Below are 72089 nucleotides of genomic sequence, written 5' to 3'. Positions count from 1 at the left end.
GGAGGGACAAATACTAGAAGAAACCTAGCATACTCCTTGAGATATAGAGGCTAGAATCTTAACCCAATAGAGGAAATAGACTCCTACTAAAGATCTTTGACATGAGAAGACTCTAGAGAGAAGTGATAATGGAAAGGAGCCTTCTAGAGAATCAACCTCTTCAGCCAAGTATATGTCACCTATGGGCACCACACCAACATGGCTAAAGAGGGAGGTTATGTTTCATCAAAAAAGGTAGCTAGACTAGATAGCAAAGGATGGAATGAAGGAACTTATTAAAGTGGTAAAAAGGCTTGAGCCACCTAAGGGTAATGCAAGCACATTGGCCTTCAGAATGAAGAACCAAGATTAGGACCTACTTGCACATATTGTCATTCCTCCTCATGCCGACATTGAAGAACTAACTCTAAAATATTACCAATCAAGGAGGTCATGTTGGGAAGGCTTATGGTGGAAATAGATAAAGTGATGATCACCACATGTATGAAGGAGATGTTTTGACACATGGATCAAGATGAGTTCGAACTACAAACACTATACATGTAGAACGAGCTACTTAGAGGATACTTGAATGAAGTGGTGGGACCTATTGACTTAGAGAATCTAGAGGTCACTCTTGGAGTGGCACTAGGAAGAAAAGGAGCATGAATATGGTTGGATCCATTTTTTGAGGTAGGTAAGCAACAGTATGATATTTTTGAAGAGAAACAAGTGTAAATAATATATGGTAATTTGAACCTATTGCACCACATCTAGTCAACTGCTAACAAGTTGGTTTCTATAGTGAACCAAGTTTTTGGGTTGATGGATGAAGTGCATACCTAGGCCAAGGACCTATAGGCATTAAAACAAGAAAATATCAAAGGTATCAAATTCTTATGGAGCTATATACTAAAAAGGAGCTAGATAAGCTTGATGATTGGATATAGAAAATATCAACAGGTAATAAATCAATGAAGGGATTTCACAAGGAGATACAGTGGATTAAAGAAAAGGCTCAAGAGCAATTTTTGGAAGTGAAGAGGTACTACAATACCACCTACCTTGAGATTTTTGAGGATAAATCCAAAACCAAGCTTATTGTAGTGCACTTAGTAGTCCAACAGTTCAGAGGGACATTTAAAGAAGCTTTATTAGAAGATGACATCAAAAAAAAATTCAAAACTAAATAAGCATTGTTGGAACTAGACACCAACCTTGAAGATTTTGTAGATACAAGGATAGAAGTTAGTAATTACCAAAAATTAGTGAAGAATAAGTATGAGTCTTTAGATTTATTGGAAGCTAGCCAAGTGGTTGAGATGATAGAGAAGTTCAAGAATAAACATCCAGACATCATTTTGGTATAAAGACAGAAAAAACCCAGATGTTGGAAATACAGTTTTGGATAGTTAAAAGATTTTTTTGATTTTTGGAACCTATCACCAATGTGCACAAGTGCACACATGTGTAGGTACACTTTTCACATAGGTGTGACAATAGTTTCGAATAAGAAGCAGTGCACTAATAGTTAATTTCTAGTTGCTATTTTAGAGCATTCCTTGCACTAGAAACACATTTTGATGGTTGTTCAACTCCAAGAAACACCTAGAGAAGGTCAAGATCCCATTTTTAGAGCTTCCAAAGACTTCCAGATCATCTCATATCTTCCTTCTTCTTATCTTCTTTCTTGCATTCTTTTAAGTCATGTAAAGGCTCATGTACCCATTAAAGGATATATATAAGGGTGGAGACCTACTTAATACCATTTAGAGAGTTTTTTTGTATATAATTAGATTTTTCTTATTATTTTTTAGCATGAGTTGTATTTTAAGAGCTCTCACTCCAAACACAAATGGAGAAGATGATTTCTTATAAATACATAGATGTAATATGTACTTTTGGCCTTCATTTTGATGCAATAATATATGTTATTGGTGCTCTCATTCTAAGTGTAGAAAATCTTGCCAGAGTGTGTTATTTTTGTGAATGCATGTTCATGAATAATTATGGAGCCAATGGTTTATTGTGTTGTTATGATTGTGCGACCTTTTAGTTCTGGTGCTTGCCTTATGTTAACAAATTGTGTTGACATAACGAATTGATGAAATGATCATCTATTGTTCTTGCATAGAATCTTATCTCACCTGAGTGCACTTTCTATGGCCTTGCAATTTGATGAAATGTGAAACATCTTTTGGTTTAAACTGAGTTCCCATCGATGATTACATCAGTGGAGTTGAGGAAGCATTGCTCCTAATTTCATTGGTTTCCTACCCAACCCTTTTCATAATTTAATTCACAGATGTGTTCTTACCATGGATTATGTCTTTCAGGAATTTCCCTTTCAGTTATTTTATTTAATCTCTCGCTACTTGATCTTTTTTTTAACACTTGATTAAAATAGGAATTCATATAATTGCATTGGTAGACTACAGTCATCATAAAATAGAAAATATAAAAAATACATTTCTTTTGTGCTTACATCACAAACAACATCAATAGATCATCTAATATTGTTCAAAACTAGAAAAGGCCTCCTCATGAACATACACATTTATCTTCAACTAAGTAAACCCAATAGGTTGCAAGACCACCTGAAACCTTGGAGTTGGTCCTTGATCAAATTTTGAAGAGAGGGATTCGAAAGGATCCCTTCCATTTAGCATCATGCAAAATGACCACTCAACAATATCATCCTATAGCTGGAAGTAAGAGGGCAATGGGTGTTGAATGATGTTCAACATGTTCCCAAATTAATAAGAAATATGATTTTAGTTAGTCAGTTATTCACACAAGATTTTTGTACCTTTTTCCTTCCAAACTATTGGAAACTGACCAAAGGTTCTATGGTTATTTCCAAGGGTAATAAATATTAGTATTTTTTATCTTTTTGAAAGTCTTACTAAAGTAGGAGCTACTATGACCATTGTGGGCAGCCATGTGGCTCTTTAGTAGCAAGGTTAGGCCACAAGAATGAGAAGGGACTTTAGGATATGCTCAAATGGAATCAACCATCAGGTCTTCAATCAATAAATTTGGAATTTTATGACCATTGTCCTTATGAAAAAAAAATGCTTAGCTTAAAGTACGATGGACATGAAATGAAGACCACACCATTAAAACTAGTGCTCTTGGATATCTTTGGTCCTATCGAGGTAACTTCTTTAGGAGGTACAAGCTATTTTATTTTACTTTCCTTAATAATTATACTTTAAAATTTTGGATTTACATGATGTCAAAAAAATATGAACTATTTTCAAAATTCAAAGTTTTCAAAGCCCTTGCCAAAAAATAAAGTGTTCGAAAAAATAAATACTTGAAATGAATAATGGAGGTGAATTTTGTTCATTGGATTCTGATAGATTTTGTACAAATAATGACATTTGAAGGGTGAAAGTTGTCCACTTCACTACTTAGAAAATGGCCTAGTGGAAAGGCTTAATAAAACCATCATTGACAAGGCTCAGGTTGTACTTTCTAATGTTAGCTTAGGAAAATAAATTTTGGTTGAAGCATGTAATATAATAGTATATTTCATCAATCATAGTCCTTCATCACACTTCAATTTTTGAATTTTGAAAGAGGGATTGCTAGGTAGAATATTTTTTATATTCACATATTTTTGGTTGTCAAGAATTTTGTCATGTTCTTAAGGAGAAGAGGAGAAATTTGGATCCCAAATCATAACCTTGCTTATTTCTTAGCTATGGAGAATATTATTTTGGCTTTAGAATTTGGAGCTTAACTAATAAGAGGTTCATTTGAAACCAAGATTTGGTTTTTAATGAAAAATCATTTCCATATTTGAAGGAGGAAACTCATAACCTAGAGTATATCCCTCTAAACGATATTGTCAATAATGATCATTGTTTTCCTTACATTTTATCACAAGGAAATCCATTTGAAAATACTCACCACATAAATCCTCAACATATAATTTCTTCCTCACCCACCTTTTTCCTAGCACCATTTCCTACTCTATCATCATCCTCGATATCAATAATCATGAGCCATGATAGTGCTAATTCACCACAAGAGACTCTTAAAGACACTTCACACTCTTTGAATAATAATCAAGTTTGTGACAATCTCCATTCTTATAGGCATTTAGAGTATTCACCACACACCCATCCATATTTAGATGAAGCACATGGGATGCACAAAATATTTGATGCCATGCAAGGATGGAAACTTGGAAATGATAGGGTACAATTCATAGAAACACCCACATGATAGAACATGAATAATCGGTCCTATAATATAGCTCATTTGTTCTGTACAAAGTCTTTGTCCAAAGGAAACCTTTAAGTTCTTTATTCCATATACAAATTCTAAGGAATTCCCTCTAGTTCAAAGGAAAGATGGATTGCCCCATGTTGAATGTTAGATCAGTGGTCCTACCACACTTGCCAAAAATATGTAGAGCAAACACAACCTTGGGGAAAGGAATGTTGTCCTTCTACCACCTAATCCTTCCTTTTATGATCATAGATACATAGGTGATGCCCAAAGACATGCCATTGTGGACCCAAACAATGACTTGGAAAATGCCAAGTCTTCCTTACAACGAACACATGAGCTTAATCAAAAAACTAGATATAGGCTAGAATACAGACATATTTTAATAAATTTAAACATTGTCTCTATGTGTGATTGGCAACCCATGGAAGTAGCATATAATGAAGTACAACATGATTCTATTGGGTGAAATTCATCACTCTTTGAAAACATGCAAACAATTGAAGGTTAATGCTAATAGAAAAAAAACTTTCCATTCACCAAGTACCCAATTCAAAGGGAACTCCACATGAATTATACAGGTCAGTAGATAAAAACTACCATCTATAGAAAAGTGTGCATCACATAGACATTAACATGGAAATTTAAAATATTGGGGTTGCTATCTCTTTTGATCATAATAGTAATATTGGAAATACACATAAGGAGTAAAATGTTATGGGTTTTAAGAAGTCTACCACATAGAGAAGGCCTTCATCCAAATTCTTTGATTATGAACTTTTGTTTTTCAAAGAAGTATAACCATCACTCTTGGTTTCATAATTCTCAAAGCCCGCATATAATAGAGCTCCACTCAAGGATATAAGCATTGATCAATGGCTAGTTATGATGCCTAAGGAAATGGATTCCTTACTAAAGAACCAAAAATGGAATTTGGTCACTCTTCCACCAAATTGAAGACCACTTAAGAACAAGTGGATATATTGAGTGAAAGAAGGAGGAGGAAATAAATGCTACAATACCATTTTTAATCATAATAAGATTTGTTTTTTAAAAGGGGATTTGATTTCAATGAAATTTTCTAACTAGTTGTTAAGAAGGCAACTATTCATCATTTTGGGATTGGAAACTGTATGGGATCTTGAATTGGAGAAGCTTGATGCCAAGACTAATTTCTTACATGGTGATGTGGATAAAGAGATGTACATGAATAAGCCTCAAGGATTCCTAAAAAATGGGATAGAAACACCTTAATTACAAATTGAATTGAAGCTTTTATGGGATCAAGAAAGCTCTGAGATACTGGTATTCAAAATTTGATCTTTTCATGGTTGAAAAAAGCTTCATCATAAGGTATGAATAAAATCCATATGTTTATTTCAAGAAACTTCTTAATGGAAATTTTATCATTTTTATCCTTTATGTTAAGGACCTATTGGTAGTTGATACAAGTACAAGGATTGTTCATGAGTTAAAGAAGAAATTGGCAAGAAGGTTTTCTATGAAGGACTTAGGGGTAACTAAGAAGATTCTTAGAATGTTGATCACTAGAGATAGTAGAAAGAAGGATATTTTGTTGTCACAAAAGGCACACATTGACAAAGTAGCATGCGATTCAAGAATAAAAATTGACAGTTACAAAGATAGGCAAAAAGGTCAATCTGGCAGTTATCTTGATGAAGGTTGTCCCAAAAGAGAAGTTAAAATGTGTCATGACTTCTCATGGGTGCCTTAAGAAGAAGTAAAACAACAATTATGACAGAGGGTTGGCTAATCAATTACAAGATCTATTGAACTTCAGGTGGGATATTTTTAACTGAAGGCCAATGAACACCTTATTTTCCCTCTAAATGTGATGTCTCCTCATATTACATGTAATTGGTTGTCTTTATATACTCATTTTTTGTTAACTATAAAATCATCTTTTAGTTAATCAATACAATTCCTCCGCTCATTGTGGAGGTAGCCATAGTTGTGGTGAACCACAATAAATTCTAGTGTCTTTTTATATTACATATTACTTTTGTGTTTTTCTCTATTCTTTTTCCTTTGCCATCATTTTACATATAGATCATAACATATCATTTGTTGCACCATCTGGAAAGCTCCATGACAAATGTCATCCCTTCTATGTTGCCAATAAATGTAATGGAAAATCCATGTTTCACATTTGACTAGCTAAAACAAGTTACCCTATTGTGAACGATCATTTCTTAGAAGTAAATTTTGTTTCCCGTTATTATCTTCATCACTTTAATTTCCTTGTCTTCATTCAGATTTTCTAACTTTTCTCTAATTTCAACGACAACAATAAATGCCCCTAAACAAGTCATTGTTAAAATTAACTTACATATTTTTATAGATATTTTTTAGAAGTTAACTAAGTATTAATTGAATTTACATATTATTATGGTTTATTTAGTAGTAGTTGACTGTAACATTGGCTTTAATATAGACCATTAAAGAAATTTAGAACTAGTTAACTTGGATATCAATTTAATTTATAGACTATTATAGGATCAGTTTATATATAGTTAACTATAATATTTAATTATTATTCTTGTAATAGGAATATTTTGGTATATTTGATATTTTATTTAAATAAATATAAATTATAAAATAAAATTGTAAGATTTATTATTATTAGTTTTAATTTCTATTGGATTCATTTACTTTTGAAAAGCAATTAATATGGTCAATTAGATTTTAGAAATTATTGAAGTCCATAATTTCTTGTAAAGTTTGAGTTTTTCTCATATTTATTAATTTTTTTTTAAAATCTCATTTATCTAAAATCTTATTGACTCTAGGAAAAATTAGCAAGGAAGAAATTGAATTTTAGAAAGGAAAGTTCTAAAAATTGTTAACAAGACCTACGAATATCAATGTATGATGGCATTTATTGTGCAATTAATAATAAAACCACATACACAAAATCTTTGCATACATCTTGTGCATTGTTTTACTATGTCTAATTTGTATGTGTTTGTAATTTTTGCTCCATCCTATTTTCGCTCTACAACCCATCATTCCATTCCATCATTTTTCAAATTCATATTCATACTTTTTCGCTATTGATTTCTTCATATCCACATAGTTTTTAGGTTTTTGTATCCATTACAAAAGCAAGTGGAGGCAAATTAGTTTTTAAAAATAATTTTAATGAATTATTCTCTGACACAACTCTTTATGTGAATATCATAGTTACTACAAGTTCAAAATAATATAGTTACCTGTTTTTGGAAATGTATTGCAGTCAACTTTATCCATGATAATTAATTATTTTACTGTACACCTATAAACAATCATTTCACTATTTTATTCATTGGTATATAATATTATTGCTAAGGGAAAGTCATACCTAGATTATAACTATTAATTATCGAACTCTCAAATAAAACTATTTAATTTTCATGTATTACTTTAAATAATATTTTATGTAATATTTAAAGTTAATAATTTAAATATATAAATTATATAATAAATACAATTATAATTCAATATATAAGTTGTGGAAATGGTTAGCAAAACTACCCAATATCCATTATATTGTCTTAGGGGATTTCTATATGGTAGAGAGGCCTAAGGACAAAGTTGGTGGCCTAAGATTTGAATGGAGATGAGTTGTCTTTCTAGAATGGGATGTTGATAAAGACCAGCCTTGTAGATCCACTTGTTGAAAAGAAAAGTAGTTCCAAAGATATTTGGTATACTTGGTCAAACTTTCAAAAGGGAGATAAGAGAATATATGGTAGATTGGATAGAATATATTACAATAAAGAAGTCTTTAGATGCAATAATGACCCTAATGCTAGTCATGTTCAAGTTCTCCCCTACTCTTTGTCATATCTATTGGAAATATAAGAGGAGTAACTGAGAGGGGATAGGTGAATCAATTACTACTAAAATAAATCCCAAATCCCTTGGATGTCAAATAAAATTCAGACTGATTAAACTGATTACTGCTGATACTTAGGAAGCATACAAAAATTGTTATAACTCGGTGAATGCAAAGTGTGTTTAACTTATCAGATCTTAAGATATTGTCAATAATTAACTTGCAAGCATGAAAGAAATAAAATGAACACATACGACACTAGGATTTAACATGGAAACCCAATTTAGGAAAAACCACCAAATATAACTAGTTAGTGTTTTTCACTCTTTTGAAGTGATCCCTGTTAGGAGCCAACCCTATTAAAGGTTACAAAACAAACTATTAGGTGTGACCCTATTAAAGGATTTGATCACCCTATTAGGAGTCGCCTTGTAAGAGGTCTTGAGACAATTCAATGGAATTTTCACCTTGTTAGAGGATTTACAAATGGCTATTAAACCAACTCCATTAAGAGATTTTAGATCACTGCTACAATGGTTCGAGAATAACAATGAAATGACCTGATTGTGATGCAACTAAATTGCTGATTATAGATCTTTTTTCTTGCTTATACTTGATCCTTCCTAGTCAAATAACACTTTTTGGCTCCACAAGTATACCTACTTATCCTTCAAGTTCACTTCCTCTCTTCTTATCTCTTCAATTCATCCAACTTGCATACTTTGAAATCATGAATTGTCTTTTTACTTATACCTTCCAAATTGTCAAGTCAGCTCAAATACAAATTAGAATAACCAATATTCATTACCATATTCGGCTAGAATCAATAGGTAAAGTAATTAAGCTTTTCATGCCAAAATAAGAAAATCCTTTGGTAGCCAACCCAGTGCGATAGAAACTAATTCTGAAGTGATTTCCTATGTTAACCAACAAGAGCTCAATTAACACTATAGACTTAAAAAATTCCTTTTTTTAATCGAGTGAACTCAATTAATATTCATTTTAACATAAATTCCTTCATCACCTGAGTGAGCTCGGTAGATACTGCCTTCTATACAAAGTAGACTTAGGAACGTTCGGTAGACAAGGAAAAATGTCTTCATTGACCAAGTGAGCTCGACATGCACTGACTGTCAACTAATATGACATTTTTGTAACATCAAAGACAACACAGAATTAATCAATTGTATCCAACAATCTCCCTCTTTGCCATTGATGGCAACACAACATGTCATAGCACAATGAAATTTTGAGAGCAAGACTCCCTTTGTTAGAAATTTTCTCCCTCTTTGATTTTACACAAAAAACTTCTCCTATAGTATTCTCCCTCTATAAATTGGAACAACTCAACTTCTCCTCGAAATTACAAAATTTTAGAAATGACAGTAAACTTCTCCCTCTTTGACAACACATGCTAAAGACAATTCTAATTAGTGTCAATGTACCTTGAGTACAGATTCATTTGCATTATGTTCTTGTCAATATTGCATAAACTAATTGATCTTCAATAGGTTCTGGTTGATGCATTCACTAAACTAGATTTAGTAAATTTTAGATGGGGGAATGACCCCTAGCTTACCTCTTAGATACAAAAATGCATCCTTAGGTAATGGCTTGGTGAATATATCTGCAATTTTTTTCTTTTGTATGCACATATTCCAATCTAATTTCATTGTCTTATAGTAATTCTCTTACAAAGTGATATTTTATAGCAATGTGCTTTGATTTGGAATGCATCACTAGATTCTTTGATATGTTGATTGCACTAGTGTTATCACAATACATAACAATTGGCTCTTTGATTCCAACCTCCATTCCTTCCAACAATTGTTTGAACCAAACAATGTTAGAGCAATTTATTGTTGTAGCCACATATACTGCTTCTACTGTGGATTGAGATGTGTAGTTTTGCTTCTTGCTTGTCCAAGATACTAGCCTTTTACCAAGAAAGAATGCTTCACCACTAGTGCTTTTTCTATCATCAAGATTTCTTGCCCAATCAGCATCAGTAAATACTTTTAAGTCAAGGTTGCCTCTAAGTTTGTACCATAAGCCATAGTCTTTAGTACCTTTTAGATATCTCGAGATTCTTTTTATTGCCATCATGTGGTATTCTCTAGGTTTTGTTGAGAATCTTGCTACTATCCCAACTACTAAGGCAATATCAGGCCTTGAATGTACTACATACTATAATTTCCCAATTATTGATCTATATAAGATCTAATTTACTTATTTGGAGTCATCATCTTTGTTAAGCTTAATTTTAGTACACATGGGGGTTCCAACTGTTTTTGAATCTTCCATTCCAAATTTCTTGAGTATCTATTTGATGTACTTAGATTGAGTGATATAGATACCATTTTTGTTCTATTGTATCTGCAATCCAATAAAGAATTTTATTTCACCAAACATGGACATTTCAAATGCTTTATTCATTTTTTTTGAGAATGCTTTGCATAAGTCACCATTTCTTGTAAGTAGAGTATCATCCACAAATATTTCATCCAACACAATCTTCTTATCTAGTCCTTTTGTGATATACAAACTATTATTATCATTTGTTCTTTGAAAACCAATCTGTATCAAATAGTTATGTAATCTTTCACACCAAGCTTTAGGAGCTTATTTTAGACCATATAGGGCTTTATGTAATTTTTAGACTTGTCTCTTTTGTCTAGATCAACAAAACCTTTTGGCTATTCAATATAGACTTCCTCATCAAGAATTCCATTCAAGAATGTAGATTTAACATCCATCTAATATACTTTAAATCTTATGTGAGCTACATATGCCAGTAAAGTCCTAATACCTTCTAATCTTGCAATAGGGGAAAAAGGTTCACCATAATCAATACCTTCTTCTTGAGAATAGCCTTTACATACCAATCTTTCTTTTTTTCTTGACACTTTTCCATCTTCATTCAACTTATTTCTAAATACCCATTTTGTACCAATCACATTCTTATCTTTGGGCCTAGGAACAAGAGTCCAAGCTTTATTCTTTTCTATCTGTTCTATTTCTTCATTCATAGCCTCAATCCAACTTTCATTTTCCAATGCATCCTTAACACTTCTAGGTTCAAATTCAACAAGTAAACATGTACCTTTTAGTTTGCTTCTTGTCATTGTTCCATCTGATTTGTCTCCAATGATCCAATCAGGTGCATGATGCCTTCTAAAATATTTAGCCAATACAAGTTCTTTAGCTTTTGAATGAATTGTATTATCTTCATTTTGAATCTCAAATTTAGGCTCGAGTCCTTCTATCTGTGGCTTGAGTCCTTCAGACTTGGTATGCACTAACTCGATAGCCTTTGAATATATGACTCTGGTCCCTATGACTCAGTTTGCACTTCCTACAATTCAGTAACTATTGAAGACTTGGTGAGCTCAGGAGATGAACTCTCCTTTTTGTCAAATATGTTTGGAAATGTATTAGGTTCAGAGTAAATAAAACTTTTGTAATCTTCTGGTTCCTTTTTGCCTTTTTCTTCACTCTTTTTTGCAAACTCATCAATTCTTACATGTGCACTTTCTATAATTTTGTGAGTGGACAAATTTAGACATTTGTATGCTTTACTTATGTAGGAATATCCTAGAAATATACCTTCATCACCTTTTACATCAAATTTTCCTTTTCTAGATTCTTTCAAGATATAACATTTTCTGCCAAATACTTTCAAGTAACTTACATTGGGTTTGTAGCCATACCATAGTTCATAGGGAGTTTTGTTTGAGTCCTTCTTCAACTAAATTTGGTTCAAAGTATGAACTAAAGTGCCAATAGCTTCCTTCCAGTATTTCATAGCAACATTCTTTTCAATCATTAGTGTTCTTACACAATCCATAATGGATCTATTTCTTCTTTCAGCTATTCCATATTTATTAGGAGTATCGGGGGTTGATACTTGTCTTTTGATTCCTCTTTCAATGTAGAAGTTGTGGAATTCATTTGAGATGAATTCACCACCTCTATCTAATCTTAAGCATTTCAATCCTTTTCCAGTTTCTTTTTTCTACTCTAGCTAGGTACCATTTGAATTTCTCAAAAGCTTCTAATTTTTCTTTTAGAAACATAACAATCATCATTCTAGAATAGTCATAAACAAAAAGAATGAAATTTTTTTCTCCACTATAAGTTTCTATTCCAATGGGTCCACATAAATTAGTATGCACATTTTCCAAGACATCTTCTAACTGATAGTTTTTGCTCTTGAAACTAGTCTTTTTCCATTTTACCAATTTGGCAATTTTTGCATAATCCAACATCAGGTGTCTTAAAACTAGGGATACCTCTTACTCTTCTAAGTTTTCTTACCTTGACCATATTATCAAAGTTTACATGACATAGTCTCCTATGCCATAACTAGATTTCTTCTACTTGAGCAATAAAACATGAGAAATCACCAAGATCAAGATAAAATAGGTTACCTTTTGTTTGCATGCCTGATCCAATCAAATTTCCTTTGTTATCTAGTAGTCTTGTCTTGCCATTCATGAACTCTATCTTGAATCTAATGTTGTTAAACTATGCTACACTCAGTAAATTATGTTTTAGTCCGTCAACCCAATAGGCATTGTCACATACAAGTTCATTGGTTAGTGAGATACAACCTTTTTCCTTTTATGCAACAAGGTTCATTGTTTCCAAACCTTACACTACCTCCATCATAGTGTTCAGAATATTTGAAATTAGTTTTATCTCCAATCATATGGTATGAATATCCACTATCTATGATCCATGTGTCATTTTTACTAACATGAGAGATAAGTGCCATCTTATCTCCTTCATCATCAAATTCATATTTTACAGCAATATACATTTTCTTACCTTTGTCTTTGTAGGATTTGTGACCTTTGAATTCCTTCTTGCCTTTGTACTTCTAGCTTTTCTTCTCTTCCTTGCCTTCTTTTTTTGGACATCTAGCAGTAATATGACCAATTTCTTCACAAGAGAAATAAATTAAAGGAATTTTACCTTTGTAGTTTCCTCTACTCCTAGAATATCTCTTTGCAAGTAGGGCTTCAACAATTTCAAGATCACTATTCAAACTTTCTTTAGTTTCTTCCTTGCTTTCTGATTGATTATCTTTTATTTTCTTGCCCTTTTCTTTGAGTGAGAGTTTAGCTTCAAATGCAAATTCAATATTCTTGCAAGTAGGAACATAGTTGTCAAACTTGTCTAGTTCAAAAGTTATCAATCTTCCTACTAGGGCATCCAAGCCTATCTTGTTATTTGGATCACATCTCTTTTCTTGAATAGCTGATACTCTAATTGCATAGATGGGAAGAAAGGTTTTGAGTATTTTTCTTACAACAAGTTCTTCTTTGATTTCTCCTCTAGATGCTCTAATTGCACTAACACTAACCTTAATTCTTTCTACATATTTTACAATATTTTCATCTGTTCTCATTCTCATTTGATCAAATTGTCCTCTAAGGATTTCTACTTTAGCTCTTCTTACATTGTCATCTCCTCCATAGATTTCTTTCAGTTTGTTCCACATATCAAAAGTAGTTTTATAGTCTTTGACCTCATCAAATTCAACGTAACTAAGAGCAGATGCAATATCAATCATCATGATGTTATGGTTCTTTTTCTCAGCAATATCTTCAATTGATAATATTCTAGTGGGAGTTTTGTATTCTTCATCAAGATATTTGCAGCTTGAATTACTAATGGTAACCAAATGAAGCCTCATAAGTCTTTTCCATGCTATAAAGTTGTCTCTGTTCAGCTTTGGAATCTCTCTTTTGTAAGACATCCTAATCTTTAGCTTGGGTCCTTGAAACCTTCTCTGCAAGCACCAAAAACTCTAATACCAATTGTTGGAAATATAAGAGGAGTAACTGAGAGGGGAGGGGTGAATCAGTTACTACTAAAATAAATCCTAGATCATTTTTATGTCAAATAAAATTCAAACTGGTAAAATTGATTACTGTTGATACTCAGTAAGCATATAGACATTGTTGTAACTCAGTAAATGTAGAGTATGTTTAACTTATTAGATCTTAAGATATTGTCAGTAATTAACTTGCAAGCATGAAAGAAATAACATGAACACATATGACACTAAGATTTAGCATGGAAACCCAATTTGGGAAAAACTATCAAATGTAACTAGTTACTATTTTTCACTCTTCTGAAGTGAGCCCTGTTAGGAACCAACCTTGTTAAAGGTTACAAAACACACTATTAGGTGTGACCCTATCAAGGATTTAATCACCCTATTAGGAGTGGCCTTATAAGAGGTCTTGAAACAATTCAATGGAATTTTCACCTTGTTAGAGGATTCTAAAATGGTTGTTAAACCAACTCTTTTAAGAGATTTTAGATCACTGCTACAATGGTTAGAGAGTAACAATGAAATGACCTGATTGTGATGAAACTAAATTGCTGATTATAGATCTTTGTTCTAGCTTATACTTGATCCTTCCTAATCGAATAATACTTTTTTACTCCACAAGGATACCTACTTATCCTTCAAGTTTTCTTCCTCTCTTCTTATCTCTTCAATTCATTCAACTTGCATACTTTGAAATCATGAATTGTCCTTTTACTTATACCTTCCAAATTGTTAAGTCATCTCAAATACAAATTAGAATAACCAATACTCATTACCATAGTCAGCTAAAATCAATACGTAAAATAATTAAGTTTTTCATGCCAAAATAAGAAAATCCTTTGGTAGCCAACCTAGCTCAATAGAAACTGATTCTAAAGCAATTTCCTATGTTAACCAACAAGAGCTCGGTTAACACTGTGAACTTACAAAATTCCTTTTGTTAACTAAGTGAACACAGTTAATACTCTTTTCTACATAAATTCCTTCGTCACCTAAGTGAGCTCAGTAGATACTATCTTCTATACAGAGTAGACTTAGGAATGCTCGGTAGACAAGGAAAATTGTCTTCACTAACCAAGTGAACTTGGCATCCACTAACTGTCAACTGATATGACATTTGTATAACATCAAAGATAATACATAATTAATCAATTGTATCCAATAATATCATCACCCTATGATCTCAAAAATCATTAGATTAGATCAATAAAGACCAATTTATAAGGATCCTAGAGGTTTTTCTCTTAGCAACTAACACCTCAGTGACCAAGACATTATAACAGCCACCAAAATCATCCAGTGGTATAATACTCACTTCTTCCATCATCATGATCCCATTATCAATGGGACCAAAATAATAACTCCTAGAAAACCCTTTTTGAAATGGTGGGTAAGAAGAAAGATAAAGATGTTAGACATTAGGAACTCTCACTTTTCAATTCCCTTCATAGGGTAGAAATGGAAGTTCAAAATAATGCAAGTGGTGGATGCAGTAGTTAAGGTAAGGGATGAGCTTAGAATATTTCAAACGAAGAAAGTCCAAGGTGCTAAGGTGAGGGCTAAGATGAATTGGTTGAATTTTGGGGAATAAAAGCTCTAAGTTCTTCTTTTATTCTCTAAAGTCTAAATAAGTTAAAGATACAGTTGAATGTGTGTGTGTGTGTGTGTGTGTGAAGATGGAGTGTCTTATACCTCAAGTGAAGTTATTTTAAAGATATTTTATCCACACTACAATAAGCTATTCAAATATGAGGATGATGGGTTGAATAGGAGGGAAGCTAGGTCTAAGATTGAAAGCATTATATCCAAAAGGCATATTTATTGATGAGATGACAAAAATTATTCATTATATGAATAAAGACAAAGTCTTAGGCCTAGATGTCCTACTAGTAGAATTTTATAGAGAAAATAGTGATTGGATTTGTTCTAATCTATTAGAAGTATATCAAGTTTCTTTTAGGAAAGGGTCCCTGTTGGAATTATTTAGAATAAATGAGGGGGTGGGGGGGTGAATTAGTTATCCAAGGTCCAGATGTATAAATAAAAATTTTCACAACTTAGTGAACCCATAAAACATTTATCATCATGCATGCATCCATAAGATTATGCAATTCCTTAAAACTTGTAGGTTACTATCAAATCAATTTGCAAAAAAGTAAACATGAAACATAATAGATTCAACAACACACCTAAAATTATGATTTACATGGAAACCCAATTTGGAAAAAACCACCAATAACATGCTACTCTTTTTCACTCTTCTAAAGTGATGCCTTGTGAAAGGGCAACCCTATTAAAGGTTACAATACACACTATTAAATGTGACCTTGTTAAAGGATTTCAATCGCCTCATTAGGAGTGATCCTTGTTAGAGGACTTTAGACCATTCACTTGGAATGTCATCTGGTTAAAGGATTTACAAATGACTATTAGGTCAACCTTAATTTAAATGATTTACCCTAGATTGATACAATTGTTAGAGAGTAATAGTAAGGCTTGATCTAATAAAAACTTACAACTCCATTTCCAGATTATAGATCTCTATTTCAATCCTCCATTTTGCTTGGCTTTCACACATTTTAGGTCTAATAGCTTATTCACCCTTCAAGATTTATACCCTTAAGCCTTCTTTCTTAACATGCCAATGCAAACTTATTCACTTAGGTCACTTGATGAAGCAAAACCCTTGATTCCTTGTCTTCCTTAGGTTCTCGCACATGACAACCCTTATTTCTAACCAGCCATCCCTATAAATAGAGAATTAAGATCTTTTGTCATTCATTCTCCATCATCCAATTTAGGGTTAGGATAGATTAGGTAGGATTCAAGGAATCTACCCCTAATTCCAAATCACTTCTAGAAACTTCTCCTTTAATCCTCTTTAAATTCACCTCAAAATGGTTTGCCATGAATTCTATCTCACCAACTCATCAATCTTATCTTCCACCTAGTTCACAAAATCCAAGAAAAAAAACTTGTCATCTCAGATCCATCAAATTCATGATCTTTCTAATAATGCAACCACCTAGCATCAACTTGCTTTTGATGCTCAACACATACTGTGTTGCTTGGCATGCACTAAAAAAACACTTGACACAGACTAAAGTTTACTAGTGCTCAGCATCAACCAAACTTTACTTGACATGCACTTGAATAGACTTTTACTCAGCTCCAACTAATTTTTTGCTCAGCTTGCACTAACTTTTCTCGACTCCCACTATCCACTCAATCAAGCTTTGCAAACAAACTTTGTTTAACTTGTTCTTCTAAAATTTCTTTGTGTAACCAACCTTTGCAATCTTAAGTAGATTATCAATGCACTATGATATCACTATCTTAACTGATTCTTGTACTCTTTTGTATATCATAACTCAACCTTTCCTCTAGGTTCTTTTGTTACATCCTTTTGATCAAATCCTCTTCATCAATCAAATAAGTGATAGTACTTAAATCATATAAGCAGTTGTCTTACCAACATATAATAGGTTTGACATTAGTGACAAAATAATGATTGAATCATATTTATCATACTTGTATCAATCTATTCTCAACAATCTCCTTCTTCAATAGTCCCTTGGACTTGACATAAATGTGGGAATAATTAAATTGATCCCCAAAGGAGGAGACAATACGTTGATTAAAAATTGGGGATCTATCACACTATTGAATGTTTCCTGTAATGTCCTAGCTAAGATCTTGGCCTTAAGGATGGAAAACTTATTGCCCAATATCATTAATCTAACCCAAATTCATAAAAGAGAGGTACATACAAGAAAACCTTATGACATGTCAGGAGACTTTGGACTAGGAAAAAGCATTGGGGCAAAATACAAGAATGTTGTTAATTGACTATGAAAAGTCATATGATAAAATTGAATGGAACTTTATTCAAATGATGTTGAAGGATCTTGGATTCCCTTCTTATTTTTGTCTCATAGTCTCTACCCTGATGATCGGTGCCAAAGTTTTCATGGTATTTAATGGAATCAAATTAGAAATATTTCAATTTGTTTAGGTCCATCAGGCAAGGGTACCCCCTAGCACCTTTTATATTCATCATAGCTATTGATTCTCTTCACTATCTTCTCAAAGATTATTTTATTTCACCAAGAGTTAAAGGCTCCTTGATTTACAATAATGAATAAGTGTCCAATGTGTATTTTGTTGATGAAACAACCATATTGTTCATTCTAGAAGAAAGTAATGTGGGACATCTTATGGTCAAGATTGAACTCTTTTTCTCTGCATTAGGGAGAAAAGTCTCAGTCACCAAATTCATCCCCTTAGGGTGGGATAATCAACCCCCATCTTGGTGCTCCAAATATGGCATTGGATTAGATGTACCTAGTTATATAGGGAGGTATCTAGGCATCACATTTTTTGTTTGTCCATATATAAATGAAATGTGGCACTAGATTTAAGAGATATTAGTAGGTAAGCTTAGGAAATGGAACTCCAACTACCTCACAATGGTAGGAAGGTTCCAATTTTTCCTAAAGATCCTCTCCTCCTACTTAATTTCCCTTTCTTTTGCATGTCTCTTTAATTTTTGGCAATTTGACTTCCTCCAAAAGGTGATTAGAGATTTTTCGTAGGTAGACAAAAAAGGATGCAAGAAATTCCATGTTATTAAGTGGAAATGATGCACAATCAATAAAGAATTGGGTGGATTGGGCTTGAAGGACCTAACGATTCAAGGAATTAATTTAGTTGTGAAACAAATAGCAAAGGATACCTAAGATAATGACCCCTGGAAAGTATTGATAAGGAATAACCTCTATAGGGCTCATCCTTGTAGAGAAAAATCATGGATAGGGTTGATCATGTTGGATGTCCTCACTTGGGATATTAATGTCAAAGTGGGAGGATCCATTGTATTCAATTAAATTTGGAAGACCTAGAAGAAATTTAGCCACTAATTTGGAATGAATAACATAATTGGACTAGGAAATATCTTTTGTGGCTAGAGTTCAATTTTGTGGAATCTCATGCATGGAGGGAAACCTCTAGCACTTGTTCAGGGGTGCTCTTCTTGAAAATGGAAAGAAAAGGGTACAAGTTCATTTATTGATATTATCAATGGTGTATCCCTTGTGAAATGGGATGTGCTAAGAGAGATGTATGACATACCCTCGTCCCATTGGAGAACATTCTTCCTTCTTAAGGAAGCCATTATTAATGTCCCACTGAAACTTCACTACTCCTCCCTTGACTCATGTTCTCAAAGCTCCTTTGGCCCAAATCATCCCCTCTTCACCTTGCCAAAGCTAAATATGTCTGCTTAATCACATAAATCCTTGAATATATTTATTCCATATGGAATTTTTATTATGATCCACTAGGCTAGAAAAAGGTACTTACTGACTTTTGGGCCAGACCTATTGAGCCTTAAAAAATCCATTTAATGTGGAGGTTTCTTCTACATAACATGTCATTTAATAAACTTGTAGTTGAACCCAACACCTATGATAGTTGTAAAAAATTTGAGTCTATCCAACATGTTTTCTTTACTGCATTTTTGTTGAAGAAGTATGGATGTTATTCGGGCTAGAATTGGGCCTTTTCTTTTCACTGGAATTCATTGTAACTGGCATTGTAGTTTCATAATGTACACCCCATTTTCATGTGGAAAATGGGGACCCCCTATTTTAAATTCCCCTCTAAGGCTTCTAGTCTAGAGCACCAGTCATTTTTTACCCTCCCCTAGGTCTGGGGCAAACCTTAATCTCTGACTAGGAAGGTTCAGGTAGTTAGAGACAATGAAGAAATCAAGTTCTAGACAATATTAGTTCTTTAAGTGCGCACATGCACACTACACCCCCACTCCAAGGATACGCACATGCACATGCGCACCTTTGGAGGTGTGCACAAGGACCCACTCTAGGGCCTATATAAGGTCCTGACCCCCTCCCTTCCATTTACTTTTCTCTCACTCCCTCACTGCACCACACCTCTAAATATCTAGCCTCTTTGCAAGTGCACAACTCCAGTCCCCTACAAGCTCAAAAAAACAAAGGTCAAACCTAATGAGGTGCACACATGTACACCCCTTAGGGGTGGGCATGTGCATATCTCCACACTTCAAAATCCTAAAAAACATAAAACAAAAAAAACTAACAGAACACACAAGGGACCTCCTCAAAGGTGTAACAAAATATACAAGGGAACTCCTAAGAGGTGTGCACATGCAAACCCCTATGAGTTGCACATGTGTGCACCACCACACAAAAGAAAGACTAAAGGCTCCCCCATTTTACACTAGCTACTATGCATGTGCATAATCACACACTTTACCAAGGTGTGCATGTGTGTTGGTACACAACTGTGTACTTAGCCATTTTTAGGGCTAATTAAGTGCACTATGCAACCTGTAAGGGTATGCTAGGTGAACTAAGATACAACAAAGGCTATTATGGGCGGCACTACATTTTTGTCTATTTTGACTAGTTTTTCACTCATTTTGATGACAGTCCAAGTCTCGTTGAGTTCATCTTTACGTTTTGATATCCATAATACTAATGTTTGTCTCTTTCATGTAAATCAATGCCATCATAATCATCATCATCATCTTCTGTGGAGGATAAAATGGTGCTAAAACTTATTTCTTTCAAGTACCAAGGAGCGCCTAAGGATTCTATGACAGGAATGCAGAGATCAAAGATATTGAGTAGGGCCACATTGAATGGAATGCCTTTCTGACCATTTACAACAAACCAAGGGAGAGGTTAGAAATGATATCCACACTAATCTAGTTTGGGTTCATAAATGCAAAAACACATTCCACTTCAGTTCAATCTCATATACTGATAATGACATTGGCAAAGCATTATGTGATAGAGGAAAAGGTAGTGAAAAGTGTCATAGGAGAGATAGTCCTAGACCTTCGACCTTGAAACATCGAGAAAGTATTTCATCTTTTGATGGCAGATTAGTACCTCTAGATTTCATATAATGAATCAGAGTTATGGTATAAAGATAATGAGAAAGAAGCTAAAGAGCTAGTGTAGACCTCATTTTTTATTGATACGACACCTTTGGGCCAAAGAGTACCCAAGGTGGATATAACTAGAGGGTATATTAAATACAATGTTAGATACTCAATCATCCCCCTTAGCAGAGTTATGGGTCTTCTTGTAATGGGTCACCTTAAAAAATGGATGGTTCATTTCATTGAAACCATAAGGACTACCAAGATACCCATTGATTGGGCCACCATACTAAGTGATAACTTGGATGAGTAGCTAGTCACTATTTAAAATGATCCTTATTTCTACATGAAATCATATGTGGTGTACTTGCTAGTAGCCAAACCCACTAACTATCCAAGGTTGTATACAAAGAGAAGCATGCAAGATGCAAATACTAGGCCCTAAGTGGTATACCCACAACTGGTGAAAAAGAAGATCCCACAACAAAGTGTGGAATACAGGATGGTTAATGATGGATTCATCTTTTCCATCATCAGATTCATTGAAGGTGATTACACAAAAAGAATGTCAATAGAGGTGGTAGCTAGAATCAAAGAGATAGGTGCCTACTACATTCAATTTAAGACTTTCATGTATTTTTGGGTAGCTAGTACTTTTCTATGCCCCAAGAATCTCCCAAGATAACCTTTAGATAGGCTAATACTTTTGGACATAGTAGGCTAACTCACTTCTTATGATAGAGTGAGGAAACAACATAAGAAAACATGGGTCTGGCCAATTACAATTTGTGCATTCAAGGTGAAGTAGAAACAAGACATCGCTACCTTTTTTTCTAAATGAGATCAATATCCCGTGGAATAATATGACTCCCCTTTCCCATTCTTTGATAATATTAGGATAGTTCATCATCTGGTAGGGAAACAATTTGTACATGTCGATGCCCTAGAAGATCACTGGATGAATGCAATAGATGAGTATGAAGTCCATATAAGGGAATATTATAAGATGAGTTTATACCTAGTAGAAAATGTGTCAAAGATGAAGATTCCTCTAAAGGCCATGGAAAAGGATGTACTAAAATTTATGGATCAATTGTATAATAGAGACAAAATCTATGACAGGTCGATCATGAACTCTAAGATTGGGCAAGAAGAAAATGATGATATAAATCATTAGGCCAAACATGAGGTCAAGTTGACAAGGGAATGGATGCAAAAACCATTTTGAATGGATTTAGTTCCTCAGGCCATACATCTACAAGCCACTACTAGGCCTATCAAAGATAAAGGTGCAAAGGTCATCATACCAACCTACCCCACCCAATCCCTAATAAGGCTAGAAGCACTACATCAACATGAGTGAGAGGTTGAGTACTTAAAGGATAATAAGGGAAAGAAGAAGAAGAGGATGCCCCCTAGGGAAAAGAGACAAATGGTTGAGGCCTAAACAACACCAACTCAATAGGAGAAATTTGAACCTTAAGCTAAGCAAGAAGAGCTTCATGCAAAACAAACAGATCAACCTCTAGAGTAGGCACAACTAGAATAGAAGGAAGAGGAACAAAAGGTCCCACTATAATCACCCAAAATTGGTCAATCCTTTAAATGCATAATTATGTCTCATGGTGAAGGTTCAAATTGAATTAATTGAATCAAAGAATAAAATTAATTAATTCAAATCAACTATTACAGCCCATTTGAAAAATGCACATTAATATTCATTTCAAATAAATTGAAAATTGGTGTTTATCTCCAAAAATGAATATTCCATCCATTATGAATAAAATATTAGTTTCCATCCATTATGAATAAAACATTAATTTCCATCCATTATGAATAAAATATTAATTTATATCCATTATGAATAAAATATTCATTTTTGGAGATATATGTCAATTTTCATTTTATTTGAAATGAATATTCATGTGTATTTTTCAAATGCGTTGTAATATTTGATTTGAATAAATTCATTGTATTATGTGATTCAATTAATTCAATTTAAACCTTCACCATGAGATATAATTCTTCATTTAACAGATTGACCAATTTTGGGTGATTATATTTTCCCATCTTTGAATTGATGTGCGAGCAACATATTGATTCAAAGAATAGTCTAAATTGAAGTATAGAATGAGAATTGAGATCAGTTCCAATTTTGATTTATGAAGACTGATTGATAAGATTTTTAGGACTACCTCCAAAAAAAAGCTTTGTCCTCTAGAGTAAGGATTAGAATTCCCCAATGCTGGTCCATAAAATAGATGACAAGACCTATCATGAGTCATATGATTATCCCTAGAATGAGGCTTAATCCTCAAGAACCAGGGTTTAAATTCCCTGATACTTGTCCATCAAGCTATGATTTGAGTTGTCATAAATATGATTGAGATAACTGATAGAAAGTTAGTTAGTTGATCAATTGATAGAATAGATAGTAGATGATGTGAGATTCAGAGAGTAGAGATGCCCCTAACAATGAGGACTTTGACTTTAGATTAGTTTGACTTTGAAACAAGATTTTGAAGAAATATTTCAATGAAGAATTTTGAAGCAAGATTTTGAAAAATATTTGATTGAAATATTTTGAAGTAAGATTTGAATGAATCAATATTTTGAAGGAAGATTTGATTGAAATATTTTGAAGTAAGATTCAATGATGTAATCATCCTACCCCCTTAGGAGCAAAATTGAAAGATGATACTTCAAAAAAGTGATGTAGGTAATAGATGTGAAGATGTAGATATGATGAGTGATTCAAAAGAATGTAGAATAAATTAAAATAGATTGTAGAAAGTGTACAGTCCATTCAGAGTGATGTGGGGCTCCATATGACTAGGTCCAAGTTTGACAATGATTGTCTCAATGTCAGAGAATATCATATTTAAATTTTGATCCTGAAAATGGACTTGTGATTATCAAATTTAGGAGGGGATGATGAAATGTAATTTGTGTTGAATATTATACCTTGTTTTGTTAAAGACTATTCAAAGAGCTATGAGAGCCATGTTGTAGTGCAAAGCTAAGATTCAATGCAAATCTAAACTAAATGCAATCCTAGGACTTAGTCACTGAATCAGTATGGTATAATTTTCATCATTGAGCATTATAAAAAATGATATAGTACAATCACCATTGGTTCAACCATGGCAATATGAATACTTTATCATTCTAAGCCAATATATACATGAAAAGAAAATTATTTACAATAATTAAACATTGTACAATAATTGCAAAATTATTGTAGTAAAGTAAACACCACAGTCAAAAACAAAGAAAAAGTTCATGTTTTTCACCCTACCATCTCTAGTCTTAGACATCATTGAGTTGCTAGAAAAAAAATGACTAAAAAGAAAGTAAACATCGTGAAATATTTGTGTGTGTTTTTATTTGAATAATAGTTAGATACAACAGTATAAAATTTGTTGCCATGCAAAAAATAAAGCCAGTGATAGAATAGTTTGTGTTTGTCAGCAAGTGTAGATAACAAAACCATTGTAGCAAATAGTTGAAGGTTTGTCTATTGTGATACAATTTTTGGATGCACATAGGATTCGACCAAGTAAAGATTGGAAAAATCATTGTTGTAAAGAATCTTACAAATTGTGTTGCATGTGATGTGTTTGTCGAAGTGTATCAATTTTTTCTTGTTTGAAGGATAGGCATGAGTGCACACAAGAAGCATCTTTAGGAAGAAACAATAGTGTAGTACAACTATCAAAAGGCATTATATTCAATGTGTTTGCAAGATAAAGTTGTTGATTATATGATTTGGTGTATCTTATCTTACATAGATTTGATTGGCATTACGGCACATTGTAGGCAAATATCTGACTTGTCCATAAATAAGTGAGTGAGTCTTAGTGAGTTGATTCATAGCGTGTCAAAACAATTGAAAGACTCCAAAATTTTGTGAGAAGATAATTGTATCTATGAAAAAAGTAGCCATTGTAGGATCATAAGAAAAATCACAACAAGAGTGTGAGATGGTAGAAGAAAAGCTTGGAGGATGGTGGACGATGATAGTGATAATGTGGTAGATAGAACTCTGTGGAGAAGACATAGAAGAACAAAGCATGCCCAATCAGAAGCAAGCATGTCATCTTCCTCATTTTCTTCTGTTGGCTCTTGGGGATTTTCACCTTGACTTCCTCTATGGCTAAGCTTTCAAATATTCCTCCACCAAAAAATAAATTTGTTGCTTTCGCTATTGACTATGTGTACCCTCAAGGGTTTCCTCTAAAAGAAACCCAAGCTAATCTTTACTTACCTATAAACCTCTTCCATACTATTCAAACTAAAGATCCAAAACCTTCATGCACTCCTACTTCTAATATTCCTACACTAGCTAGCCCTTCACTATCTCTTAAAGAGCCTACCATGTAAACTTCACATTCTACCTTGTCCTTAGAAGTGCATCCATGTAAGAGGATTCTAGCAAAGCTAAAGATCAAGATCAAGAACCAGCCCATCTCCCTCAAGATGTCATTTCTCCATCTCAAGATCCATAGAGTCCTCCATCTCCCATATTGTGCCTCTCTACTAGAAAAGATCATGATATTCCTTCCACCATCCCTAATGAGATTATTAAAGATCAAGATAAGTACACTTTTCCTTTACTACCTAGAATTCCTTATGAAGATCAAAGTATTCCCTTGCCCTCTTGTTATACTTCTCCACATCCATTTCAAATCTACAATCAAGCTATAAGTGCTCCTATCAAAGGTGTTGCTCCTATTAAAGTTATTCATGAGTCTATTAATGGACTAGGTCATGTTGCTAACTCTAAGGATGCTAATATCCCTATCCACTATCCATTTTTATCTTCTAAATCTATTTTTGGTCCTTATCCATCTAAGCTAAAGTCTTCAAACCCTCCATCTATTTTGGTGCCTTATGTTCCTCCATCTCCTAATTCCACTCTTAGCTCATTACCTACCTCTTCTACCTATTGGAAATATAAGTGGAGTAACTAAGAGGAGAGGGTTGAATCAGTTGCCACTAAAATAAATCCCAGATCCCTTTAGATGCCAGTACAAAACAAACTCTGATAAATGAATATTGCTAATGCTCAACAAACACAGATAAAATGTTGTAACTCAGTAAATACTAAAGATGCTCAGTGAATAATTAACATGCAAATCTTAGATTTTATATATGATTACCATTATCTTAACTTAGATGCAAACACATAAAAAAAAATAGCATGAACACATTTGACACCAGGATTTAATGTGGGAACCCAATTTGGGAAAAGCTACCAATTACAACTAGTTACTATTTTCACTCTTCTAAAGTGAGCCCTATTAAGAGCCAACCCTATCAAAGGTTACAAAATACACTATTAGGTGTGACCTTGTTAGAGGATTTAATCACCCTATTAGGAGTGACCTTGTTAGATGTCTTTAGAAAATTCAACAGAACTACCACCTTGTTAAAGGTTTTACAAATAACTATTAAGCCAACTCCATTAAGAGATTTAGATCATTGCTACAATGGTTAGAGAGTAACAATGAGATGACCTAATTTTAATGCAACTGAATTGCTGATTATAGATCTTGATTCTAGCTTTACTTGATCCTTCTTGATCGAATATATATTTTCTACTCCATAATGATATTCTTCTTATCCTTTTGGTTCGCTATCTTACTACATCATTAGATCTTCAAAAATCATCCATGCATCCACATTCTTACACAATTCCAAATTCATGGCTTGACCTTATACTTATATCATTCATATTGTCAAGTTGGCTCATATACAACTAAGAACAACTAATATTCATCACCTTAGTCAGCTAGAACCAATAGATAAATCAATTAAGCTTAATATTCCAAAACAAGAAAATCCTTCATTAGCCAACCCAGCTCAGTAGAGACTAACTCAAAAATGATTTCCTATGTTAAGCAATAGAAGCTTGGTTAACACTACAAAATCACAAAGATTCTTTGGTAACTGTGTGAGCTTGGTTAACACTAGTTGCATCCAACATTTTCTTCATTAATCGAGTGAGATTAGTTAACACTCATCTTCTGAAAACTTTCCTTCAACACCTGAGTGAACTCGGTAGACACTATCTTCTTAGCTTGGAAAACTTAGGAATGCTCAGTAGATATAGAAAAATATCTTCACTGCCTGGGTGAGCTCAGAATACACTAACTAGTAATGATATGACATTTGTGTAACACAAAAGATAATACATAATTAATCAATTTTATCCAACAATCTCCCTCTTTGGCATTGATGCCAACACAACATGTCATAACACCATGAAATTTTGGAACAAGAATAACATAAGGAAGATATCCTTAGTTTTATCCATGAGAACTCCCTCTATCAGTGTGAGCTCTTTCTTTCTTCAGTTTCTCCCTCTATCTATAACAACTTCTACTAAGTTCATTCTCCCTCATAGATATCTCTTAATAAATTTTTTATGATAGCAAACTTCTCCCTCTTACAAAAAGCTTCTCCCTCTTTGTAATAACCAAAATTTCTATGAGATATGATAGTAAACTTCTCCCTCTTTGTAATAAAAAACATTTCTATGAGATATGATAGTAAACTTCTCCCTCGTTGACAACACATGCTAAAGACAATAACTCTATTAATATCAATGTACCTTAAGTATTGATTCATTTACAATATGCCCTTGTCAATTCTACACCAGCTGATTGATCTTCAACTTGCTCTGGTTGATTCATCACTAAACTTAATTTTGTGAGCTTCAGATAGGGGAATGACTCCTATCATACCTCTTAGATATAGAAATGCATTCTTAGGTAATGTCTTGGTGAATATGTCTTCAATTTGTTCTTTTGTATTTATATATTCCAACCTAACTTCTTCATCCTACACCAATTCTCTTAAGAAGTGATATTTTATAGCAATGTGCTTTGTTTTGGTATGCATCACTAGGTTCTTTGATATATTGATTGCACTAGTGTTATCACAGCATATGACTACTAGATCTTTGATCTCTATCTTCATTCCTTCTAATAGTTGTTTTAACCAAAAAATATTATAATAATTAAATGTTACTGCCACATATTATGCCTCTATTGTGGATTGAGAGATGCAATCTTTTTTTTTCCTTGTCCAGGACACTAGTCTTTTACCAAGAAAGAATGCTCCACCACTAGTGCTTTTCCTGTCATCAATACTTCCTGCCCAATTAGCATCAATAAACACATTCAAGTCCAAATTGCCTTTGAGTTTGTACCAAAAGCTATAGTCTTTAGCACCTTTTAGATATCTGATGATTCTCTTGATTTCCATCATGTGATTTTCTTTGGGATTTGTTGAGAATCTTGACACCATACCAATTGCTAATGCAATATCAAGCCATGTATGCACTACATACTGCAATTTTCCAATCATTGATCTGTATGTGGTTTGATCTACTTCTTTGGAATCATCATTCTTGGAAAGTTTATGTCCAATAGGCATAGGGGTTCCAACTGGTCTTGAATATTTCATTCCAAACTTCTTTAGTATCTCCTTGATATGCTTAGATTGAGTGATGTAGATACCATTTTTGTTCTGTTGTATCTGCAACCCAACAAAGAATTTTATTTTACCAAATATGGACATTTCAAATTATTTACTCATTTCTTCTGAAAATGCTTTGCACAAGTCATCATTTCCTATGAATAAAGTATCATCAACAAATATTTTTGCCAACATAATCTTCTTGTCTGGTCCTTCTTTGATATATAGACTATTATTATCATTTGTTCTTTGAAAGCCAATCTGTATTAAGTAATTATGTAGTCTTTCATACCAAGCTCTAGGAGCTTACTTAACACCATATAATGTTTTGTGTAATTTGCAAACCATGTCTCTTTTGCTAGGATCTACAAAACCTTCTGGTTGTTCAATATAGACTTCCTCATCAAGAATTTTGTTCAAGAATGTAGATTTAATATCCATTTGATACAATTTAAATCTTGTGTGTGCTATATATGCTAGTAAAGTTCTAACACCTTCTAATCTTGCAACTAGGGCAAAATTTTCACCATAATCAATACCTTCTTCTTGAGAATAGCCTTTACATACCAGTCTTGCCTTGTTTCTAGAAAATTTTCCATCTTCATTCAGCTTATTGTTGAACACCCACTTTGTATGAATTACATTTTTATCCTTGTGTCTAGGAACAAGAGTCCAAGTTTTGTTCTTTTCTATATGTTCTATCTCTTTATTCATTACTTCAACCCAACTTTCATTATCTAATGCATCTTTAATAATCTTGGTCCAAATTTAGAAAGTAAACATATACCTTTTAACTTATTTTTTTTCATTGTTCCATCATATTTGTTTCTAATGATTTGATCAGGTGCATGTTGTCTTGTGACATATCTTGCTAACATAGGTTCTTTGGATTGGGAATGAGTTCCATTGATTTCATCATGAACTTCAGTATCAAGCTTGGGTCCCACTATCTATGACTTGGGTCCATCAGACTCAGTTTGAACTAGCTTAGTAGCTTCTAACTGTGACTCAGGTCCTTCAGACTATGAATTGGGTTGCATTGTCTACAACTCAATAACTATTGGAAATTTTTGGGACTCATGGGATGAAGTCTCCTTTCTTTCAGATAGGTTTGGTAGGTATCAGGTTCATAGTAAAAAAATCTTATGTAATCCTCTAGCTCCTTGTTGCTTTCTTCTTCACTATTTTCTACAAACTCATCAATTCTCACATGTACACTTCCTATGATTTTATGAGTAGATAGATTCAAACATATTTGTATGCTTTACTTCTGCAGGAGTATCCTAAGAATATTCCTTCATCACCCTTGACATCAAATTTGCTTTTTCTAGATTCTTTCAAGATATAACATTTGCTACCAAATACTTTTAAGTAACTTACATTAGGAATGTAGCCATACCATAGTTGATAAGGAGTTTTCTTTGAATTTTTCTTCAACTGTACTTTGTTCAAGATATGAACTACAGTGTTGATAGCTTCCTTCTAGTATTTGATTGCAACATTCTTTTCTATCATCAATGTTCTTGCACAATCCATGATGGATATGTTTCTTCTTTCAGCTATACCATTCTACTAAGGAGTACTAGGGGTTGATACTTGTCTTTTGATCCCTCTTTTAATGTAGAAATTAATGAATTCATTGGAGATGAGTTCACCACCTCTATCTGATCTTAAACATTTCAATCTCTTTCTAATTTCTTTTTTTACTCTTTCGAGATGCCATTTGAACTTTTTAAAAGCTTCTAATTTTTCTTTTAGATACATTATAGTCATCATTCTAGAATAATCATCAACAAAAAGAATGAAAAACTTTTCTCCACTATAACTCTCTATTCCAATAGGTCCACATAAGTCTATATGAACAATTTCTAAGACTTCTCCTAACTAATAGTTTTTCTTTTAAAACTAGTCTTTCCCATCTCACCAATTTGGCAATTCTTGCATAAACTGAATCAAGTTTCTTCAAACTAGGGATACCCCTTACTCTTTTATGTTTACTTATTTTAACCAAATTATCAAATTTTATATGACATAGTATTTTGTACCATAACTATCTTTCTTCTACTTGAGCAATAAAACATGAATATTCACTAAGATCAAGATAAAATAGATTACCTTTTGTTTTCTTGCTAGATCCAACCAGATTTCCTTTTCCATCCAATAGTTTGACCTTTCCATTCATGAATTCTACCTTGAATCCAATGATATTCAACTATACCACACTCAGTAGATTATGCTTTAGTCCTTCAACCCAATAAGCATTATCACATACAAGTTCCTTAGTCAATAAAATACATCCTTTTCCTTTTATGTTACAAGGTTCATTGTTTCCAAACCTCACACTAACTCCATCATAATATTCCATGTGCTCAAATTTTTTTTTCTCTCCAGTCATATGGTGTGAATAGCCACTATCAATAATCCATGTATCATTTTTGTTAACATGAGAGATAGCTGTCATTTTATCTCCTTCATCATCAAATTCAACCTTTACAACAATATATACCATTTCATCTTCACTGTTATCAGAATATTTAGCTATAAAAAAATATTTCTTACCTTTGTCCTTGTAGTTCTTGTAGTTCTTGGAATCCTTCTTTCCTTTGTGCTTATTTATTTTCTTTTCATCTTTCTTTTCCATGTTTGGACACCTTGCAACAATGTGACCAACTTCTTCACAAGAAAATAAAATCAGAGGAACTTTACTTTTGTACTTTTCTCTACCTTTGGAATACTTTCTTGCAAGTAGGTCTTCAACAACTTCAAGATCACTACCTGAGCTTTCTTTTGTTTCTTCTTCTTCACTTCTTGATCAACTAGACTTTGATTTCTTATTCTTTTTCTTGAGTGATAGTTTAGCTTCAAATGCAGACTTAATAACCTTTGAACTAGGAACATAGTTATCAAAGTTATCTAACTCAACAATTATCAATCTTCCAACTAGAGCATCCAAAGATATTTTATTATTTTTATCACATCTCATCTCTTCAATAGAAAACACTCTAATTGCATAAATAGGAAGAAGAGTTCTATGCACCTTGCTTACAATTATCTTTTATTCAATGTCTCCTCTAGATGCTTTGATTGTGCTTACACTTGCTTCGATTCTTTCCACATATTTTGCAATGTTCTCATCTTCTTTAATTTTTATTTGATCAAAATGACCTCTAAGACTTTTAGCCTTAGCTCTTCTTAGATTTTCATATCCTCCATATATGTCTTTTAGGTTGGTCCACATCTTATGAGTTGTTTTGTAGTCTTTAACTTCATCAAATTCAACATAACTAAGAGCAGATGTAATCAATCATCATGATGTTATGATTCTTCTTTTCAGCAATATCTTCAACTGATAATGTTCTAGTGGGAGTCTTATATTTAGCATCAAATAGTTGCCAGATGTAACCTCATAAGTCCTTGTCATGCTACAAAATTGTCTCTATTTAGCTTGGGAATCTCTCTTATGTAAGACATCCTGATCTTTAGCTTAGGTCCTTGAAACCTTCTCTACAAGAAGCCAAAAGATTTGATATCAATTGTTGGAAATATAAGAGGAGTAAATGAGAGGGGAGGGGTGAATTGGTTACCACTAAAATAAACTCTGATAACTAAATATTGATGATGCTTGACAAACATACATAAAATGTTGTAACTTAGAAAATAATGAATATGCTCGGTGAATACTTAACATGAAAATCTTAGATGTTATCTGTGATTACCATTATCTTAACTTAGATGCAAACACATAAAAGAAAATAGCATGAACACATTTTGACACCAGGATTTAACGTGGAAACCAAATTTGGGAAAAAACCATCAATTGCAACTAGTTACTATTTTCACTCTTCTGAAGTGAGCCTTATTAGGAACTAACCCTATTAAAGGTTACAAAACACACTGTTAGGTGTGACCCTATTAGAGGATTTAATCACCTTGTTAGAGGTCTTTAGAAAATTCTACAAAACTACCACCTTGCTAGAGGTTTTAGAAATAGTTGTTAAGCCAACTCTGTTAAGAGATTTAGATCACTGCTACAATGGTTAGAGAGTAACAATGAGATTACCTGATTTGAATGCAACTAAATTGTTGATTACAAATCTTGATTCTAGCTTTACTTGATCCTTCCTAATTGAATATATCTTTTCTACTCCATAATTATATTCTTTTTATCCTTCTAATTCACTACATTACTACATCATTATATCTTCAAAAATTATCCATGCATTCACATTCTTACACACTTTCAAATTCATGGCTTGACCTTATACTTATATCATTCATATCGTCAAGTCAAATCATATACAACTTAGAATAACTAATATTCATCACCTTAGTTGGCTAAAACTAATAGATTAATCAATTAAGCTTAATATGCCAAAACAAGAAAATCCTTTGTTAGTTGACCCAGCTCAGTAGACACTAACTCAAAAATAATTTCTTGTGTTAACCAATAGAAGCTTAGTTAACACTTCAAACTCGCAAAGATTCTTTGGTAATTGAGTGAGCTCAATTAACAATAGTTCCATCCAACATTTTCTTCATTAACCGAGTGAGCTCAGTTAACACTCATCTTTTGTAGACTTTCCTTCGACACCTGAGTGAACTTGATAGACACTATCTGCTTAGCTTGGAAAACTCAGGAATTCTCGGTAGATATAGAAAACTGTCTTCACTACTCGAGTGAGCTTGGCATATACTAACTAATAATGATATGACATTTGTGTAACATCAAAGACAATACACAATTAATCAATTATATCCAACAATACCCTACCTCAAGATCAAAAAAGATACAAATCCTTGAGTCCTTCACATAAAGCTTTCCATCTAAACTAGCCATATCAACCTTCTTCATCCACAAGTCCCAAGTCTTTTGGAAGAAATTTGGATGATCATCTTAAGAACAAACACATGAATCCTTTTTAAAATAATCACTATGTCTCCTCTAGTTGACATGTGAATGCTAAGAAAGAAAATGCACAAAAGAGACCACAAAGGTCCACTATTGAAAAACCAAAGAAAATATGGGTTCCTAAATCCATTATGGAATAAATACAATCTAAAGCATTCAAAAGTGAAAAATCTAAAGTTGTATGGATTCCCAAGTCTCTTTTGAAGGACTTGAATATTGAAAAAAAATCAAAGTTGACATTCAAGCTTCCAAAGGCTTCCACTCCATCTTCTTCCAAAAATATTCCTAAAATGGTTTCCATCTTACTCTAAAAATATTTGACTCCCTTATACATCTAAACATCAAGTTATCTCATCCATATCTACTCAATCATTCCACTACCCATGTGTGTCTTTGTTCATCTTTCCCACTTTTGCACCTACCCTTCTATAATATTTTGAATCCTACACTTCCATGTTATCTATCATCCATCTATCCATCAAAATCCTACAACCTTATCCTCCATCTACCTCTATTTTTCCTACAATCCCCATTCCATTACCCTATCTACATCTTTGAGCATACATTTCAATGGTCTTGGCTTATCATGACTTATCTTTCCTATAAGAGTGCTATCTACCTTGAAAATTTTTGAGTTATTTCTAAAAAATTCAAAAAAAAAAGTGCCTTGGTGAAAAGTTGGTAAGGCACCTTGGTAGCAAAAGTAGAAAAAAAGAAAAATTGTCCTATGACAAAAAAAACTACTTCTTGTGGCATCTTCGACAAGTGCCATGATGAAAATCTGGTAAACATGCATCATGTGTAATTCTTCTATCCATGCTACCCTATCATAATATTTCTTATCCCTCAAACATATTTACTCCCAAATCATTCACTCATAGCCTCCATAACAAGCTTTTCTATCCTATTCACTTGACCCTTTGGTCTTGATCAAAAGAAAAGGAATAAAAAAAATAACTTGGTTCTTAGAAACCTCTTGACATGTCCATTCTCTTGGAGAACTTACATTTCATGACATCATGTTAGTATCCTACATGCTACCTTCCATAACACCATAACCTTATATTGCTATATCATTTTCCCTAGCTTGGGTACTCTTGAGGAGTTAGTCCTTGAAGATCACTTTCACTTTCTTCATATTCCTTTCATATCCATCTCTGTGTATCCATTAGCTTGTTGCTCCATCATGTCCTATACCTTGCTCAACAATGGAAAAAAATGATGTGATCTTGCTTGAGAACTAGTGATTTCTAAATGTTTCTTAAAACTCCAAACAAATCAGATATGATGCTAAGAAAATACTAAAAAATGAAAAATGTCCTAAAAAAATCATTATCCTAGTGAAAACTTGGCAATAGCCACCTTGATAATACCAAAAAAATCTAAAACTTAAAAAAATCCAAAAATTGCTCAACATTCCTGTACAACTAAATTTTTTCTTTCCTTCTTTGAGTGTTTTTCTCTCTACAAGTTGTAGGCTTTAGTTTTCTATCTTCACTTATGCATAAGCTGTCAGTTAACTTCAAAACACTTCTTATACCTACATGGATTGAAACTAGTCATAAGTCTAGGGGAAAACCTACCTATGCTAGAAATAAATGTCCTATACTTTCAAAAAGTCTCTCTTGCATTAGTCACCAGTTGTTCTAACTGAGTCTTTCTATTGTCACACTACTACCATGAGATTCCTTTAGTGTTATAAGAAACTCTCTCTTACTTCTGTCACCAATTGTTCTAACTGTGTCTATTTGTTGTTGCTTTACTACTACAAAGATTCCTCACACTCACACTAGGACTTTCAAACATGACATCAATCCACATATACCAAACTTGAACAAAAAACTAAAACTATTTGAGCTATGCTGAGCTTTACTTCTGAAAACTACCAAAAAATCTATATATCAACAAAATAAAAAAGAAAATTCAAAAATTCCAAAAATTCCAAAAATATCCATATATCGATAACCTCTAAAAAAACATTTGCAAAATTTCTAAAAATTCTAAACATTCATATTAAATTAGATCATCACATGAGGTGACACACATTCAATGTTTGGAAAACAAAAAAAAATGTGCTTTATTAATGAGCATCTAAAGTATTATTTAAAAACACACAAAGCCAAAACACAAAACAAATGCTCATTGAGATCCTCCTTGTGGAGGTTGGATATTCAAATTTCCTATAGGGGGCATTCCCACTTGTGTAGTCCTAGATGATGAAGCTTCTGGCATTAATCTTACACCTTCCCAAATGGTATCCATCAGAATCGAGATATGACCATATCACAATAGATTATTCAACTATGCTATAAACATCCTATCTAAGAAGGATACTCCTCTCCTATGCTTTGGGGGGACTGCCTAATGATACAATCCCATGTAGTATGCCACCTCCCATGCATGTTTCTCTAACCGCTCTCAAACTTCATTCATATCTTCTCATAGTCTTGTTGCCCCAAGTAGTGTTATTATCTATTGATTGATGTCTCATTCTACCTTATATGTATTCATAGTCATTTTCTAAGAGTCCCTCTCATACATCTAATTCATGAAGTGGGTGATCCTTGCATTAGCGGCATTCAGTTGATCTTAAGACTAGTACGCTATATCATTAGTATTTTCCATAGTTTCTCTAAATGCTTCCACTTGAGCTCATAATAACACTACCTCATTGTGATTTTGTTCCACCAATGCTTTTTCTATAGCTAGAGATGCCTTTTCAATCTCTTCTCGTGCTCATTCTACTGCCAGCATTGTTTCTACCCATTTTGCCTCCTTACGTGCTCCATCTTCTCGAGCTCTCTTGATCAACCCTTGAAAGAAATATGCATCTTTCTATAGTTTATTAGTTCTCTTTGTCTCCACCTCCAATGCTTTCTTCAGCTCCATTTCTATCACCACAACTACATCATGAACTAGTTGTGGGACAACACAAGGCTACATTTTTTTGAAGGGACAAAATGAAGATGTGATAGGATCAGTTGTCTCCTATGTTGATAAGTCAATTGTTCCCCCCAAGATGTTCTTTCCACACTAAAATGGTGATGTCACTAGTTGCACCATAGTTCCTTTCTCTATGAGTAGATTAGCCTCTTCCATAGGCATTTGATCTTCTTTCTAGCTATTAGTAAAGAAGACATACACGTTGCTATCTTCTAGTTGCATCCCGTCACCTGGAGATTCAGTCTCCTCCACTTTCTCATTTTCCCCTACGATTTTCATCACACTTTCAGCTAATATCTACAACAAGGTAGGATCCTCCTCATTTTCTTATTTTGGTTCCTAGGACAAAGCACCTTCACTTGCCTTTGCGGCTTCCCATTCACAATGATGCACATTTTGATGAGAGGATGTTCTACTTGCTTCTGATTGGCTATGCTTTTCTCTTCTATGTCTTCTCCACTGAGCTTCGTCTTCCATACTATCACTATCATCATTCACCCATCCTCCAAGCTCTACTTCTCCCATATCACACTTTTATTGCAATTTTTCTTGTGATCCTACCATGGCTACTTTGTTCATAGATACAATTATCTTCTCACCAATTTTTGGTGTCTTTCAATGCTTTCAACACACTATGAATCAACTCACTGAGACTTGCTCACTTATTTATGGACAAGTCATATATTTTCCTACTATGCATCATAATTTCAAACAAATATATTTTAAAATAGGTAAGGTACACCACATCACATAATCGACAACTTTATCTTGCCAGCACATCAAACATAATGCCTTTTGACAATTTCACTATTGTTTTTTCCAAAAGATGCTTCCCATGTGCACTCATCCATGTCCTTCAAACCAACACACTTTGACAAACACATCACATGCAACGCAATTTTTAAGATTCTTTACAATAATGATTTATCCAATCTTTACTTGGTCAAATCCTATGTGCATTCAAAAATCTTATCACAATAGACAAACTTTCAACTATTTACAATGGCTTTGTTATCTACACTTGCCAATAAACACACATTGTTCTATCATTGGCTTTATTTTATGCATGACAACAAATTTAATATTTTTGTACATAATTTTTCTTCAAAAAAAGGCACACACAAATATTACATGATGTTTACTCTTTTTTCATGCATGATTTTTCTAGCAACTCGATGATGTCTAAGGCTAGAGAAGCCAGGACAAAAAACATGAACTTTTTCTATATTTTTTGACTATGGCATTTACTTTACTATGGCCATTTTTTAATTATTGTACATTTTATAGTTATTATAAATAATTTTCTTTTCATGTACATATTGGCTCAGAATGATAAAGTATTCATATTGCCATGGTTGAACTAGTGGTGATTGTACTATATCATTTTTTTTATACCGCTCAATGATGAAAATTAAACTATACTGATACAGTGACTAAGTCTTAGGATTGCATTTAGTTTAGGTTTGCATTGCTCAATGATGAAAATTCTACCATATTGATTCAGTGACTAAGTCTTAGGATTGCATTCAGTTTAGGTTTACAATTCATCTTAGCTTTGCACTACAACATGGCTCCCAAAGCTCTTTGACTAGCCTTTGACAACACAAGGGGTAGATTATTCAATATAAATTTCATTTCATCATCCCCTCATCAATTTGATCATCATGAGTCCATTTTTAGGATCAAAATCAAAATATGATATTCTTTGACTTTGAGACAATCATTGTCAAACTTGTTCAAACCTAGTCATATGCACCCTCACATCACTTTGAATGGACTCTACACTTTCTACAATCTATTTTGATTTGTTCTACATTCTTTTGAATCACTCATCATATCTACCTTTTCACATCTATTACTCTATATCACTTTTTTTAAAGTAATCTTTTGATTTACTCCCAAGGGGGTAGGATGATTACATAATTGAATCTTACTTCAAAATTCTATTTCAAATCTTGCTTCAAAATATTTCTTCAACATTTTCTTCAAAATTCTTCATTCAAATCTTGCTTCAAAATCTTTTAATCAAACCTTTCTTCAACATTTTCTTGAAAATTATATTTCAAAATTCTACTCCAAATTTTGCTTCTTCAATCATTTCTTTCTTCCTTCTTCAAATCTTACTTCAATCTGTCAATCGAATCTAAACTCATAATATTCGTTGCTAGGGGCACCTCTGCTCTCTGTATCTCACACCATCTGTTATCTATCCTATCAATCAATCTATTAACTAACTTTTTGTCAGTTATTTGAATCTATCTTATGACAACTCAAATCATAGCTCAATGGACAAGTATCGGGGCATTCTAACCCTGACTCTTGAGGATTAAACCTTGTTATGGGGATAATCCTATAACTCATGATAGGTCTTGTCATCTATTTTAGGACCGATATTGGGGCATTCTAATCTTGACTCCAAAAGAAGTCTTAAAAATCTTATCAATTGGTCTTCATACAATCAAAATTGAAATCGATCTCAATTCTCATTCTACACTTCAATTCAAACTATTGTTTGAATCAATGCACAACTCACACATCAATTCAAAGAGGGGCATATGTAATCACCCAAAATTGGTCAATCCTTTAAATGCAAAATTATATCTCATGGTGACGGTTCAAATTGAATTAATTGAATCAAAGAATAAAATGAATTAATTCAAATCAACTATTATAACCCATTTGAGAAATACACATGAATATTCATTTTAAATAAATTAAAAATTAACATTTATCTCCAAAAATGAATATTTTATTCATAATGGATGAAAATTAATATTTTATTCATAATGGATGGAAATTAATATTTTATTCATAATGGATGGAAATTCATATTTTATTCATAATGGATGGAAATTCATATTTTATTCATAATGGATGGAAATTCATATTTTATTCATAATGGGTGGATAATCATATTTTATTCAAGGTGGATTCATAAAACATTATTCTATTCAAAATGCTCATTATTTTAATCAAAATGGGTTCTCCATTTTGAATAAAATAATCCAAAAGGGACCTTTCTTTATGAATTTTTAATTCAAAGTGGATTCCCTTAAAATTATTTTTAATTCATTTTTACCTTCACCATGGTAAATTCTCAATTCTGCCCAAAGCCCTTTGGAAAATCTATAATTACAAGGCATTTTAATAGTTAAGGGAGGCAATTTTAGAGTAAAGAAATTATGTCAAATTAAGCATTCTATCTTTCAATTCTAATTCATTCATTTCTATTATAATTCAATTCTAGCTTAATTTCTTTGTTTCTTAGCTTGATTGTACTCTATGCTAGCTTAATTTCAATTCTAAGTTTGAATCTTGCATTCATGATAGCTTGAAGCTCTCATTCTAGGGGTCTTATTGTCACTAATTTGGTCTTAATTCTAAGAGTAATTAATTCCATTTACATATTGATTCCTTAGTTAGAGAGTAATAAGAAGCTTTCATAGGTTTTATGCTTAATTTTGATATATATCATATGCTAACCCTATGATCTAATGTCTTATTGAAGTATGTTGGTTTTGCAGATACATGATCCATATTTCACACACACACACCCACCACATAGAACTTCAGAGGAAATAGCCCCCCCCTCAACTCCAAAGAGAGTGAGGACATAAACAATTGTGGTGGGTACACGGAGGAGGAGATTGAAGAAGAAACATACTCCATCCTCATGGGTTCCAAAGACCATCCTAGAAGATGAGGATGAAGAAGAAGGGGAATAAATAGATTTTGTCCCCTTGAACCAAAGAACCCACTTGGCCAAAGCTATAGAGGAAGAGAGGACAAGAAGCTCTACATAAACACATCCATCTACTCCAAGAGATCCTATCCAAATATCAACTTTAGAGGATGAACAATAAAAGTGCATAGAAAAGATGGAGCATGAAGGAACTGATTTCTTTGACCTCTTGGATTTTGAATTTATGCCAATGGGCATTGAGATGGTGGGAGAGAATATTAGAGATACTCCCACAAGTGAGCCATTAGGAGAGGATTGGAATCATGCAAGGACCTCTAGGAATTCCACCACCACTATTATAGGATGTGGTAATTTTAGATAAATGGTTAGTAACTCCACTTCATTTGTTGTATAAGAAGAATAACAACAACAAAAAATTGAGGAAGGAGAATTCTAAAAGCTTCACATTGATGAAGTATTTAAGGAGGGACAAATACTGGAAGAAACTTAGCAAAATCCTCCAAATATAGAGGCTAGGTCCTTAGCCCAATAAAGAATAGAAACTCCTTCTAAAGATCTTCCTTGACATGAGAAGACTCCAGAGAGAAGTGATAAGGGAAAGGAGCTTGTTGCACAACCAACCTCTTTAGCTATGTATATGTCACTTATGGAGACCACACCATCATGGCTGAAGGGGGAGGTTATGTTTTCATAGAAAAGGTAGTTGGAGCTGATAGTAGAGGAAGGAATGAAGGAATTGATTAAAGTGATAAAGAATCTTGAGCCACCTAAGGGTGATGCAAGAACACTAGCCTTCATAATGAAGAACTAAGATTGAGATCTTATTGTACATATCGCCATTCCTCCTCCTCATGCTAACACTGAAGAATTGACTCCAAAGAATTACCAAATCAAGGAGGTTGTGTTGGGAAAGCCCATGGTGGACATGGCCAAAGTAATGATCACCATAGGCAGGAAAGAGGTGTCCCAATATAGGTTGAGACTGAATTGATAACACTGTGAAAGCAAAATGAGCTACTTAGAGGCTACCTAAATGAAGTAGTGGGACCTATTGACCTGGAGAATATAGAGGTCTCTCTTGGAGGGGCACTAGGAAGAAAAGGGGGAAGAACATAGTTGGATTCATTTTTGGAGGCACGTTAGCAATGGCAAGACAATTTGGAAGCGAGAGGAGTGCAAATAATATAGGGAAATTTGAACCTATTGCACAACATCCAATCAAATGCTAACAAGTTGGTTTCCATAGTAAACCAATATTTTGGGATGGTGTATGAAGCACATACCTAGGCCAAGGACTTAGAGGCATTAAGATCAATAAAGGGTTAGAGGTATTGGATGCTTATTGAGGTATATGATGCAAAGGAGCTTGATAAGCTTGATGATTGGATTGAAAAGATATCAACGAGAAATAAAGTAATGGAGGGATTGCATGAGCAGATCTAATAAATTAAAGACAAATCTCAAGAAAATTTTTTGGAAATGGAAAGATAATATAATGTTGCTAGCCTAGAGATTTTTGGAGATGAGTTTAAGACCAACATTGAGGATTTTGTGGTGGCTCATATAGAAGTTAGTAATTAATGGCACATAGTGAAGAATAAGTATGAGGCTTTGGATTTATAGGAATCTACTCAAGTTTAGAGATGGTAGAGAAATTCAAGAATAAACATCCATGCATCATTTTTTTCTAAAGGCGAAGAAAACTCAGATGTTGTAAAATTGGTTTTGACACTTAGAAATTTTTTGGATTTTTGAAGCCTACCACCAATGTACACAGGTGCGCTTTTTATAGAGGTGCACCGACATTTTTGAAGAAGATACAATGCATCAAAAGTTAACTGCTAGTTTCTATTTTAGAGCATTCCATGCACCACAAATTCATTTTGACTACAGTTTAATTCTTAGAAACATCTAAAGAAGGCCAAGCTTCCATTTTTAGAGATCCCAAAGACTTCCAAATCATCTCAAAACTTCCTTCTTCTTATCTTCTTATTCTTTTATTATTTCATGTTATGTAAAGGCTCATGCACCCGTTAATGGATATAAACAAGGGTGGAGACCTACTTAGTACCATTTAGAGAGTCATTTTGTATACTATTAGCTTTGTTTTATTAGTTTTTTAGCATAAGTTTTCATTTAAAGAGCTCTCACTCCCAACTCAAATGGAGGAAGTGATTTCTTATAAATACATGGATGTAATATGTACAACAAGTCATTATTTTGATGCAATAAAATATGCTATTGGTGCTCTCATTCTAAGTGTAGTAAATTTTTCCATAGTGTGTTATTTTTTGTGAATGCATGTTCATGAATTATAATGGAGCCAATGGTTTTATTGTATTGTTATGATTGTGTGATCTTTTAATTTTGGTGTTTGTCTTATGTTAACAAATTCTATTATTGTGACAAATTGGAGAAATGATCATCTTTGTTCTTGCATAGTGTCTTTTCTCAAATGAGCACACTCTCTATGGCCACGTGATTTGATCAAATGTGAAACATCTTTCAATTTAAATTGAGTTCCCATCAATGATTGCATCAGTGGAGTTGAGAAAGAATTAATCCTAATTTCATTTCTTTCCTACTCAATCCTTTTGATAATTTAATTTGTAGATGTGTTGTTACTTTGGCTTATGCCCATTAGGAATTTCCCTTTCAATTATTATTTTTAATCTCTCATTACTCTATCTTTGTATTTTCATTTTAAACACTTGGTTAAAATAGGAATTCATATAGTTGCCTCGATAAATTGCATTCATCATAAAATCAAAAATACAAATATATATATATATATATATATATATATATATATATATATATATATATATATATATATATATATATATATATATATATATATATATATATATATATATATATATATATATATATATATATATATATATATATATATATATATATATATATATCTTTTGCAGTTATATTTCAGATAGCAACATATTGTCCAAGATTGGTTTGAACCAGGCAAAGCCTCCTCATGAACATACACATTTATCTTCAATTGAGCGAACCTAGTAGGTTGCAAAACCCACCCACAACCTTGGATTTGGTCCTCGATCTTTTTTTCAAGAGAGGGGTTTGGAAGGATCCTTGTCATTCAACATCATGCAAAATGATAGCTCACTAGAAGTGGTGCTAGAAGGAGGGCCTAAAACCATTCAGATAAAAAAAATAAGTTATTGTTTGAAAATTTTACAATTTTTGGACATTCAAAAAAAAATTGTCTGTCAATGTTAGAAGGTGCACAAGTGTACAAGTACTCAAGTGCTCTTTTTGAGGAGGTACTCTTTGTATAGGTGCACTTCCTAGAGGTGGCCTTTTTGAGAATTGAGGCTAACTAGAAGATCCTAATCCATCATCTCCATTTTAGTGAGCTTTACAATTTTCACCTAGTGGACATGAGTTCTTAGAACTTAGTCATTTTTGCAAGCCTCACAGTGATAAGGGGATACCCAAAATTCTTCCACTTCCATTCCAAATTTCATCATCTTTAGTTCATCCTTATCATTCCATCCAATCCTCCACCAATGACATTCTTTGCAAACATGGTAGATTCATCAATCAACTTGCAAGGTGCACTCAATCACCTTCCCAAGAATCCTGAGAAATTTTGCCCAAGGTTTATCTACGGAGAGACACAAAAACTAAGGATTGTATCAAGGTCTTCAAAGAAATATGCAATTGAAAATAGATTCAACAAGAGAATGTGGTCCTCATTTATTCCCATACACATTGGGAGAAGTTTCCTTCAATTGGTATGTGAATTTACCACTCAAATGTATCCAAAATTGGGTGGCCTTTGAAAAATTATTCCTAGATAAACTCAAAACATTCATCAACTTGATTGTGATACATCATTAGTTCATATCAATCAAGAGGGGCCTAGTAGAGACCATTTCACATTTTAATCATCACTTTCATATGGCATACTACAATTTGGAGACCCCCTACACCATACCAGTTGAAGTTGCAATCCAAATTTATCTTAATGCTACGAACCACCTCACTGCTATCTTCCTAAGGAGATTGCTTGCTGCACACATTGATACATTGGATAAATTATTTGAAGAAGCGATTATATTTTCTAAGCAAGCCAATCCTAATAGAGGAGGATTGATGGTTCTAGCTCAATCTAATACAATAGTACCAACATATGATGTTGGAGTGCAAGTGATGCCTAGTCAATTCATTCCAATGACTCCAATTCCACTACAATAGGCACTAGTTGTACCAGTTCCAACCATAACCTACCTAGGATATGAACTTCTAAAAGTTTCTTTATTTGAGAAAAAGGAAACAACATCTATTGAAGCAGAGAATAATGTTACAACTAAGATTAGCCAAATGAAGAAGAATATATCTTAGACTACCAACAAGCTAACCCATTTGAGGTTGTCACAAGGGAAGAATAACAACTTTCAAAGAATGAATGCAAGTACTTACAACAACAGCAACTATGGTTAGAATTACAAAAATAATTTTAATGGAAATAAGAATGCAAGGAATAATCTTAGTCCTCTAGATCGCAATAATGATTTCCAAAGATAAAATCGACAATGGAATACCCATTAAAATAATTGAAGTGTCCTTTCAAACAATAAGGACAATGCTCAATTTGTAGACATCAATCAATTTGACACCAATAAAACATGCCTAATGATGGCAGCTCATATTTCAATGGAAATAAAGAAGTGAACCAGAATTTACAAGGTAATAACAATGAGCCCCCTATGCAGTTCAATGCTATGCTATTAGGATCTTATGATTCTCCACAAAATCTTGAAATGGAAGAAAAAGTCAATGAATAATTTAGTTTTCCATTCAATCAAGAATGAGATCCTCAACCATAAGAGATGTTTTCTTTTCAAAATGACAATAGAAATACTTACAAATTGTGGAATTGAAAGGAACCCATGACTAATGGAATTCTTCTCAGATAACAACCAACGCCTCTAGGTTCAAGGGAAAATAATAATCTAGTGCCTATGAGAGCACCCTATGTTGGGTAAAAAAATCAAAACTAAGGAAATATAATTATGATACTAAAGAATCCTGCTTGGTCAATTGAAAAATATAGTATAGTAGAAGATTTTATTTTTTAAAGGCCAATATATCCTTGTTTGATATGCTATAGAGTTTCCCTAGTTAGAGGGAAGCATTGCTGAAGACTCTTGATCATACAAAGGCAATGCCTAGTGTAGGCCATCAGAAGACAACATAGTAGCAAGTTAATACTTCTAAGGTGATGCTACGATGTATAAAGATAAGGCTAAAGTGTCCCCTTTCTTTCTTAGTCTTAGAATTTTTGATAAAAACCTCCATAATTGTCTTACAAATTTAAGAGCTTCCTATAATGTCATGCCACTTTCAATAGCTCAAAGGTTGGGAGCCACCCCTCAACATATGAATCAGATAGTGAGTTGGCTTGATAAAATGAAAGTAAAAGTTATCGAGGTACTGAAAGATGTTTAAATACAATTAACTATAGACCCCAGAATTCAAGATATCATAGATATACATGTGGTGTAAATTTTGGAAACATATGGCTTGCTATCAAGTAGAGAATGGGCCTGATGTTTAAGAGGATGGTTGTCGACTAATTTTATCCAACTATGGTTACCTTGGAATGGGTTGAATAATCAGATCAAGATAGATGTTGAGCCAAAGGTAAAGACAATGATCACATAATACAATGCCTCAAATGAAGTAACATTTCTTCAATTAGACTTAGATTCTTACAAGGTGATGGCTCTTGACATAGCTCCAGTTAAAAGAAAAGACAATTTGAATAGAGAATCCATGAACCCTATCCCAAAAGAAGACATTGTGAATCAGTTCATAGACAACATGGTTGCAAATTTGCAAAGCTTAGGCGAAGAAGTGGACCCAAATGTTTTGTTCCTTCTAGGATTGTTCAAGTTACATAAAGTAAGTCATTCAAAATTTGAGTGCTCACATTGCCAAGAGGTGATTTCTTGGGTATTGACTCAGATAATGCACTTGAAAAATGGTTAAACTCCAAGTAAGATACAAAAGGAAGCTTTAAGTTCCACATGCATATCTGAAGTCATGGAGAATGAAGAAGAGGAAAAGGAAGATCTTAATGTGTCATATAGTGACACCTCTTTAGATGGTGGGGCTTTGTCTTCTCCTCCACTAAGGATGATTAAAGTCTTGAGGAGAAGATATTTTGTAAAAGGTCAAGGCTAGACCTCGATAGTTGTTCATCCTAAGACACAAATTGGTAAAATCATAGAATTGATTGGGGAGATTCAAGATCAAAAAGAGAAATGGATAATCCCCATATCAAAGGTAAACAATGGTAGCTCACCAAGTCCACCATGTGAAAAATTGCAGTGGATCTCAAAGAAACAATCCTTTAAAGTTCAAGTGAAAGAAAAACTTTTAACAAATAAACACAAGATAAGAAAGCTGAAAGATCAACCAATTTGGACACTCAAGTTTGAGGGCTCTAAATGAAAATTAGGAGTTAGTGTAGGTATTGAACTAATTAATCCAAAAGGTAGGTCATTTTATGTTGCATGTTGCTTACAATTTATATGTACTAACGATGTTGCAGAATATGAAGCCTTAATCCATGGACTTATCTTTGCATTAGAGAAGAATGTCGAAGCTCTCATAATTGAAGGAGATTCTCAATTGGTGATTAGATAGGTTAGATCAATCTACTCTTGCAATAATAGAAGACTACTTACTTACCAACAAAAGAATTTGGGACCAAATGGAATATTTTGAGACCCTAAACATAAAGTTTGTTCCAAGAAGGAGAAATATGGTCGTTGATGCCCTTGCAATTTTAGCTAGCATATTACAGCCCATTGAAAGAACAAAACTTAAAAGGTTTTTGGTTGAAGTGGTGGCTGCCTCATCTATTCAATATAACATTAGTAACTTCCAAGTCTTCTAAGATGACCAACATTATCTCAATTTCATTATGTGCAATAGTCTTTTCAAAGGATAGGAGATTGATGATACTCCTAATGGTAAACCTGAGGATGATGAACTAGAAGATGAAGATGGGATTATAAATTTGAAGACTAATACTATTCCTAATGGATAGTAGAGTTGGAATGTATCTTCACCAAGATGAATCAATACGTAGTAAAAGAACTATTGAAGAAAAGGGGAATGAAGAATGAGATTCATATAATCTAGGCACGGAAGAAGAATGAAAAGGTATGTAATCCCCATGAATGAGAAAGTATGCTTCAATTACGTACATAATACAAATATGTCATAGAATGGAATTAAAAAGAGCTCAAGATGTATGATCCTAAAATTATTGCTCACAACATTTTGTTAAAGCCTAATGCTAAACCTTTTCATCAAAGATAGAGATCGGTTAACCCCATTATCAAACTATTAATAATGAAAGAGGTCTAGAAGTTGATTGATGCTAAGATTATCTTTCCAATCCAACATTCTACATGGGTTGCTAACTTGGTTCCAGTGAGGAAAAAGAAGAGAGAAATTTGCCTTTGCATGGATTTTTACAATTTGAACCTAACATCTTAGAAAGATAACTACCATTTTCCCTCATTAGATGAGGTACTACAAAATGTAGATGGGTCTAAAATGATGTCCTTACTAGATGCATATTCAAGATACAACGAGGTGATGGTAGATGAGAAAGACAAGTTAAAGACTACATTTACAACAAAATGGGGAACTTTTGCATATAGAAGAATTCCTTTTGGATTAATCAATGTAGAAGCCACATTCCAAAGAGCGATGGATGAAGCATTCAAAGGTTTGATAAATAAATGTATAGTTATCTATATGGATGATCTAACTATCTTTTCAAAAGATCGGAGTACTCATATTGCTGGTTTGAGACAAGTTTTCAACAAATGTTGAAGATATGGCATGTCTCTTAATCGTAAGAAGTGTTCATTTGGGGCTACCAAAGGAAATATTTTGGGTCACATTATTTATGCTTTGGGATATTCATTCATCCTAAAAGAGTAGAAGCTATTCTAAAGTTGTCACCTCCTCATAGTCACAAAGTGATTAAATCTTTCTTTGGGAAGATTAACTTTGTGAGAAAGTTCATCAGTGGGTTCATTGAAATAGTTCATCCCCTCAATGACTTGTTGAAGAAAAGAGAAAAGAAAGAATGAGTTCTTCAGATAAATAAATTTTTTGAAGACATAAAAGTAGCTATCTCCATGACTCTAGTACTTGTAAGTCCTAATTATGAGTTTCCTTTCAAAATCTATTTGTTTTCCTTAGAACACTCATGTGTCAAGATTCTCACTCAAAAGAAAGACAAAGAAGATGAGAGATCTATCACATTTATTATTTGTATGCTAACGAATTTCGAATTAAACTATTACAATCTTGAGAAAAAATCTTTCGCCCTAATAAAGCCAATCAAGAAATTTCATCATTACATACTCAGGAGTAAGGTATATGTTATTTTGTTGAATCCTCTAGTCAAATAATTACTGATGTAGAATGAATTAAACAAAAGAAGAGGAAAATGGATGGCCATATTAGAAGAGTTTGATTTGGAAATTTAACCAATAAATCTAGTTAGAGGACAAGGGATGACTAAGATGATAGTTGACAATGAGATCAATACTGATAATTAGATCAGATTTGATGATGAAACCAAGACTAACAATGAACAAAGGATCATAATGTCTCAAGTGCACATTTACAATGGAATAATCATAGATTTTTGGTATCAAGATATTGTATACTACCTCTTATAGAATTGATACCCTAACCAGATGAATAGTTCCCAACACAAAGGACTCAAGATGAAATGTGAATCCTATATGCTTCAAGATAGGAAACTTGATAAAAGAAACTACAAGGGAATTTATTTGAAGTGTTTGGGATGTGAAGAAGAAAAAGAGGTATTGGAATAGTATCATGATAAGTAGGGGCACAAGACATGGATTAGCAGAGGCCATGACCCATATGATTTTGAGATCAAGTTATTTTTGGCCTATAATTTTGAAGGACACATTTGAACATGTATGCTCTTGCCAGACTTGTCAAACAAGTCCTAATAGGGAAAGACATCTAACTAGGCCAATACAACTAGTATTTGAGGTACACCCTTTTGCCAAGTGGGGAATGGACTTTATTGGACTAGTAAACTCACCATCATACACAAGACATATGTTTGTGCTCATAGTTATAGACTATTGCACACACTGGACTGAAGCTTAAACTTTTTGAAATTTCATAGCAAAAGTGGTTATTGATTTCTTGGAAGAGCACATTGTTACTAGGTTTGGAATTTTATTCTTCCTGGTATGCGATAATGGGTCATATTTTGCATCAATTTTCCTTATTCAATGGGCATTGCACAATCAAGTTATTATCAAGTTCTCATCTAATTATTGTCCTGAAGGGGACAATGTGGCCGAGTCCACCAATAAGAACTTTATTACAGTGATAAATCACTTGCTCAAAAAGAACCCAAAAGATTGGCACACTCAACTAAAATATACATTATGGACAAACAGAGCCAGGATTAAGAACACTTTGGGAATCTCCCCATATCTACTCATCTATGGATAGGAACCAATATTCCCACTGAATCTTAGGATTCTAGTGTTGAAATTCATGAGAGGGTATGTTGAGCATGATGATAGAGTCTAGATCAGATTGATGAATCTCTTGGAATTGGATTAGAAAAGGACAATAGCTTTAGAGCACATGTCAAAACATCAGGCTATCATAAAACGTTGGTTCAACAAGTGAGCCATAATCAAATCTTTCAAAATCTCAGACCTTGTTCTCTTATGGGATAAGGCAAAAGAAAAACTAGGCATTCACACCAAGTTTCAACACTTGTGGACTAGGCCTTATAAGATTGTGTAGATTTTGGGAGAAAATACTTTTAGGCTAAGTTATCTACAAGGAGAATTGGTCCCATTGTCAATCAATGGCTAGTTTCTAAAACGTTATTTCGAAGCCTAAAAATGGAAAAAAATTCAAAATAAATAATTTATTTATTTTTTAAATTAATTTATGCAAGTGTGTTTACTTTATGCAAGTGTGTTTATTTTCTACAAGTGTGTTTTCTTTAAAGTTGTGTCTATCTTCTCTTGTTTGTCTGAGGGTTAGCTACAATGAAGACTCTTTCTTGATGCATTCAATAGATCACTCCATTTGGTTTTGACTTTAGGGAAGAGGTATTTCTTTGTTAAAGCATTTAGATGATTTTGTTTCTTCTACCAACTAAAAATAGGTGTTGCTTGTTGTTATATAGGACTTCCAATCTTAAAATCAAAATCAAAAATTGATAGATCTCGACACTTTACAAATTTAATAATTTATTATCTTGGTGATTTTCAAATGTAGGTTGATAGTACCAAGGGATGATTTAAAACTTGTTGGTTCAGACAAAGGGTCTCTTTAACAAACTACTAAGATCACTATTTGGCATGAGAGTTTCCCAAAAGTTCATTAAAAGAGGAACGTAAGAGTTATCAAACTAAAAAAAAAATTTGGAAAACAACACCAATGCCTTGGCCACATAGTCTAAGTATGGTTAGGGTAGACAAGAAAGAAAAATAATTACAAGAGGTGTTAAATCTAAAGATTCTAGATGATTCTAAAAGGTAATTAGATAAAGTGATATGCTCTCCAAGATGGCTATCCTATTCTATACAAAATGCTTCAAAAAAGAATGAAATGGAAACATGTGAGCTTCATGAAGAAAATCAAAAGGGATTACAAAAGACTCAAAATAAAACAATTGGTAACTCAGCAAGAGCCCTCAAAAAGGATTCTCTCATCTGGAAAGATAATGATTGACAAATAGGTTTTATGAGGATTTTTGATGAATGGACCAGTGGAGCCAAATATTTTCTCCAAGTTTCTAGATACTCATGATAGACTACACCTTGAGATGTCAAAGTAAATAGATACACTAAGCACAAATTGAGCTCGAAGACTCGAGATTCTAAAGTTTTGACTCCCAAAGGACTTGAAAGCTTCTTGAAATATTCAAAATTTAGTTTCCACTTGACACATGTTAAAAGTATGCTTGGTGATAAAGAAATTGCTTTATCATTTTTCTCTTTTTTGGGGGCTATTTGTTGTGGTTTCATAATGCATGCCTCATTTTCACATAGAAAATGGGGACTCCCTAGTTTTAAATTTGCCTCTAGGGCTTCTAGTCTAGAGCCCCAATCATTTTTTACCCTCCCCTGGGTCTGGGTCAAATCCTATCCTCTAACTAGGAAGGTTCAGGTAGTTGGAGACTAAAGAAATCAAGTTTTGGACTTTATTAGTGCTTTAACTATGCACTTGCAATTATGCGCACTACACCCCCACTCTGGGGATGTGCACATCCACATGTGTGCACCCTTTGAGGGTGTGTACCTTTAGAGGTGTGCACAAGGAGCCACTTTGGGCCCTATATAAGGCCCAGAACCCCTCCCTTACATTTAGTTTTCTCTCACTCACTTGTTGCATTGCACCAGTACATATCTATCCTCTTTGCAAGTGTGTTGCTCTAGTCCCCTGCAAGCTAAATTGCTCTAGTCCCCTGCAAGCTAAAAATAACTAAGGTAAAACCCAACAAGTTACACACATGAGCACCCCTCAAAGGTGTGCATGTGTTCACCTCCACACTTAAAAACCCTAAAAAACATAAAACAAAAAAATCCTACGAAAACACACAAGGGACCTCCAAAGAGGTGCACACATGTGCACCCTTATGAGGTGTGCATGTGCACACCTCTACACAAAAGTAAGACTAAAGGCCCCCCATTTTACACTAGCCACTGTGCAATCATGCACATGCACATGTGCACTATTATGCAAATGTGCACTTAGCCATTTTTAGGGCTGATTAAGTGCACTAGTACACCTATAAGGGTGTGTTAGGTGTGCTAAAATGCAAAATAGGCTATTCTGGGGGGGACTTCATTTTTTTCAATTTTGATTGGTTTTCCACTCATTTTGATGATAGTCTAAGTTTTGCAAAGTTCATTTTTGCCTTCTAATATCCATAATACTAATGATTCCTCTTCCATGCAAATCAATGACATCATCGTCATCTTCCATGGTGGAGAAAATGGCACCAAAATCTGTTACTTTCAAGTATGAAGGAATGCCTAGGAAATCAAGATTCTAGGATGGGCATGTAGAGATCAAAGATACTGAGTTGGGTCACATTGACTAGAATACCTTTCTGACCATTTGCAACAAACCAAGGGTGAGGTCAGTGATGATACCCACACTAATCTAGTTTGGGCTCATAAATGTAGCATCACATCCCACTTCAATTCAATCGTCTAAACTAATAATGACATTGAGAGCATTATGTGATGGAGAAAAGGTAGTAAAAATTATCATATGAGAGATATTCTTGGACCTCCGACCCTAATACATTGAGAAAGAATTTCATCTTCTGAGGGCAAATCAGTACCTCCATATTTCATAGGATGGATCAAAGTGATGGTATAAAGCTATTGAGAAAGAGGTTAAAGAGCTAGTGTAGACCTCATTTTTTATTGACAGGGCACCTTTGGGCCAAAGAGTGGGCAAGGTGGATATGACTAGAGGGTATATGAAAGTCAATATTGGATACTCGATTATCCTCCTTAGCATATTTATGGGTCTTCCTATAGTGGGTAACTTTCAAACATGGATGGCTCATTTCATTGAAACCATCAGGACCACCAAAATGCCCATTCATTGGGCCACTATCCTAAGTGATAACTTGGATGAGAAGCTAGTTGTCATTAAAACTTATCCTCATTTCTACATGACATCATACATGGTGTACTTGCTAGTAGCTAGAACCACTAACTATCCAGGGTTGTGTAGAAAGGGAAGCATGCAAGATGCAAATGCTTTGCCCTATGTAGTATACCAAGAACTGGTGAAAAAGAAGCTCCCACTACAAAGTGTGGAATACAAGGTGGTTAATGATAGATTCATCTTCTCCATCACTAGATTCATTGAGGTTGATTATGAAAAAACAATGTCACTAGAGGTAGTAACCAAAATCATAGAGATAGGTTCCTACTACATTCAATTTAAGACTTTCACATATCTTTGGGTAGCTAGTACTCTTTTATGCCCAAGAAGCTCCCAAGATATCCTTCACACAGGCTAATCCTCATGGAGATAGCATGCTAATTCACTTCTTCTTATGACAAAGTGAGTAAACAACATAAGAAGACATGGGTCTAGCCAATTACAATTGGCACATTCAAGGTGAAGTGTAAACAAGACATTGCCACCTTTGACTCTAAATGGGATCAGTATCCCTTGGAAGAATACAACTCCCCTTGCCCATTCTTTGACAACATTGGGATGGTTCATCATTTGGTAGGGAAATAGTTTGTACATGTCGAGAAAAGATCATTGGATGAATACAATATATGACTATGATGTTCATATAAGGGAATATTGTAGGATGAGTCTATACCTAGCAGAAAATGTGCTAAAGATGAAGATTTCTCTCAAGGCTATGGAAAAGGATGTACCAAAAGTTATGGATTCTTTGTACAATAGAGACAAATCTATGATAGGCCAATCATGAATGCTTAGATTGGGTGAGAGAAAAATGATGATATAAATCACTAGGCCAGAAATGTGGTCAAGCTAACAAGTGAATGGATCTAGAAGTCATTTAGGATGGATTTAGTTCCTCAGGCCATACCTCCACAAGCCACAACTAGGCCTATCAAAGGTAAAGGTGAAAAGGTCATCATACCAACCTACCCCACTCAATCATAAGTAAGGCCAGAAATGGTACATCAATATGAGTAGGAACTTGAGTACTTTGAGGCTAATAAGGGAAAGAAGAGGAAGAAGGTACACCCTAGGGAAAAGAGACAAGTGACTAAGACCCAAGAAACACCAGCTCAATATGAGCAAGTTGAACCTCAAGCTGAGCAAGAAGAGCCAACAGATCAAGCTCCAGAGAAGGAACAAGTAGAACAATAGGAGGAACAAATAGAGGAATAAAGGGTCCCACTACCTAAACTTTAGAGGAAGAAGCCTCCCCCCTCAGCTCTAACAAGAGTGGGGATATAAACAATTGTGGTGGGTACACAAAGGAGGAAATTGAAGAAGAAAATTACTCCATCTCCACAAGTTCCAGAGACCATCTTGGAAGCCAAGGATGAAGAAGAAGGGGAACAAAGAGAGTTTTTCCCCTTGAGGCAAAGAACCTGCTTGGCTATAGCTGCAAAGGAAGAGAGCAAAAGAAACTCTACACAAACACCTCCATCTACTCCAAGAGACCCCATCCAAGTATCAACTTTAGAAGATGAACTAAAAAAGTGGATAGAAGAGATGGAGGGTGAAGGAACTGATATCTTCAACCTCTCAGATTTTGACTTTACGTCAGTGGGAACTGAGATGGTGGGAGATAAGATTAGAGATACTCCCATGAGTGAGCCATCAGGAGAGGATTGGACTTAATTTCCTCCTCTACCCCAAGGACCTCTAGGTATTCCACCACCACCATCATAGGATGTGGCTATTCTAGATAAAGGGTTAGTAACTCCACCTCCTCCTACCATTCAAGCAAAAGTAGAAGAATAGAAAATTGAGGAAGGATAATTCCAATAGCTTTGTGTCAATGAATTATTTGAGGAGGGACAACTACTAGAAGAAACTTAGCAAAATCCTCCACATATAGAGGCTAGGTCCTTTTCCTAATAGAGTATAGAAACTCCTTCTAAAGATCTTCCTCAATGTGAGAAGACTCCAGAGAGAAGTGATAAGGGAAAGGAGACTATTGCACAACCAACCACTTCAACTAAGTATATGTCATCTATGGGGACCACATTGTCATGGCTGAAGAGGGAGGTTATGTTTCAATAGAAAAGACAATTGGAGGTGACAACAGAGGAAGGAATGAAGTAATTGATTAAAGTGATAAAGAAGCATGAGCCACCTAAGGGTCATGCAAGAACACTAGCCTTCATAATGAAGAACCAAGACCAAGACCTTCTCACACATATCTTCATTCCTCCTTATGCTAACACTAAAGAACTAACTCCAAAGGATTACCAAATTAAGGAGGTTATGTTTGGAAAGCCCATGGTGGACATGACCAAAGTAATAATCACCACAGGCATGAAGGAGGTGTTCTAACATATGGATTTGGATGAAACTAAATTGATAATATTCCACAAGAAGAATGAGCTACTCAGAGGATACTTGAATGAAGTAGTGGGACTTATCAACCTAGAGAATCCAGAGGTCACTCTTAGAGCAATACTAAAAAGAAAAGGGGAAGAAACACAGTTGGATTCATTTTTGGCAGCATGTCAGTAATGGCAGGACAATTTTGAAGAAAGAGGAGTGTAAATAATAAAAGGCAATTTAAACCTATTGCACAATATCCAATCAAATGTCAACAAGTTGGTTTCCATAGTAAACCAATATTTTGGGCTGATGGATGAAGTACATACCTAGGAAAAGGACTTAGAAGCATTAAGATCAATAAAGGGTCAGATGTACCAGATGCTTATGGAGGTATATGTTGTAGAGGAGCTTGATGAGCTCAATTATTGGATTGAAAATATATCAATAGGAAATAAAGTAATGGAGGGATTTCACAAGTAGATCCAATGGATTAAAGACAAAGCTCAAGGGCAATTTTTGGAAGTAGAAAGATATTATAACACTGCTAGCCTTGAGAATTTTCAAGACAAGTCTAAGACCAAGATTTTTGTGGTATAATTAGTAGTCCAATAGTTAAAAGGAACATTTGAAGCAGCTTCATCTAAAGATGACATCAGAAAAGCATTTAAAACTAAATAACCACTGTTGGAATTGGACACAAGGCTTGAGGATTTTGTAGAGACTTGGATAGAAGTCAGTAATTACTAGCAAGTAGTGAAGAATAAGTATGAGGCTTTAGATTTACTAGAAGCTACACAAGTCATAGAGATGATACAAAAATCCAATAATAAACATCTAGACATCATTTTGGTCTAAAGGGGAAGAAAACCCAAATGTTGGAAATTCAGTGTTGACATTTAGAAGATTTTTTGAATTTTTGAAACATGTCACCAAGGTGCATAGGTGCACTTTATACAAAAGGGCACCAATAGTTTTGAAGAAGTAGTGCACCAACACTTAACTACTAGTTTCTATTTCAAAGCATTCCATGCACGGAAAACACATTTTGATGACAGTTTAACTCCTATAAACATCTAAAGAAGGCCAAGTTTCCATTTTTAGAGCTCCTAGAGACTTCCATATCATCTCACAAATTCCTTCTTCTTATCTTCTTATTCTTTTATTATTTTGTGTCATGTAAAGGCCCTTTGCACCCATTAATGGATATAAACAAGGGTGGAGACCTACTTAGCACCATTTAGAGAGTCAGTTTATATATAATTAGTTTTATTTTATTAGTTTTTTAGCATTAGCTTGCATTTAAAGAGCTCTCACTCCCAACACAAAGGTACAAGATGATTTCTTATAAATACATGGATGTAATATGTACTCTAGGCTATTATTTTGATGCAATAATATATTTTATTGGTACTTGCAGTCTAAGTGTAGTAAATCTTGTCAAAGTGTGTTATTTTTGTGAATATATGTTCATGAATTATAATGGATACAATGGTTTTATTGTGTTGTTATGATTTTGTGATCTTTTAGTTTACGTGTTTTCCTTGTGTTAACAAATTCTCTTGTTGTGATGAATTTGAGAAAGGATCATCTTTGTTCTTGCATAATGTCTTGTCTTGCTTGAGCACACTCTCTATGGCCTTGCAATTTGATGAAGCATGAAACATCTTTTGGTTTATATTGAGTTCCTATCAATGATCACATCAGTGGAGTTGAGGAGGCATGGCTCCTAATTTTATTGGTTTTGTACCCAATCCTTTTGATAATTTAATTCATAGATGTGTTGTTACTTTGGCTTATGTCCTTTAGGAATTTTCTTTTCAGCCTTTTTCTTTAATCTCTCATTGCTCTATCTTTCTATTTTCTTTTTAAACACTTGGTTAAAATAGAAATTCATATAGTTGCATCGATAAATTGCATTCATCATAAAATAGAAAATATAAAAAATTATATCTCTTTTGTGGTTATATTTTAGACATCAACAGATTGTCCAAGATTGGTTTGAACCAACAAAGGCCTCCTCGTGAACGTACACATTTATCTTCAATTGAGTGAACCCTGTAGGTTGAAAAACTCACCTAAAACCTTGGAGTTGGTCCTTGATAAACTTTTCAAGAGAGGGGTTTGAAAGGATCCATGTCATTCAGCATTGTGCAAAATGACAGCTCAACAACTAGGGAAATAGTGAATAGAAACAAATGACGTGATGTGTGCTAGTCTATTTTTCTCCCATCTTGCTTTGGAATATTTGGAAACATAAAATTAATGACTTATTTTAGGGCATAAGCAAGTAACTTATTGAGTCTCTTAGGTGACTCATATATACTTTTGTTTCTCTGTATGTCATGACTGTATTCAAACTCTAAAGAAAAAAATTCCTCAATATGCTGAAAGATGAGAAGATTTCATTGGAGAAAAAAGAACTTGCTTAGAGATATACCTCAATCAAAGATAAAGATGAGTTTGATATAAATCTTACAAAATTAATTCAATAGCTAAAAGATGAAGAAAGGTGGAATGCCAAAGCCCAACTCATAGCTCATCTGGAGTACAATTCAATATTCCAACATCCCCTATCAATATAACTACTTCCATTTCCAATAGTGATATTCTTGATTATGTTTTAGATGATTCTAATTATAAATTTTACTCTTGATGTAGTGTTGTAATAGGACTTATTAACTATGATTATTCTGTTGTGATAGATATAGATGTTTGTTATTTTTGTATTATTGGAGGGAATCTTGTGGTTACTCAACTTGCTCATAAGGGTTATCTAGAGACTCAAACTTTGTTGATTTTTGGCAGTTTTGATTTAATGATAAGCAATAGTAAAAATATTTAGATATTTAAACTTAATATCTTATTTTACAAATATATTTGATATTTGCACATAAAAATTAAAAATTAAATAATATTAATAAATTGACCTAATATAATAATAAAAGAAAAATTCAAAATTTATGATGTGAACTAAAAACAACAATTTTTTTGAAAAATAATTAACAAATATAATCTAAAAAATGAATCTTCTATCATTTGTGCAAAGAAGCAATAACAATCAAATCCATTGTTGTTAGCTATTGCAATTGAAAATAGAAAACAAAGGCATAAGGTTAGACATTGCAATGTCTACATTTTAAAAAATTAATTGGAAGTTAGTATAATTAATTCAATTTAAAACTATTTATCTCTCCAATTTTACTTCTATTTATCTTGCCATCTCAATTGAACTTTTTATATATTTATCTCTTCCATCTCTATCTATCCCTCTTTCTTCTTCTTTTTCTCCTCTCTCTCCTTCCCTCCATGTACCTCCCACACCCTCTCAATTGTAAACATGACATGAACCTATTGGTAATGGAGTAAGGAACCTAACTATCTTCTACATTTCAAGGTTTTATTTAAGACATGTTTGAATATGTAATACCCCTCCTTTTATATCATTGTAGACTTAGTTGTTAAAGTTCTATATGACCCTTCTATAGATGTGTTAGCCCTTAATTGATATTTGAAATGCAATACTTTGATATGTTGAGTAATTGATTATGTTAGGTTGTAATAATTTCCTACTTGCAATGATGATATTTTAATTGCTCTTAGTTAGTTAATAAAATTACTTTTATGATGATGTCATATGGTGCATCTTAGAAAGATGTTTATTATGCCCTCATGATTATGAGATATTCATGTTAGAATATGATTTTATTTATATTTAGGATTTACTATTATACCTACCCCATACTTGCATATGTATGGTGTGTGTGTGTGAGTTTTACATTTATGCTTAATGTGTCTTATATGGTTGAGAGAGGGAGTCGTAGTCACCTACTAGTTGGGATCTACACGATGTATCACTCCCCACCATTGCATGTTTATCTTATGTATATATGCACATGTACATGCTCATCTTTTATACATATTTATAGGTATTGGGCATCGACTTACCTGAATTGTCAAGATGAGTGTGACCTATCATAATAACTCAATTGTAAGAATGGGGAGATAATGTTTAGGTCCAATCCCATCCTAGCCTAATTACTTATCCTGAGAAGGAGGACATGTATCTAACTTTATACCCTTTTTAAACCTATCAATTTATCTTTGTCTACGTTGTTTACTTTTGAATTTTGGTTTATTTTGGTAATGTTGCTTTGTGTGCATTTGACTATGTGATTTATTTGGTAAATGGTTTAATTATAATATTTGGGTTGATCATATAATATTGAGAATTATTAAATATTATTTGATTAGAAAAAAAATATTAAAATATAAGAATATTTAATTAATTAAAAACTAATTAAATATACGCTTTAATTTAAAAGATTTGATTTAAAAGTCTAATTTAGAAAATTGGTTAAAGAGAAATAGGAATATGATGATATATAATTAATTAAATGTGTGCTTCAATTTAAAAGATGTAATTTAAAATTCTAATTTAAGAAGTTGCATTAAAAATGAATTAAAAGATTAAAATATTAAAGATTAGATATTGATTTGTTATAATTATTTAATTGATAATAAACGCCTACCATGTTAAAGGCTTTACACTATGTCAATAGTGACCTGGTTAGAGGATTTACAAACACTTTACAAGAAGTGTCACCCTATTAAAGGATTTACAATAGGTTGTTAAACCTACCTAATTCAATAGGATTTTCATCACCTTCTCCAAAGGTTTTCCCACCTAGCTATTAAGCTAACCTATCAAAATAGGATTTTCATCATCTAATATAATGATAAGAAAGTATTAGAACTTTTGACCTGATAGAGTGCAATCTTCAATTGTTGGGTTCAGGTACTACATTTTCTGTCCTATTCTGATCCTTGCTTGATTTGATCTCTGTATGTGTCCCTTGTATTGTTCTAATCAACTAGATATGTAATTGTTGCTCCTTTCACTAAGTCTTTCCTTCTTCACACTAAATTTTGCTATAGTCTCCCCATACACTATTCTCATCCTCATATGCAATGTATTTTTGACCTCCTTTTAAAGATTATGAAGACTTAGGGTTAGGTATGGATCTACGATCCATATTGAATCTCAAATTATCACTCATTTATTGCATTTTTCTTATTGGTTGCATGCCTTCTCCATTTTTATGATTGGTTGAATGCAAATTGCGTAGGATACATAAAAGATTCATTTGTATCCTTCTTCTCCTTCAAAATATCTCTATGTTGACTCTAAAAATGGTTTACATCTAAGTTTGTGAGGGCACAAACTCATATGTTGATTCTATGTTACTCAGCACATGTTACATTTCTACATTGCTTGGTACCTATTACACTCTGTGTTGCTTGGCACATACTACATTGTGTCTTGCTCAGCATGAACTGTGACTCAGCACCTGTATACTACTCAGCATCTATTACTTGCTCGACACCTGAAGTCACTCAACACCTGTTAAGATTTTGACTCAGCAACTACTATAACTCACTCGGCATACATAGTGTACTCAGCATATATGGTGGAATTGGTTAAGTGCGTTGACACTCGAATGTCAAGGCCATTCTAAGACCAAAAATCTCCCCCTTTGACATGAGTGTCAAAAACACTTAACTATGCATGAACTAATCTAATTGAGTACATTCTTTATTCTTGCTTGGCATACATGCAAAATTTTAAAAAATTGTTCAAAAATTTTGTGAGCAACAATATACCTTATGACTCCCCTTGAGTTGATTATGCCTAGCCCATTCTTGAAACTAAAATTCTATGCTGATGTGCCTGATTCTCTCTATCCTTTGTCATATTCCTATTCCCTATGCCTATCTACTATATCTGATCTATTTTTCTCATGTTTGTCAAAATCTTTGCATCTCCCCCTCACTTTTGGTTATCTACAGACTTTCCACTTTATTCTCAAAATAAATGAAAGAATGTAATCGAAATTATCAAAATTTGGTATTCTCCATTTATCTCCATATATCTCCCCCTTTTTGACACTAATGTCAAAGGGTTCTAAGAAGTAATACCATACTTAGCCAAAAAATTACTATTTACCTCTAGAAGTATCTTTAGAGCTACATCCCAATTTTCCAATGCAATGTCTAGTGACTTGTGCTAGATGGTAGTTTCTGTAGCAAGGTGTACAAGTCCATCTAGAGTAGAAAGATTTGGATCTTTCTTTAGGACTATTTCTACATATGCTTGCTCCTTATGTAGGACCTCTAAGTGTGGGGTTATGGGGGACTAGATTTGCATCAATTTTGCCTTTATGTTTGCCTCCTCTGCTATTAATACAGCTAATTCCCTTTGTGTGTGAAGCATCTTTGCAAACTGCTTCTCACTCTGAGTTGGATTTGTTGGAAGTTGCATGCTAGAAATCTTGAGATTTCTTCCCAAGCTCATTATTCTTTGGCTAGTCTCTTGTGTGAAGTTGGAAAAATCACATAGTTTTTTATACAATGAGAAAATGTTAAAGTATAATTTTCACTCTTTCTAGTTTCTTAGCCCATTCAACTTTTGATAATGCTATATCATTTGATATTTTCTCATTTACTTTGCCCTAGAATTTTATTTCTGACCATTCCATTAATTTTGCATTTGTATCATGGTCTGCATTAGCACATGATCAACTATATCTGATAGTTGTTCTCTTATAGGCCTTGTTTCATCTGGTGACTGCAAGTTGAAGGCATCCATGAAGATGTCCTTTATCTCATTCAATGCTTGCCTAAACTTATATTTTCTTCTCAATACTTCTTGTCTCTTTCTCCTATCTAGTGCACCTTGTATTTCATTTATCTTTTCTATGGTGATGGTGCTAGATTCATAGGAGGGAATGATGATTTCTTCATCAAGTTTAGGATCTCCATAGTGAAGTATCTTAGCTACCTTTCTAGAGCTTGAGCCTGGTGTTTGAACTTGTATTGATATCATATCAGTGCTAGATTTTTGAAGAGTTTGAGTGGGAGTACCAATTTTTGGTAATTCAACCAATATTTGTATTGCAGCTTGCTCCTCATCTCGTGCTTCTTCCTTCTTTTCTTCTAATTTCTCTTTATCACTGACAATTACTGAGGGTGAACCTATTGACTATTCTTGTTTTCCTATATCTTCCCATGTTGCTGCACTCAGCATCTAAAGTGCATCACTTACTGCTTTTGGTGGAGATGGTGGTGGAAGTAGTAAGAGTTTAGCAGCATTAAAGGTTAAAGGTGGTTCTTGTGTTTTCACCTTGACTTCTTTTAGATCTACTACTACCTTGTTTAACTCATCAACACTGATCAACACTAGGTTTGTACATAGGCAAGCTTGTTGTGTAGATTGATCAAGGATCTTTGAGAGATCCTCTGCAGTTAGAGGATTGATGTTTTGACATGAAGTGTCAATAACATCCTTTATTTTTATGATCTCTATAGGAGTGATTGTGGCATGAGGAGGGCTAGGAGGTGGCATTTGTGTGTCTTGCACACTTTGTGTTAGGATAAACCATGGACAGAAATAAAAACTACATGCAAATATAACCAATAACAGAAAATAATAGAACACACAGAAAAGAACACAAGGCACCAAGATTTAACGGGGTTCACCCAATCCCTGGGCTACATCCACCAAATAGCAAGTCTGATCTTATTACAATCCAGTGATTACAAGCTAATTACAATCCATAATCCCTTACAGCTCAATACTGCCGCAAGAACCAGTTTCGTATCACAACACTATGAAAAATACCCAAATCTAAGCCCTTTTATACAAGTATTAAACCGCTTTAGGGCTATAACATGTCAGCCATAATATGTCGGCTACCATGTCGGCTACTACCCAAAAAAAAAATTCGGGGCGATGCCCTAAACCCCACTATTTATGAAGTATGTACAGTACTTTCCTAATCAGTCACCACAATCTAACAATCTCCCACTTGGGGACTAATCAGGCTCCACATTAAACAACACTTTGTTCTTCTTATTCATCTAATGCCTTTTCCTCTTCTTTAGTTGTATTCTCTTCTTCTTCCTCCTTGTTTACTTCCTCTTCTACTCTTCCTTCCTCACCTTTCTTCTCCTCTTCACTTCTCTTCTCCTCTTTCTTTCCTATTTCTTTTTCTTCCTTTCTCTTTGAGCTAGCCTTTGCCTTATATTCCTTATCAAATACATCATCAATTGATTTGTATATTGACTTCCACAATTTTGTGGATTTATTTACAACATCCTCTATCTTATTTTGGAGGATGAAAAATGCTCTATTTTTAGGAGAAAATTTTCTATTATGCCTTTTATTTGCTTTAGCTATTTGACCTTTAGTCAGGTCTGGTAGCACTCTAGCTAGGATTGATTCTCTTATCTCCTTTTCCATTTGTAAACAAAAATGCCACTTATCTTCAACTATCTTGTATAGCTCCTTGGGCATTGTACTATATAACTCTAGAGGTGTGTGTTTGTATTCGGCCATCATTGCATAAATTGATTCTTCTATTTTATTTTGCTCTTCTTTATTGAGCTTATTAAAGTCTATAGTATTTAAACCATTCAAGTTTTCATTTCTAATATTTACACATAACTTGTCAATGATAGACTTGGAGGGATGACTTACCACTCTAAACTGGTTATTGTCATCTGACTTTGTTCTTTCTTCATCTCAGTCTGGTTGGGAAACATATTTCCTTCTCTTCCTTGGTTCTTCACCAGCCTACTTTATGGCTTTCTTCTTCTCTTTGGCTTCGTCTTTTTCCTTTTGAATTGCACCCCTGGTGGTAGCCCTTGTAGTCGACTTCTTTGTTTTGACTTCAATGGACTTTTTCCCCTTCTTTGCCTTGGGCTGGGATGCAGGCTGAGTTTTGGCTTTCCTTTTAGTGGCTTTGGCTTTAGTGTTGGCTTTTCTTTTGGTGGCTTTGGCTTTAGTGGGTGCTTCCTCGAATTCTTCTTCCTCGGCACCTTCTTATTTGTCCTCTCCTAGGCCCTATGTCAATTCCAATGGCTCTTGCCTTGGTTCATCATCTTCTTGTTCACTCTCATCTTCATCTTCAGCTTCTACTTCTACTGCAGTGCTTGCTACTTCTATATTAGCTCCAAATGTTTTCTTAAGCTTTCTTATCATTTTTACCTTATTCACTACAAAGGTTGTCTTCAAATCTATTACCACCCTAGATTTGACAATATCATAAGTGCCAAAATGAGGAGCATCCTTATCAATCTCTTCTGTAAGTAAAGCAATGATTGCAACTGAAGCTTGGTCTACATCAAGCTCATATCCAAGTAGCCTAAGCCATCTTACTCTAGGTAGAACAACTTGGATGTAGGTGTAATCTATGTCAACCAAGAAACAAATGTCATTTACATGCTACTCAACTAGTGATATTGGTATCCTCATCCTTTGTTTCATGGACTTCTTGAAGTCCTCAAAGTAGCTTGTCATCTGAGCATCAAAATTGTCTCCCATTTGTTCAATAAACTCATTGACTTGTGTGACAATTGTCTTGTTAGGATCCCAATTTACCTTTCCAATTGATGGTAATTCTTTCATGACGTAGAAAAATATGCAAACCAACACTGATCCAAATTTGCATTGAGCTCCTTTAGATTTTCTTATGGCTCCCAAATTTTCATCGATTTGTTGTAGCATGAGCTCTGCTAGATCATAAGTGTGGTCCTTCTTCACAATTTTGTATTCAACATCTACTATTATACATGGCACATTGTTCAATTTTCTTGATTGATAGAATTTGTGAGATATGACTCTGACAGCAAAATCAAGTAGGGGTTTAGTGATGGTGTTAATGGTCATTCCCCTATTGTTCCATTTGGCACCAGTGTTTTTCTCTATGGCCTCCTTTTTGTCACTTCTTAGGGTCTTAGGCTGATCTAGGCTTGGGAATCTAGCAACCCTATGAACAATTTTCTTTGTGATCTTCACTACCCCTATTTCTAACCAAAATGATCCTACATGAATTCAGCTCAACACTATATGAATCCATTTAGTCTTAAATACAATGGGGAAAACTAGAGCTTTAGTTAAACCCTTCTTCTCAAGAATTTGAAACTCGTCCTTCAATAAACCCTTGTCACATAGCTTGTCAAAGGCATTGAAATTTTCTAGGTCACCTATGGCTCCAATCTTATAACATTTTCTGACATCTTGGACCATTACTACTTTGTCTGGAATGACTAACAAAGCACCAGCTAGGTCATTTTTATACACAACCTCGAGAATGGGTTTAAATTCTAGTTGCTTAACCTCATTATTGACAAATTGAATTTTATGACTATCCTTTCCCTTTGTGGTTTTAGACCCAAATGCCATTCTGACCAAACTAGGGTTTAATATTTAAATAAACTTTCAAATACTGCGTAGCTCTACATTTGATGAAATACCTTTAAATCAAAGAGTTTGGGTTGAATTTCTATTGAGATTAGTACAAATTGCTACTAAATCGTTGTTTGATCACCTCTACACTCTTCTCATTTTTTCTTTGTGTTTGAATGGCTTGGAAATGAGTGATTTTCAATTTTATTAGGCTCAAAACCTAGCATTAAATGCTTTGTGCATACAGTTGTAAACTCGACATCCACTTTTTTTTGTTTACTCGATAGCCACTAACATATCTCATTTAGCATCAACTAGACTTTCTAGCTCAGCATATGCTGGAGTTTCACTCGGCATCTAAGGGTAGCTCAGCATCTTCTACAAAATTTTAAATTTTTAACTTGACATCTTTTCTCATGCAGATTTCTTCTTGGAAGCACTTCTTTGTTCTTTTGGGCTGATGTATGATACATCTTTATATATATCAACCCCATGTACCTGTCTTGTGCTTAATTGGATGAAGTGTGATAACTTGACCTCTTGGGTGAAGTGATCTCTCCATTAGATGTACTTGATCCATCTCTTCTTTGCCATGTCTTTTTCATTTTTGCCTTGATGTGTTCCACTTCAACTTTTTCTTTACCCTTTTTGACTTCTGACTTGGGTGCCTTAGCCTTTGTTGGGAAATACATGCTGACATGTCTTATCTTCAAGCAACTAAAACATGTGGTTTGACTTAACCACTTGTTGTAATTTCCCTTGAAGTGTGTTCTTATGCAATTCTAAAGAACATGACCATATTCCTGACAGTAGTGACAACTTTTCCTGGTATTGTAATCCCAATTGTAGTGGTGTGCATAGTTGTTTCTCCTTACAGGCTGATTAGGTGTCCGCATAGGCTTTGATCTGCACTCAAAAGCTCTATTTCCATCATTTTTGTAGTTGTAGTAGTGACCTTCAAATCTTGGTGTCCTCATGGTCTTGGTTTTGCAATTTTGTGTTGAGTGTCCTTACATGTTACACTTGTGACAATAACCTTTGTTTTTGGATGTGTCCTGCTGATTGGTCTTTCTACTCCTGCAAACATTAGCAATGTGCCCCTTTTTATTACAGAAATGACAAATGGGTTTAGTGTTCTTTCCTTTGTTGGTCCTTTCTGCTGCAGTCTTGGATGATTCTCCTTGTTCAATGCTGGTGTAACCAAGTCCTGAAGTATCATTACTAGCCCTTGGTGATTTCAGTAATTGTTCAAAGTACTTGATAGCCTCATTGGGTTTCTTGTAGCTTTCTCCTATCTCTTTTTCTCTTTTCATCTCATTCTAAAATTGTTCATTCTGCGTCTTCAAGGTGGAGATCTCAATGTCCTTCATGTTTAGCTCATGATGAGCATTCATCATCTAACTAAGTGTATCCAATTGCAAGTTTGAGATCTTTTCAAACTCAATTGTCTTCTCCTCCAATCTATTGGTGAGATTTCTCTTGTCATCTTCTATCATGGTCTTGTCTTCAATGGCTCTTTTATTTTGTTCAACCACTTCACAAAGCAGTATGGCTTGTGATTCTTGTTCAAGCTTGAGTAATTTGATTTCTTCAACTTGTGCTCTATTTTTTTCCATCAGTTTTGCTATTGCTGCATCAAACTCCTTGGAATCTCCATTGGCAAACACTTGTGTGGCATCAATCTCCTTGTAATGTATGTTACTTTTAGCTATGCCTATCTCCTTTCTTCTTTTCAAGGATTTTCTCAGTTCCTCTCTTACTTCTTCCACTTTGTGTAGAGCTAGGTGCACATCAATCTCTTGATTGTCAATAATCTTCCCAAGTTTGAAGACTTCCATCTTTTGATCTTTTTCTCCAAGCTATTAGGCTTCTCCTTGTGAGAACCAGTGCTCTGATACCAATTGTTAGAATGTTCAAATGGAAAGAGTACTTCTAAGAGGGGGGTCGAATCAAAAGTAATAAGTTTTCATCCTTTTAAACCCTTATTAACACATAACTTGAAAGTAAAGTACATGCATGTAAACATAAAAAGAAAACATGAAATGAAAGCATGCATCAACACATAACACAAGAGATATGGTAACCCAGAAACCCTCCAGGAATAAGAAGGTAAAACTGGGGTGGGGATGACACCCACAAAAATTACTGCAGCAATATGTTCGACCACTTTTGATGGTCTGCCCTATTAAAGGCCTGCCCTGTTAAAGGCTTTACACTATGTCAATAGTGACCTGGTTAGAGGATTTACAAACACTTTACAAGAAGTGTCACCCTATTAAAGGATTTACAATAGGTTGTTAGACCCACCTAATTCAATAGGATTTTCATCACCTTCTTCAGAGGTTTTCCCACCTAGCTATTAAGCTAACCTATCAACATAAGATTTTCATCATCTAATACAATGATAAGAAAGTATTAGAACATTTGACCTAATAGAGTGCAATCTTCAATGGCTAGGTTCAGGTACTAGATCTGCTCTTCCTATTCTGATCCTTGCTTGATCTGATCTCTGTATGTGTCCCTTGTATTGTTCTAATCAACTAGATATGTAATCACTGCTCCTTTCACCAAGTCTTTCCTTCTTCACTTTGAATTTCACTATAGTCTCCCCATACACTGTTCACATCCTCATATGTAATGGGTTTTTGACCTCCTTTTAAAGATTGTGAAGACTTAAGGTTAGGTATGGATCTACGATCCATATTGAATCTCAAATTCCAACTCATTCCTTGCACTTTTCTTATCGGTTGCATGCCTTCTCCATTTTTCTGATTAGCTACATGCAGATTGCATAGGAAACATAAAAGATTCATCCTTATACTTCTTCTCCTTTCAAATCTCTCTATGTCAGCTCCAAAAATGGTTTACATCTGAGTTTGTGAGGGCACAAACTCATATGTTGATTATGTGTTACTCGACACATGTTATATTACTAGTGCTCGGCACATGTTACATTTTTGGATTGCTTGGCACCTATTACACTCTGTGTTGCTCGGCACATGAATATTCCTAAATCACTTGGCACATACTATGTTCTGTCTTTCTCGGCATGAATTGTGACTTGACACCTGTATACTACTCGGCATCTATTACTTGCTCGGTACCTAAAGTCACTCGGCACCTGTTAAGATTCTGACTCAGCAACTATAATAACTCACTCAACATACATAGTGTACTCGACATATATGGTGGAATTGGTTAAGTGTGTTGACACTTAAATGTCAAGACCATTCTAAGACCAACAAGGGTTATGGTTCTTAATTAGAGAGTTTGCAGTTCATTTGAGGGATACGTTAATTTTTGGGAGCAAAATTCAAAATTGAATTGAAAGAATTGTTGATAGTTTTGTCCGGGATTTGGATTTGTATGCGTCCATAGATTATGTTAGATTTTAACTGTGGTTTTGAGGTAGGGTTTGAAAACACATTGTACAATTTTATTGAAAGATCTTCTACTTCATGTCTTCCTAGGTGCTTGCATAATGTTTATTAATTTATTGCATTGATTTTGGATGTATTTATTTTGGATAAAGAATTATAATGTAGATTTTGAAAAGGAAAACTTATTAATCAATAAAATTTGAATAGGAAAAAATATAGAAAAAAAATTAAAAAATTATTATGATTGTATTATTTTAAAACCCTTTCTAGTATAGGAAAATATGATTATAGAAAATTAGAAGAAAATAACAAATTGAACAACTAGGGTTCAAATTTAAATTGTCCATTAGAACCATGTGATTATCATTGATTTTTTAAATAAGGATAAATATTCTTCTTATATCTAAAATAATTTGGTTACAAAATTTATTGGAAAAAAATAAAGGATTAATTGAGAAGAAAGCATTTTGTAACTAAACTTATACATGCATGTGAAAACAATATATTAAAGATAGAAAACTAAGTATATTATGGGTGCATGATTTGAAAGATCAAAGGCATGTGGAAATACTAATTGCATGTTTATTTTTATTTTATAAAAATATAATTTAATTTTTAGATTTATTTTATTTTAATTTATTTTTTAAACTTTTTTTTGATTAATTCTTAATTTCAAAAATTTAAAATAAATTATTTTTAAAAATACTAAATTTTAAAAAAATAATTATTTACTTTTAAAATTAAATAAATAAATACTATTTATTTTCTTATAAATGGGTTTTTAATATCAAATGCTTTTAAAACTCTTAGTGGGATATAACTTAGTATATATTTATTCTACAAATGGAGCTACGAATTAATAAATATATAATTGTGATTGAGTTATATTTTAAGAGAAGTTATAGTGGATTTCACTATTTAATCATCTAGTTATGAATATTTAATATTATGAAAGAAATTGTAGATAAAGTAATTAAAATTATAATTTCAAGTTTGAGTTATCTCTAGTTGCATTATGAATTAAAGGAAAAGTAAATATTAATATTGGACTTAAATAGAAGTCAAAATAATATTTTAGAAATGAAATTAATATTAATATTTAATCTAATAATATACATTTATATTATTAGTTAAATCATTATGATTTAAGATTATTTAAATTAATAACATGATAATGTTGCATGATATTTTATATGTACAAAGAGATTTGACATCTAAATACTTATTGATTTAAATAATTATATTAGCATAACAATTTATATTGACATGTATATTCTTATTTTATTTCTAAACACATCCTTATGACCCAAACTAAACAAGAGAAATTGATAGAATTAAATCATGTGGCTGAAAACTATGTGTTTTCTTATATTCTATTTATAGTCTTGTGATGTTTATTTTTGTGATGGTTTTCTTTGTGAGTTGTTTAGTTGGCCAAGTTAGGATGTGCATCAGAGATGTTTTTGAGATTTTTTTTATGATTATTTGACTTGATGTTATGATGTACTTTATGATTTGAATTGAAATTTATGTTTTATGAGCTTTATGTTATTAAACATTTATGAGAATTTGAGTTTTGAGAACCAATATTATTTTTGGGTAGTCTTTTAAGGAACCGAAATTGATTAGTATTTCTTTTGTAGTATGGGACACAATTGTGGTTTGTGAATTTTAGGGAGGTAGTCTAGGTTCATGTCTATGAGAATGGCTTTGCAATGGGGGTCGAGGTGCAAAGTGGTTGCTAGGGTAACTCATTGTAAGTTGTGTAATAATTGATAACGTAGTAATTAAAATATTTAGAAAATATTAAAAAAATAAGTTAGATGTTTTGCATTGCCCATGCATTGAGCGCTTGTATAGGCTAAGGATGGGAATGGGATGATACCTAGTGATAGGTATGAATATTGTGCCTCATCTTCATGTAAGGTTATTCTAGTTCTACATGTGGCATGTTGAGGGTTGGAGGTTTAGAGTGACCAGTCCAAGGTAACTCAACGCTTGAGGATCTGGGGTCTAATGAAAGACCAATCTAGGGTAACTCAAGTAGTTTGACCATGTGATGACACTTCCTAGTGTGTAGCCTAAGTCTCCTCTATAGATTTTGTATTTGCCTTTGGTGGTGTATTTATTGGTGGTGTAGTTATCTGTGGCATAATTATTGTTGGTGTTTACTTTCATTGATGTTGATGATTCGTGGTTGATGTACTTTTTTCATGTGGCTTTTGACTTAAGGTGGATATCTTTCATTGATGTTATCTCTTGATTTTTTATACTTTATTTATACTTAGTATTTGTATACATCAACATTGAGTTGGTATGTGGTGATGGTATTAGATTGAGTGTATTTTCAATTTGGATTATCTTTCCTTCTTTGGTAGTTTATTACCCTTGAGGTAGATTTCACTATCAGGATTCCTTTCCTAAGATTGTTTTATAGTTTGATAAATGTTTGTGGATCATTCAGTATCTTCCCTGCATGGTGGGAGTGGGAGCCTAACTAGGTGATCATGCAGTCGGGAGGCAATGTCTTCTTACCATTTGGATCCCCCTCAGTTTGGCAAATGTTGGATGTTCACTGATGTAATTATATCATTATCATTTGTGTTCTTGTCTTGGAGACTTCTATTTGAATGTTGCATCTATGTATTTATGTATCGTCTTTTGAGATCCTATGAAATTAGTGTATTGTATTTGATGTACTTTTATTTATTGTTCCATAACCTACAACATGTGTAGTAGATGTTGTTATTTGGATGTTCTTTATCATATCATCTATATTTATGTATTTGTTATTCATTTTTATCATGGAACATTGTGCTTAAGATTAGAACTAATTAATATAAACTTCTTAAATGTGACTCAACATGAAGGAACCCTTGAGGAATGGAAAACTATATTTATAATTGCTTATGTGTACTTGATGTGTATGTGTATATTCCTTTCGCACTGTTATATGGTGTTGTTTAAACTTTAAAAAAAGGTTTGGTAAACATTATAACATGATAGGCTTATTTCTCTTGGGTTCTCAAGCAAGGTGTTGCAGAATCCATTAAAATGAGTGTATGATTGATTTGAAGCTCTCAAATACTACACAATTGCATTTAATTGATTTAAAGATATCAAATATTACATAAATAGACCAAATTTCTTTTAAAAAATTATCAAATATTGCATAAATGTATACATAAATAGACCAATTCTCTTCTAAAAAAATTATCTTCAAATCGGCATACCCATTGCACACTAAGGTGTCATTGCTAGTAATAAAATTACATATACAAAATGATTCTTACTATTTTCCAACTTGTACTAATATTTAAATCTTTTTGTATGGTGTGAACATGTTTAAACTAAAAGATTCTTTCTTGTTATCTAAATGACACAGATGAACATTTCAAATCAAAACTTTTAATTCTTATTTCTTAAAATAATAAAAATATTTATACTTCTCATTTATATATTTATGTA

The sequence above is a fragment of the Cupressus sempervirens genome, chromosome 10 (genome assembly GCF_028749045.1).
Source record: "Cupressus sempervirens isolate cs-2001-9-10 chromosome 10, ASM2874904v1, whole genome shotgun sequence".
Classification (NCBI taxonomy): domain Eukaryota; kingdom Viridiplantae; phylum Streptophyta; class Pinopsida; order Cupressales; family Cupressaceae; genus Cupressus; species Cupressus sempervirens.
The sequence above is the reverse complement of the archived record's forward strand: the minus strand, read 5'-3'. Positions refer to the sequence as shown.